General features: G+C 37.8%; 2 protein-coding genes across 2 annotated transcripts; one reads left to right on the plus strand and one right to left on the minus strand.

The window, feature by feature from the left end:
- Nucleotides 1-1,234: 1,234 nt before the first annotated feature.
- Nucleotides 1,235-19,073, minus strand: LOC128232522 (TRPL translocation defect protein 14-like). Its single transcript, XM_052946112.1, has 12 exons — nt 18,795-19,073; nt 16,035-16,140; nt 13,124-13,161; nt 12,464-12,592; nt 9,948-10,030; nt 9,274-9,390; nt 8,950-9,027; nt 8,088-8,183; nt 7,528-7,624; nt 5,390-5,481; nt 3,988-4,103; nt 1,235-3,436 (listed from the first exon to the last, which is right to left on the minus strand). The coding sequence occupies exons 1-12, from the start codon at nt 18,931-18,933 to the stop codon at nt 3,184-3,186; spliced, it is 1,344 nt and encodes a 447-aa protein (XP_052802072.1). The 5' UTR covers nt 18,934-19,073; the 3' UTR covers nt 1,235-3,183.
- Nucleotides 19,074-26,566: 7,493 nt separating this feature from the next.
- On the plus strand, nt 26,567-50,300 carry LOC128232149 (nucleolar protein 8-like). Its single transcript, XM_052945544.1, has 17 exons — nt 26,567-26,640; nt 30,951-31,092; nt 31,750-31,812; nt 35,518-35,596; nt 36,861-37,008; nt 37,325-37,393; nt 38,758-40,926; nt 41,213-41,335; nt 41,543-41,668; nt 42,036-42,117; nt 43,638-43,767; nt 44,058-44,153; nt 44,667-44,890; nt 45,149-45,308; nt 46,116-46,225; nt 49,143-49,222; nt 50,066-50,300. The coding sequence occupies exons 1-17, from the start codon at nt 26,602-26,604 to the stop codon at nt 50,162-50,164; spliced, it is 3,939 nt and encodes a 1,312-aa protein (XP_052801504.1). The 5' UTR covers nt 26,567-26,601; the 3' UTR covers nt 50,165-50,300.
- The last annotated feature ends 21,789 nt before the right edge of the window (nt 50,301-72,089 follow it).

Raw genomic sequence — 72,089 nt, forward strand, 5'->3', positions numbered from 1 at the left:
CAAGTTATCACAAGGAAAACCTTTAACCATTTAAGGTGACTGTGACCTTGACCTTTGGCCCGATGACCCCCAAAAACAAAAGGGGTCTTCTACTGGTCAGGCCCAACCTCCAATTCAATTATGAGGGCCATGGGTGCAGGCATTGTCGAATTATCACTCGGACAACGTTTTACCATTCAAAGTCACTGTGACCTTGACCTTTGGCCCGATGACCCCCAAAAACAATAGGGGTCATCTCCTGGTCAGGCCCAACCTCCAATTCAATTATGAGGGCCATGGGTGCCGGCATTGTTGAGTTATCACTCGGACAACCTTTTACCATTCAAGGTCACTGTGAACTTGACCTTTGACCCGATGAGCCCAAAAACAATAGGGGTCAGCTACTGGTCAGGCCCAACCTCCAAGTCAAGTTTGAGGGCCATGGGTGCAGGCATTGTCAAGTTATCACTCGGACGACCTTTTACCATTCAAGGTCACTGTGACCTTGACCTTTGGCCTGATGACCCCCCAAAACAATAGGGGTCATCTACTGGTCAGGCCCAACCTCCATGTCAAGTTTGAGGGCCATTGGTACAGGCATTGTTGAGTTATCACTCGGACAAGCTTTAAAATTATTTTACCATTAAAGGTCACTGTGACCTTGACCTTTGACCCGATAACCCCCAAAATCAATAGGGGTCATCTACTGGTCAGGCCCAACCTTCATGTGAAGTTTGATGACCATACGTCCAGGAATTGTTGAGTTATCACTCGGACAAGCTTTGGTCTACCGACGGACGGACGGACCGACCGACCGACATGCCTGTGCAAAGCAATATACCCCTCTTCTTCGAAGGGGGGCATAATAATGAACGAGAAAGATGCAGTAAAAGACAACATCCACTGCACTATAGTAGAGATACAGTCATGTGGCAGATCAAACATGGGACAGGTATACTCAATATTTTGACTCAGGTCCCAGCATTAAACCATGACTCAATAAACTTAGCTGTAAAAACCATAAAGGGGAATAATCATTCCTGCTCATTTCCCATTGGTGAATTGATTCATTTTCAACCAATATTCCTTTTTAAAATCAGGTCATTGGCTAGTAAAGGTGAGCTCTTAATGATTCTCGCAAACATTTCTCAGTCTATGAACCTGTCCTTGGTATGGCCCTCTATATTAGGTTTGACAAGAGGCATCAAGGACAATATGAAGAAAGGATTTGAAATATATTTTCACAATAATCCAGTATTTTTTCATTTTTATTATGTATGACATTAATATTACAATTTTTACATAATGGTTCAAACCAAATTTTCAATTACAATTTCATTCATGAAAAAATATTACCACATTATACAGCCAGGAGATTCAACGTTATGAACACAATAACTCAGTTTACATCTTGAAATAACATAATGCAAGATTTATATCTTCAGATAGTTGTAAAAACATAGCCAATAGCTCACAACAAACTGAAATGACATGATCCAAGTTCAATATATGTATGCTTTTTCATCAATACTTGAGTCACCTTCAGTGTTGTATTCTTGTAAAATTCAAAGTTACATTCATTTTGGATGTATGAATGCAAGATCCAATAAAAGTTTTTAAAAAATGCCTAATGTAAACAAATTTGTTGAAACAATGTAAGAATAAAATGCATAATAACATTCCAATAGCACTGGATTTTCTTAATCTCACAATATTTACACTCTATTGTGTTTCCCTAAATAAAAGCATGTTCTTTCAATTGCATTAATTTTCCCATCAACCCAATCTATTCCGAATATTGAGATCTTACTAAAATGGCATTTGCAATTGTGGTCAAATGACGTTTAATTGCAGTATAATGTGTGTAACATCCATGAAGCAAGTGATGTCATTGACAATGCCGCTGTTCAAACAACCAAATTCAAACTACGTTCAACTATCTTGGAAGCAGTATTTTTCAATTTTGTGGTTCGATTACCCTACAGAGGTTTTTCAAATAAGTTGTGTAAATATAAACATGGAATATTTAAGAATTGAGGTTCATCTATGTATGAAAACATTTGGTCAGTGCACTAATTATTGTCCATGAACTCACCAAATGAACAGCGAAACTAGAACAGTCACTCCTGAATTAAAATAATCTATTGATATATTTCTGATATACCTTACCCTGTTGTATCTTTTTTTTGATCAATCACTGAATATTGGATCTGTATAATAACTTTGGCCAATCAAATCATTTGAATATCTAATTATTAAACCAGCAAATAACCTGTCGGGACATATCCAATTATAAACAGTTAGTCGGCCCAGTAGAACTAACAAAATATCTTATTAACAGCAGTATGGTAATATTTTACCACAGTAATTTACAAAATCTCGTTTAACGGACTTCCACATTTTCATTCCTGATTCAAAATTTCCTATTAAACAAAATAGAGAAATAAACAATTCACTCACTCATGAGTTGGTTGCAAAAAAGCACCTTACAAAGCAAACTAAAATGTATCTTGAATATGTATGTCTGCACATTAACAAAAGACAGTTCAATAATAAAACTATAAATATTTTCTATCACATCACTTGTGTGAAGCAAAACCGACACTATTTCTTTTCTTACAAAGCATCTATATGTAAATTGTATTATATTAGACATTTGTTTTATGAGACTGAAGACCACATTAACAGAAATTGCAAACAATTATTAATTTCAAACATTCAGTCATACTTAAATTTGTAACAAATGAACAATGCACTATAGACACAACTATCTAAGATTTTAAAGCAAAATACTTTGGCAACACAATTAATAGCACATTAACATGCAATAAAGACTGAACAGAACATCATGTAAAAGCAGAAAAACATGAACAAAGACAATTAATGAAAAGTTGGAACTTGAGTACTGTTAAGTATCCCTGAATAAAAGATAAAAACAAACAAAAATTGCTTCATTTGAAAATGAATGCCTTTTGATATGAACACCTTTGAAAATGAATGCCTTTTGATATGAACACCTTTAAAAACATTCTTTTTACAAAAACAAAATGCTTAACAAAAGTAAAAACATCAATACTCGAAATTTTATGAGTAAGCACATGCAGCTTGAAACAGAAAAAGAAATGTTGGAGATATCGACATCCTTGAACATATACAAATCTTAAAAACATAAAGTCAAAGAATTCTCCTATGGCCATGTAAACATCATTCATCATCAATACCATTCTTGTCTCTGTCACCCGTGTTAGTAAGTGGCTTAGCATGGCTAGGTGAGTCGTTAAACAGGCCCCGTGTCCTACTGGGCGAGGAGAGGAGGGAATCCTTGAGAGACAGGTTGAACATGGAGAAGTTATTGTGGTCGTCTGTAACCTCCTCGGTAATCTGAAGAAAGTCCGGTAGCTCGAGCTCTGACATGGACTTGGTTGTGTACGTCTCCAACAGGATCAGACCTTTACACCTAAAACAGCAGATTAATTTACATTCTCTGCCTTGTCACTTGTTGAAGGTTATTTGTCACATGTTCAAAGTAATGCCTAAAACTATGTGCTTTTCATTGACAAAATAAACCCTTTAATGTGCAACATGTTCAGTGAATAACACAAGGCTCAAATATTTGTTTATATAATATGTATATATGTATATTTAATTCATTTGTATCCAGCCCTAAAACAGTGGAAATCAACAGCATAAGGTCTACAACAACTTTAGACATATTCTAAATAAAATAAGTGATCTTTATAAAATAAGTGATCTTTATAAATATATATCCTTTCTTTTTTACTATGATACTAACCCTCTAAGAACACAAGCAAGACCAATAATTGAATTAGTTCATATTCGTCTCATTTAAAAAAAAATCCAAATCAAATATGCATAAGAGTTTACAAGTATATGGTAACGTACCCTTAGAATTTTAGCTTTTCATAATATAAAATGGAAATCTGAAGTCTGCTTTAAACTAATAACATTTAAAGATATTCTTGTAAGACTAGGTCTATTGCCACTTACTTGTCCGGACAAGGCTCCCGGTAGATATCCATCTGGAAGTACTGGTTTTTCCAAAGAAAACACCGCCGCTGTTTCTGTATGGTTGCATGGTTCTCATCCTTCTGGTTCAACAGGATCTGCACAAAGACAAATAATAGTGGTCATATATATGTTTTTTTTGAAGAATCTACAGGAACTCAACAGCATTCATCTAGCTAACAGCTGACAGTGAACAACAACAATGTTCTTTTTTTGTTGGGAAAACAATGGCACTGTTTTATGAATCAGATTTCAAAATATAATTTTAATACTCATATAAGATTATAATCCAAGAAGCAGGAGTGTTCATTGACTGATATTATTGAACAATGTGACAATAATCACGCCTTTTTAGAGTTGTCAATTTAATTTACAATCAAGATAATAGAAATTAGTATAGAAATTAGTACAGTGGAAACTCTTAACCGGACAAGGTCCGGACTGGGCAAAATTTCTGGTTTAGTGAGGATTCTGGTTTAGTGGGGATTTGATGTACGGGGTAAGTTTACTCAAAATATTAACTGAGTTAACCGTTAAAGTCTTTTGTCCTCTAGGGACAGTTCAATTCTCCGACGTTTAAACGGAGGTTGAGACGTGATTAAAGCACTTGCAAAAGTGATAAGCTGATTAAACATTTCTGCGTTTTTATAATCATCTTTTTTTCAAGTCTTGAAATAAAAGAACTCGCGTAATTTAATGCTTGTTTAGTATGTTTGTGATTTAATTAACGCACGGCTCTAATTTGATTCAATCATAGAAGTCTTTAGATAAAACAACCCTCCAAAATTATCACTAAATATCCGTTTCTAGTTCTTTATTTTCTGCAACAAACAAATTAATGTTTCAATCAATTTTCTTTTCACAAGTTTGATTATCGTTTGATTATCGCGAGACAGTCAATCCACAGCGCAATCATCATTATCGAGTTAACACAACATCACAGATGTTAATATTTAACGACGCACCGGTTGTCAAAACAAAGTGACACGCGAATTCCTAATACACAAAGTTATTTTGACATGTTTGAACAAATAAACCTCCGGTTTTGTGAAGTAAAATTATGTTGACAACTAACAATTTTCTCGATTTTTTGTCCGGTATCCGGAATTCTGGTTTTGTAGGGATTTTTTTACATTGAAAATAGAAGGGGAAAAACTCTGAAAAAAGTCCGGTATCCCGAGGATTCCGGTTTTGTGGAGATCCGGTTTAGTGAGTTTCCACTGTATAAACTAGGCAAATTTACACATCCTATTATTTAATATAATAAAATTCAATAAGACAGAGAAAAAGGCATAAAAAGTAAAAGACTATAAACATGTTTTTTAGCTTGACTAAATATCACTTAATGAACAAGCATACAAATGTATATCTCCCCTTGTCGTACATTGTAGTCCTTGACATTGATGGCCATCCTCATCTCCACACTCTGTTTGTTAATCTCAGGGCGCCGGATTGTGTGCGTGTACGTCCAAACACCTGAAATATAACAGCTTTTGTTACATTTCCATAAAGCATCATAATGGTTGAACATTTTTAAAACTGCATTTGAACATGCAGTAAACAGCATCTGCTGTAGTGCGAAAATCCCTAAAACATCTTAATAAACATGGACAATCCATGGTATCCAATCTCACTTTGTAACATAACCAAAACAGGTTATTGCAAATAGATATGAACTAGAGATTGCTTTTTTGAAAAAGCGCTTGTCTCCCCTATTGTGTGGTCGTAGCTGAGAAAAAATAAATGATGGACATGAAATTTGTAACTTTGGACTGGAGACAAACCAACAGTGAAGTTTGGTTTATTCGATTATATTAAATAGTGAAGAGAAGAAAGTGTTGTTGATTAATCATGGAAAATGTAAACGAAGTTTGCATTGTATGAAGTTCCTGGGCGCAAGCGTTATTCAATTATTGATCGGAAACCATTTTTCAGCTCACAGTCATCGTGACCATGACCTTTTACCTACTGATCACAACATCAATAGGGATCATCTACATAACCAACTTGCATACCAAGTATTAAGTTCTTGGGTGCAAGTGTTCTTTAGTTACTGAGCGGTAACCATTTCTTCAACTCAAGGTCATGGCAACCTTGACCTTTGACCTACTGATCTCAAAATCAATAGGGGTCATCTACTAGTCATGACCGACTAGCGTACCAAGAATGAAGTTCCTGGGTACAAGCGTTCTTAAGTTATTGAGCAGAAACCATTTTTAAGCTTAAGGTCACCGCCAACGTATCATTTTTTACCTGAAGGTAACCTTGACCTTTGACCTTTTGATCTGAAAATCAATAGGGGTCATCTTCTAGTCATGAACAACTAGCTTACCAAGTATGAAGTTCCTGAAACCAAAGGATCTTTAGTTATTGAGCGGAAACTTTTTCTTCACTTCAAGGTCATGGCAACCTTGACCTTTGACCTAGTGATCTCAAAATCAATATGGGTCATCTTCTAGTCATGACCAACTAGCATACCAAGTATGAAATTCCTGGTTGCAAGCGTTCTCTAGTTATTGAGCGGAAACAGTTTCTTCACCTCAAGGTCACGGTGACCTTGACCATTGACCTACTGATCTCAAAATCAATAGGAGTCATCTACTAGTCATGAACAACTATGAAGTTCCTGGGTACAAGCTTTCTTTAGTTATTGAGCAGAAACCATTTTTAAGCTTAAGGTCACTGCCAACATAACATTTTTTACCTGAAGGTAACCTTGACCTTTGACCTTTTGATCTCAAAATCAATAGGAGTCATCTAATAGTCATGAACAACTAGCATACCAAGTATGAAGTTCCTGGACCCAAAGGATCTTTAGTTATTGAGTGGAAACCGTTTCTTCACCTCAAGGTCACGTTGACCCTGATCTTTGACCTAGTGACCCCAAATTCAATAGGGGTCATCTACTAGTCATGACCAACTAGCATACCAAGTATGAAGTTCCTGGGTCTAAGAGTTCTATAGTTATTGGGCGGAAACGAAGTGTGACGTACTATTGAACGGAAATGTTTTTTACATTGGGGGTCGCCGCGACCTTGACCTTTGACCTAGTGACCCCAAAAACAATAGGGATCTTCTACACCTCATGACCAACCTCCCTACCAAGTTTGGTGAACCTAGGTCAAACCGTTCTGAAGATTTTGAGCAGAAATGTTTTTTATATTGGGGGTCGCCGCGACCTTGACCTTTGACCTAGTGACCCCAAAAACAATAGGGATCCTCTACACCTCACGACCAACCTCCCTACCAAGTTTGGTGATCCTAGGTCATGCGGTTTTCCAGTTATCGATCGGAAACGAAGTGTGACGTACGGACGGACTGACGGACTACCGGACTGACGGACAGGGCAAAAACAATATGTCTCCCCCAGAGAGGGGGAGACATAAATATTTGAAATTTGATTGCGAATGTTTTGTTTTTAAAGAAAGCAAGGTAAAAATCTGTTTATATAAGTCATTTTATTAGAGTCATATGGTATCAACATTGCCTAACAGCATGCTGCAATGGCTGGAATCTACCCACCTCCTTGACCCCTCTTGCGGAGACGAGCCTGCATCTTACGGCTCGGCGTTACCAGGTAGTCATGGATCACAGTAAAGTCTTGGAATGGCGGGAAACTCTGCATATACACAAACAAGTGGGTCACAGCCTTTCTGATTTGAAAAATTGCATTTTATTGACTTTATTTTGGAATTTACATTTTTCAAAGAAATTTACAGAAATATTATATGATTAGACAAAGATAGTATGATCAGGTTTGTTCCCAATAATGAAAGCACAGATTCTTCCTTACCCAAGTCTGTAAGGGGGTCAAATTTTTTGCTATAATCATTTTTTTTTTTTTTTTAGAACCGAAATTGGGAATTACAGTTTTATTTTTTGGAAAAAAATGTTTTGCCATTTGGAAATATGCCAAATGCTTAAAAAATTTGACCAATCAGTGCTAAGCATGTGTTATGAGGAGCAAGTCATCTAAACTGCAACTATGTTTTTGTTTGTCAATAGAATTGCCTTCCTAGCATACACTACACTATGTTAACAGACAGCCTCTTATTATTAAAATGATTTAATCAGTGCCATACTTGTTCATCTGGCATACACTTGACGAGGAACTTTCGTTTCCGTGTATTTCTCTGGAGTCGATCACCAGTATCGATGCCAAGTCTATGGCATACCGTCTACAAAGTTAAACACATCAGAACAACAAACGATACGATAAACTGGCATAATTGTAGGATAATGAACAACAGAAAAACTAATAACATGAGCACCACCAGCGGGTGCTGAATGCTCTCCTGATTAAATCCTTTTACGGTTTATTTCATATTGTACATTTGATAATGAACAGGTTTTCCAAAGTTGGAAAGTGATAGCTTTGATAGTTTGCATATAAGTGACACAAGCACAAATTTTCGGACTAGCTAAAAATTCCCAAAAATACTAAAATATCCCTAACCCTCTCCCTACCCTTCAAAATGTGTGACTCAAAAACCTGATTGATATATTGAAGTGCATTATCAATTTGTCCGTAAAAAGAATTGAAATCAAGCCAATAAAAATTGAAGAAGCTATGTCCAATTCTCAAAATTAACCAAAATCCATCAAAATTCATGTTTTACCCCCCTTTCCCAAAGTTTCAAAGTGATAGTGTCCATGTAAGTGACCTAAACACAAAACTGAACCAACGCATCTGGCGACAAGACAATCAAGTGACAACAATAGCTCCTCACTTTTTTTAAAAAAATCAGACAAGCTAAAAATGAACTTACTCAAGTATTGTCACTTCTATAGAAAATACAACTGCACAGCAACAAGAAAATAAATCAAATGCTTGTTGAAAAAAGTTTTGCAACATCTGGTTAACACAAGTTTGCAAATCAATTATCATTCTTTTGAAAAGACATGTATGGTAAAATTTGTAGGCATGACAAATGTTTCACTTACATTAATCATTCTGTTGATCTTGTCATCAAAGTCTGTGCTGTTGTCAACCACATCATAATACGGATGGCCAACCCAGGCCTGTAAGAACAAGGATAGCATCAGGTTACTTAAATTTATGTCCTCTATGGCCTTTTTGGAACAACATTTTTTTTATTATTCCTGAGAACTGGTAATTATTTAAGTAAACTGAATAACATTTTCCCATCATAAAAAAAAACTTCTGGCAGATGTTGTCATCTTTTAAATACGTTAATAAGATATGAAATATAGGAAAACATCTATTTACTTTCTCACACATTTGTACAGATAGTACTGCCTGCTTACCTGAGCTGTTATTTTATCCAGGTTTCGTGCCACATCAATGTCTTCGTGCCGTGTCTTGTGACCTGCGCACGTGTAGAATGCCTCGGCTCCACAGGCTGATGACACCATGTGGATCACCTGCGGAAATTCCTCGCTACATTGAAATCAGACTATTAATTATATAGGAACCTTTGCTATTGATAAACTCTTTGAATCTAAAAATATCAGTTAATGTTGGTATCAACAAGAACAATATTTGAAATAAATCTACTTTGATGGGAGAACAAAAGCGTGGCAATTCTTGTGTGTTTTTGCATACGTGAACACAGGCAAATACTAGAAATTTTTGAAAAAATGTAGTATTCTATAGTAAAAGGACTTCATAATGATGATAAGGATAACAACGACATGGATGATGATGAGTAGGAAGATGTAGAATGCCGTGGTGCCTGCATGACGGTCACACAATGTCAATTGTCATTGAAAACATTGGTTCCGAGTTGAATGAATGTGGTTTTTTGCACTACAACCACTACAAAGACAACAACAAAACACCACCAAGAAAACAATACCTCGACTTCCATCATCAAAAAAGCAGAATAACTAAAAGGTAAACATGTTTTTAATCAGCATGATGAGAACATAAAAAAGTATTGAGTCTATTGTTCAACAATATGACTGTTGTATGTGCAGACCTGATTATATCTGTTGTCGCGGATGTGCACCTCACTCCAATTATTGTCGGCCCGCATCCTTTCCCAGTCCTCTGTAGGCAAATCTGTGAATGTACAAACCAGCCTCACATTACAGCTATTGATCAGGAAGTGTGTTTCATTTTGCATTCAACATTATATTATGCAGTGTATTTCAAAGAGTTTTGCTGACCTATTTTAACTATTAATACAATGCTCCACTTGGATAAGACCACCCTTTATAGTTACCTTTTCCAGCAAATTGTCTGTTTTTAGAATCCCTTATCACTACATTTGTTTTACAGTTATGAATATTTAAAACAGTGTGGTACAACATCATGTCAATTATTTTTATTATGAAGCTGTAAGCTCTGAATTTATATTTGATAATGAGCCAATTTCATAATTTTAAAGTTCACCTTTGAAAAGTTCATTCTACTCATAGGGAATTTGTGACATTCATGTTACAAGAACAAGCCACTGGTGAATCGGTGGGGGTGGCGGTCTGCTCTTTAGTTCTACGAAATAATTATCATTGATTTCAGTAACTTAAATACAGGTTATCATACTATTCCTTGCATCATAAACTTAAACTGATTGTGTTATTATGATAAAGTCTAGCGAATGTTTCAGTTGAGATTGCTATCAAATAAAATGTACATTTTAAAGTCATTCAGCAACTGGCATATATGTGGAACAGAGTTAAAAGGCAATTTCACACGGCATTTTAATAAAGGAGCTAGATCTTTGTTAGTTTTGTTCTTGAGAGTCTGCACACTTACATTTAAGTGCACTCCATTACCCTTACTTCAAATGTGATTTAACAGCAAAACAAACATTTCTGAAAACTACAAACTATACCTGCTACAATGAAAAGCTGCTATGCGTTTAAATGAAGTGTCTATGTCATCAAATATCAACATACACCTAGAAACGAAGTGCCTTGTGACAAAAGTGGAGTGACAAAATCAATTATTAATAATATTGAAAATTCATGAAATGTTGAAAGCTAATATCTTGATTTATCAAGTTCTTTACCAGTCACAATTTCCCCCCTTATATTTCTGTAGAAAACTCCCATTTATATTGATTTTCTGTATATCAGTGTTTCTAGTTAAATTTTATACTTTTCATTGATCTTTTCATATCAAATGGCAAGTCACATGAAAGATGAGATTTTCATGACCGTTTCACTTGTTGCGAATTTGGCCTGATGTCACCTTTTCTTTCTTGTTTTTGTCAATATTTAAACAATTAAAATTATTATAAATTGTTTGATAATTGATAAGCATGATAAATTAGTTGTTTATTGGTGTTAAATAAGAAACTGTCACATAATAGTTTCCAAGCGCCTGTCCAGAAGAATCATGTGTCTCATCAAATACCACTTATGTAAAAGGGTTGTCTGCAAAATTCCCAGAATTCTAACATAAAATTACAAGTCAAGTCAAGTCATATTTATTTATAAAGTCAGGTTTAAAACATATAGAAATAGTAGCTCTGAAGAGCTTTTAAAGCCGACTTCAACAAGTGTTGACAAGGTTTGTAGGTTGATACAAATGAAGTTCATCAAATGATTTGACTTTGTTTTTGACCAAATACATGTATGACCCATTTTTGTTCTTGATCAAAATTTCAAGAAAAGCATACTGACTCAAAGAGCACATGAAATGGCAGCCTCATTTTACATAAACAAGATATATCCCAGTGGCCTAGTTTTAACGTGAAATTTCCCATATACACTTGATTGAAACTTCATCAAGACAATCTGATCAAGATTCCCCTGGTTCGAAAAAATACCTGACAATTCATGTTTTGACGGATAACCAATTGCTATAAATAAATATGCAAATTAGTCATATGCATGTGCAGTCAATCTCATGCGACAATATGAGAAATTGCGGATTTTTTGATTTTTTGTATTTTTTAAACACCAATCTCAAATTCTACCTAATTCTTACAAAGTTTTTTTAACATTGGAGGCAAAATTACACATTTTACAAAAAAACTAGTACCATTGCCATAAAAAAAAAAATGAAAGGAGATAATGACAATTGCCAGCTAGAGCTTTCCGTTGGATACTGCTCTCTATCAAGAAGTCCTAAATATGATGTTGAGAAATATTCTAACTTAATTTCTTGAAGTTTGGATGAACACTGATGCATTTGAGAAATAAAAAAGAAACTTCAAAACAAAATCTTGTCTTAAAAATTGACCTAGTTCTTGACCAGAGATGACCAACACTCACACTGGTCTTGAATATCATACTGAAAAATATTCCAACCAAGTTTCATAAAGGTCGAATAATAACTGTTATATTTATGATACAGAAAAACATGTTAACCATATCCAAATGCAAACCTACTTAGTTTTGGCTAATCTATAACCCAGAATATTTCAATGAAAATTCCAGCAGAAAACAGAATGTAACTTTTTTCTTCACATAACTAATTTTCACTGAAGTCATCAATAATATCAATGTTCTAAGAAAACCTTGATAAATAAACAAATGCACCTACATGCAGACCCATCCATAATGCCACGGTCACAGATGACGAGGCAGTTTTTCTGGCAAGTTTGGGCAAGGTCAAAGTAGGTGTTCTCAATCTGCATCATCGACTTGATCAGATTTTCTTGGAACTTGTATGCTGGAAATATACAATCAAAATTTATTTAAAACACTCTGAATTAAAACATTGCTTTCATCAAACTATGAATGTTTTGCTAGTATTTAGTTTACACTAATTTATTTCAGCTTGATTGTAGAAACAACTTTAAGCTGATATGTACCTCTGTAGAGTCGTTTCCGGGGCAAAAACCAGTACCCTGTTCTTTTTTAAGAGGTCAAGAGAATGTACCCATGGTGGGGCTGCAACCCACAACCTCATAAATGAGAGACAAACACCTTAACCACTAGACCAATCATATATTCATTAGTTCAACGTATCTAATTAAAGAATTACCTTTTTGTATTGTGGTTCATCAGCTTATGAAAATAGTTGGTCAGTACATTGACAAAATGTTTTCATACACAGATGAAACTCAATTCTAAAATAGTTAATGTTTATATTTAAACTTATTATTTGCAAAATTTCTTTAGGATTGTCTAGCTACTAAGCTGACAAATAACGCTTTCAAGATAAATGAACATACAAAATCCATGTACATAAAAATACTACCATCTTCTTTGGACAGCTCTGTGAACTTGATACCGCCACTGAAAAGACAGAGTAACAGTTTTACCAGGCATTCAATCAATACAGCCAATCTTATACTCCAAAAATCTGTGATGTTTTTCTTCATTTTAATTCACCAACAACGTTCAGAACTTTAAATAAAATTTACATCAAAACAACAATTTGATTTTTTCTCCCCTGTTCATTTTTATTTTCAGTTACCACCCATGGAGTAAGAATAACACCCTTTTTTATCTGTAAAGAGGTACCTAGTAGTGGGCTACGTATATATATTTATATATAGATAACTCCAGTGAAAAAAAACAAAGTTGATGTTGCCAGTGCTTATAAGGTATTTCTTAATCTTATGGTTATCATGTGTATAATTTCAATGACATACTTTCAAGTAACCAGTACATGATGGTGAAATATTTGTGTTATTACATGAAAGGCCTAATTATAGAACCTCGCACAAAAACAATAGCATTACTCCCTAATTTTAAAGCCTAATACATATGTATCACCTTGAGTATTGATTTGTCTTTCTGTTAAGACAATTATGGGGGGAAAAAGCAATCTGCCAGGGGTACTGTCTGTTCCTGAGAACAGTTGTCACAAGTTAGCAGGTTTCTGGTCGAAGAAATCCCAATAGAGTATGACATAATGAATATTGCTTACGAGGACATTTTCAATAATGCAAATGTACATTTGTCCATCTGTATTCATAATCACAAACAATTCCTGGAACTTTAATAGAATGGTTTAAAAGGAATGGTTTATAATATACCAGCATTGCAGTCAACAAAATTTACAAAAGTAACGTTTTGTTTTTTTAACATGATATTAATGTAGCACTGCAAGTCATCAACAATACAGCACAGGGTTGGCCAGTCCAAGATATATCAGGACACATATTATTTGACCTGATTGTGTACAATGCACATATTTTGACAGAATATATAATCATATACCGTAAAGCCCTATTACACGCTCAGAAAATCTTTTCATGTTTTCTTATCGATTCTACAAATTGAACAATTTTATTTTAACTCTGAACTTATCGGTACATAAAATACAATCTTTCTGGAGAAAAGCCTTACACCAGCACCATTTGTTTATAGCACATAACCATCTGCTCAGACTGCTGACTTCAAGCTCGTATAAACTCATACATTATCATATTTTTCTATAATTCCTATTATTTCAGTTTCAGGTACCTGTTTTTTAAACAGCAAAATTCTCATTCTTGCAAAATCTTGTTTATATAAATTTTATAGCAACAACTCTGCCATCTCTGGCAAGCTTCAGGATAGATCTCGTAAATAGGCTTAGATATACAAACAAGAGGCCCAAAAGGGCCTATGCTCTACTGGCATGGCTTTTGTGGTCATATCAATCTACAGCATGTATGTATGGGTAAATGGCAACAGACATATAGTTTATGTTTTGTGTTTGGGTTACCTGAAAACGTAGCACGTTCAACATCTGAGCCCAGAAAGTATTGTAAGCAGATTAGTTGCATGAACTATTTTAATATGTGCCAAGTAAAAGTCATCTGACAAAAAAAATGCTTTCAAAACTGTACTCGTAGTAAAAATTTCTGTAGTTTTAAAAGTTAAAAAAAGTTGGTCAAAAGGTCAAAGTCAAGGGCATCCTAGGACAACATTGATCAATTTGAACTAACATTCACAATCAATTGTGCTGAGATGGATGCACAAACACACAAAAAGATTTTCAAACCTTTCCAGATTTATGTTTACCAAAACTGTGAACCCTGGGTGTGGCCAGTAATGACACCAGGTGCATAACTTAAACATTCACAACCAATTTTGTTAAGATGAATGCGCAAACTACAGAACTTAAAGCTAAAAAATGGCCTTTGAGCTTTCAACAAGAACAAGGCATAGAAATTCACAAAATCAACTGCAGAAGCAAAAAACAAATTGTCTCTCAAAATCCTAGACTTGCAAATTGTCTCCCTTAACTCTAGACTTGAATTTACATGTACATGTAAACTTGGCTAAAAATAAAATTCGCTCATGCAGACCTGGCTAAAAATAGAAAGCATTTCTTTAAAACTTTCATGGCCCATAATCTAGGCATTTATGGGCGGATCTGGCTGGTTTTCGAAAGGAACCGACCTCTAATGGATATCTAGATACTGTACAAGTTTCATCGAGATACAATCAAAACTGAAGACTGTATCGTGTTCACAACCAATTGTTTACAGACGCACGAACGCACGGATGCACATACTACGTACACATTACCATCGCATAAGCTCTTCTGGCCTTTGGCCAGTAGAGCTAAAAGTGTGATGAGGTTGTTGGCGATTCATACAATTACCATTACGCTAAAATGACCCATTCAATCATGTAAACAATGTACTAAAAAAATAAAAGATGATTTTGATTCTGTTTTAGTTGTGCTTTGGAGAAAAATATAACTTCTCCTCCCTTAAACATTAAATATGTCCCTTGACAGTTGAAAACACAAACATGTACAACATGACTATGGCACGGCCATAATGGACTACATCTGTGTTATTTGCGAGGTCATAGATGCTGGATAGTGGCCGAGATGTTTTCAATTGATCAGGGGGTTAAAACAGCTATAATGAAGCGAACATTGGTCACTGATAAGTCAGTTGCCTGCTTTTGACTCCACCTAGCAGATTATGGGTAAAGGGACAAGTCGGTATTTGATATTTATGACACCATACATGACTGATCATCAAATTTATGGGAATTTAAGAAGTTAGCTGATTGGGATTTTTGTTTGTTCTATAGCATGCAGGGTTATCAAAGAGATACACACCCAATATGTCTAATATGACATACACAGTAAATGGAAATTCAAGGTTATTTTGTGGCAATTATAAACTTTTATTTTATTGAAGTATTAATGTGCCCACCTCATGAGAACAAGTGCGGTCTCCTGGGCCCTGTAGACCTTCCATCCCAGACTTTCAAAGAATGTGCACAGACGAGCCTGGCCGGTAGTCTTACCACCACATGGACCTACACAGGAAGAAAGAAGAATAGAACATATAAATTCCACCTCTAAAATTGTTCTGATAGAGGAAAAACCATTAAAATCGTCAATGTAAGAGCTGTTGATTTTAAACTAATTTGGTTCAAATTTTCATCTTAAAAAGCAGAAGGTTGTTTATGATGTAAAAATGAATACATCAAATCTAATATCCATAACGTTGTATTTAGCATAAGCCATTCATACCTTGACTCTGAATAATGCAAACTATTGATGTAGGGGTGCTTAAGCATATTAAAATACTGAATACATAAATTGAGACAATGTATTTTGGGAACACTGAAATGACAAAATAGGAACAATTGTCATTGCACTTTGATCTGTGTGACCTTCATGGAACACTATGTGTTATCCACTTTGGTCAACATATCAAGAAGGATATTCAAGTGCTTTTCCTGCGACTTCTAGTTATTATATAAATGTTATTTTACACAAAGGTAACAGTGATGTGATTAATGAAGTATTATTTTGTTCCATTTAATTGTCATGAATTTAAATCAACTCTTGTAAGAGCAGGATAGTCCCTGACTCCCTCAACTAAATTTCCAAATGGTCAATTTGGAATGGTCAATTGGCATGTTTTTTTGTGACTTAAAATTAGTCCTCTTAGAGCACCTAAGATTGTTCTCATGAGCAGAAGCCAAAAGACACAACAAAGATTCAGTGTTGAAATACTACATTTATTTTTGGAAAATAATTTGCATCGCATAGCTCAAACCCTTTTTGGCGAGACATAAGAGACATAAAGTGTTTCCAAAAAGTTCTGTTTCAAATTGACATTCCATTGGTAAGTCATGAAAAATAACCTTTGTCATCAATGATTCCATTAAAGTGTAATCGATTGCTTGGTCCACTTAATACATATTTCAATTGTTTTAGAAAAATGATTCACCTTACAGTGATCAATGACTGTTGTATTTTTGCTGGTAAAGTATTTGCACTGGAGCATAGTTAACCGACAATTCTTCCCTTCAGTGACAATATATAATTTTTTTGAATACGTATATTTGGGAGGCCAATATAACATACATCTTCCCAAACAATTTAGAATTGGATCAAAGATTTTTTGAAAATTTTAACATAATAAGGCTATTCGCTACATTATGTGCACTTATTTGATAACAATATTTTGCTTGCAGATTAACTGAAAGTGATCTTTGTAATGAAAGCTAATGAATTGTGTTAAACATGCCACCATTATAAACGCGTATCTGTCTATAAACTGCAAATATATGGAAGCATAAGCAAATGAGTGTCCTTTTTTTAACTTAAGGCAACATGCATATGTTCATAGTGAACTAAAAGTGTGATGGTATCCGAGATGGTGAGAAGCGTGTGCCTATATAAAACTTTAAAAACAAGATGGTTTCATTTTCCCATTCACCCTCAGGTACATCTGCTAATAGATCTCACAATATGCATGCAGATGACCTGTATTTATTTAAAAAAAGTTTTATGTATTAAGGAATTGTGAAAAAGACAGCAAGTTGTTGGAAAGTGTTAAAAAAATGTGAATCTAAATGACCTGAATGCAGGATGGCACCAGCATCAGGTTTAAACTGTGGCTTTCACAACGTGTAAAAAACTTTGCATGTACAAATGTAGGATCAGGGCTGAGCACTCCAAACGAGTCTACTCATGATGCTCCATCAAATTATATTCCGCACTATTTGGATAAGTCCAGACTCCACTGTTGCCGAGTTTCAACTACATGCAACATACTTGTTATAGTTTTGGCATTTTATCTATCTATTAGTTAATTTTTTATGTAATTTTTCCTTTGACCTGAAGAAGTACATTAAACCCTAAAATGCCCCTTAAACCTGCAGCGTTCAACCGACTGGTGAAACTTGTCCAGTCGGGTAATATTGCCTCATCAAAATATAATTAAAACAAAAGAAGTTAAAGTTTATGCCTTCTTTTATAAAGAAGCAACAAACTGAGTTTTAGTGTAGCCAGGATATACACGTATGTGCATCCTGATGAAACAATAACCATGCAAACATGGACTTGCGAATTCCTTGCAGCTCCAAAGTGCACATAATTCCTTAAAAATTTTATTATACCCACAAAAACATTGTCAAAATACCTAATATTGAGGTTAGAAACCACTAAGTAGATTTCCTAAATGTGCTTCAATGCATTGACCGATTTGCTCAGGACAAAAATGATGAGTTAGGTGATTCAACCCCCCAATCAATATTGAAAGAAGTCTCCACTGGTGTACTAAACATTTAACAACATTAAAAAATTGGTTAAATGTAACCACTATGTATCCGCTAAAGTGACCTTCATGTTTTCCGACATCAGAGTACAAATAATGCTGTGAACAAGAGCTTTCACCGAAACTTGACAAATACCCCTGAGTTTTTTTGACCAGATAACCTTAAGAATGTAATGCATTTCATGATGACCTACCCCAGTTTTCAGTATTAATAATAAACAAATATTGATCATATTAACTGAGCAAATGCCATTTATATGTGTCGAACAACATTCTGTTATGATGATGCAATATAAATGATAACAAATGTAAACAGAAACACGTGACTTTTGATTCGCGCATTATACACAATTAAAAATGAAACGAGCACGAAATATATAATTCAGAAAGCTATCATACCTCCCGTCAGAACAACTTTGTACACTTTGTTCTTGTTATCTCCAATATCTTGAGACATTCTCGGGATTTTTCGCACAACGCGATTTACCTCTGGAACACCTCGTGCATTACGGAGAGACACAAACCAACGGAACTGCATTAATTTATATTCATAACAACTCAACCATAACACTAATCTGGTTCCCAGCGTACTCTGCACAACAAGATATGAAGAGAGCGTAAACACTGTTTGACAAATGATTTTCAACTACATGTCGTTCGATAGTATAAAAACCTATACCGTTACGTTTTGAAAGTGTAAGGGCAGATAACCCAGGCTACCATAACACAAGCGTCTCTACTCCACCACGAACATTTTAACCCTACGAAATATTTTCGCAATTTGTGGCTACAGTCAACCCCATCGCCCAATACTCACGTGCGGCCTACTCTGATGGATGGAGAGAAATGTAATGGGTCGGCTGGTATCCGACGCTTTAGCAACATGCAACATTAGACAAATATTAATCATAAATAAATTCACGCGTGCGTTTTTATCACATAAGTTTAATAGCTTGTTTTATGCAATTGGCTACTGAGCCCTTGAGAGATTTACGAGGGTTGATCCAGAATTACGTGGACTTTTTTAATAATTCAAATATCATTTCACATAGAACGTAGAAACTTCACATTCAATACATATAACATATCTTATATAATTCCTGCAATTTTCAGAGCAAAATATTTAATTTTCGCTAAATTACAATCATATTACGACATATGGTTGAACCCGACCGGCGCAGTCCAGTGACGTCAATGACGCTGCGCTCATCAAGCGTCATATTTTTTTAGTTTACAAACCAACACTGACGCATAGTCAACTTCATATATTATGATACATATGTATCATATGTACGTAGAATTTTCAATCGTATATACTCATCAGGCGACTTCCCTGAACAATGGACATCAACACTGATGATACCCATACACAAGAAAGGAGCTAGAGATGTTCCTGATAACTATAGGGAATATCCTTAATTGACGTATTTAGTAAAATATACATTTACATTTTGAACAAGCGCTTGACTTTTTATTGTGACGCGTTTAACAAAATAACTGAATCACAGGCAGGTTTTAGAGCAAATTATTCGACAATGGATAATGCATTTATTTTAAATGCTGTTATATCGAAATACCTATGTAAAAAACGTGGTAAATTGTATGTTGCCTTTGTCGATTTTAAAAAGGCGTTTGATTATGTTAACCGTAGTAAGTTATATATGTCATTGCTTAATCGCGGAATTAAAGGTAAACTATTCAATGCAATAAAAGCTATATATGTGTCTGTTAAAAGTCGAATCAAAAATGGTTATGAAGTTAGTGAGAGTATAAATTGCCCTCTAGGATTGCGTCAAGGATGTAATTTAAGTCCTATTTTATTTAGTCTGTTTATTAATGAATTGTATGACTTTCTACATCAAAATGGAGTACGCGGAATACAGCTTTCACCTGATATTATTGAAATATTCATGATTTTATTTGCTGATGATGTAGCACTTATGTCTGATACTATTGTAGGTCTACAATCGCAACTTAACCTGTTATATGAATATTGTGAAAATTGGAAACTAACTGTTAATGTTAACAAAACAAAGATTGTTGTTTTTAAAAATGGCGGTTGTCTTTCTAGATACGAACATTGGTATTATAACAATGAAAAAATTGAATGTGTAAACGGTTTTAACTATATGTATGTATGTATTTCTTTAGACCTTGCGATCAAGGATAACCCGTGAAAGTGCAAGCACTTATTTCCAACGGGGTCCTTTGTTTTTGCTGAAGGGACAGCACGCTGAAGAGACAGTGGTGGGATACAAGGAAGTCCGGGTGCGAGACCCTAGCTCTTTTTCGAAGAGACCCCTTGGTTCTTTTACGTGCTCGGTGTAAAGCACCGATACACGGGGTACAACTTTCCTGGGTTAAACCAGTACTGAGTACACCACTTTTCCAAGCACTATCCTTTAAATGCCAAGCGCCAGGCAAGGGAGCTACTTGTACCAACTTTTAACGTCTTTTGGTATGACGCGGCCAGGGATCGAACCCACGACCTCCCGCTCCGTAGGCGGACGCTTATCCACTAGGCCACGGAGACGGTTCAATAACTATGTTGGGGTCCATTTTACTTCTACTCTGTCACTGAATAAAATGGCCGACAGCATGGCCATTAAAGGCAAACGGGTTCTTGTATCATTATTAAATTCCATGTATGATTTAATGCCTTTACAGAAACATAGTTATTTCAAAATTGTTGACGCAAAAGTTGTACCTATATTACTGTACGGGTCCGAAATTTGGGGATTACATAGACATGAAAGTGTCGAAAGAGTGCACAATTATGCATGTAAAAGGTTTCTTTCTGTACCTCTATTTACATGTAATGCTCCAATTTTAGGAGACTGTGGTCGATTCCCGTTGTATATTTTTTCTTGTAAGCGTGTTATATGCTATTGGTTAAAAAATTTAAGTATGCCAAAACATAGATATGTGTCAAAATGTTATGCGATGTTGAAATCTTTGGATACTGTTGGTTATGTGAATTGGGTAACCCACTTAAGAAAACATTTATTTTCAAATGGCTTTGGTTATGTTTGGGAAGCCCAGTGTATTACCAATAAAAAATGCTTTATGGCAACATACTTACAACGCCTTAAAGATCAATATGTTCAGTCATGGCGTAGCAGTTGTATAAATAGTGCCAAATTGCAAGCTTATATCGGCTTTAAAACCAATTTTGAGACTGAAGCGTATGTAAATTGTCTTTGTGTTAGGAAATTTCGGAACGTATATGCTCGTTTTCGAGCTTCAGCTCATACGCAAGCAATTGAACGTGGCCGTTATACGAATGTTGAAAGACAGTTAAGGTTTTGTCCTCATTGTAAAGATGTTGTAGAGACAGAATATCATTTTCTTTTGGTGTGTCCTTTATATAATACTATTAGACAAGAATATATAGAAAGAAAATATTATGAGAACCCAAATATAATTAAGTTTAACATATTGATGTCTTGTAATATTGAAAATGTTGTGAAAAAAACTGCTCACTATTTATACTCAGCTTTTGAAAAGAGAAATTCACTTTTCCAGGAATAAACATTACATACTTGTTAAAAGTTTTGACTGTTAGTATATCGTATTGTATATATAAGTTATCAATGTCATTGTATCAAAATGTACTTTTTCTATGTTTTGACAGATACTATTATTCTATCCATGCTCACTAATTTGCACAAGTAGTTTTCATGTATGTATTGTGTGATGTTTGCATGGGCTGGTGGCCTTCTAGCAAATAAACTGTTTGTTTGTTTTTGTTTGTTTGATGATAAACATAAACAAATAGAAAAATAAATAAATAATATTAATATAAAAAAAATAATAATAATTATTTAAAAAAATAACGCCGTTTCAAAGTAACCCGGTTCTTTAATTGTTCACCTTCCTGTGCAAATCTTTGCAGTCTTTGAATAACGCATACGTTTTTCTCTCTCGTCCTTTCATAGCAATTGAGGGACCCATCTTGCACAAACTTTTCGCAAGGCTGTATTTAATCAATTTCAGTTCAAATAATGTTAATTCGCCTGAAATTCCACAAGTTTATCAAACATGAGAGCAATTTTACGTCCAGATTTAATGTAGTATACCTTAACAGATATTTGTACGGATACTGTGCATTTCACAATCCATACAAGTTAATGTACCAAATACAACGAGGTCGGTCCCTAGATAAACTAAACTCATTCGCAACTCTTTTAATGATTAATAATACACGTAATTTGACGATAGCGTAATGATATCTTGCAAATAAACATATAGAGGGTATAACCTGAGTGTTCACATTCGGAACTCCTCGGCCATTTTTTCAAAAACAACCTCGGATGTATGCCGGTACATCTGTTGAAGTAGTCCGTATTTTTTTGAATAAAAGCATTAATTAAATGTAGTGTTTAAGAGTTGTATTCATTGCTCTCAGTTTAAATTGATTGCCAGTGAAGTGTATTATTGCAAACATAATTACGATTCCCAAGAGTTAAGTCATACATTTTAACTACTAAATAAGATTACTACGCGATCTATTTGCAGCGGACTTAAACGTACCACTTTTTAAGTATGTAAACCGTCCATATACATCCCAGGTTGTTTTTGAAAAAATGGCCGAGGAGTTCCGAATGGAGTGTTCATTGACAAGAAATTATCAAAAAGGTTTTCTAAAGTGAACAAAACGAGTATTACCATGTCCAACCGTTACAATTCAAGGCCTAGTTTAACCCTTCTATAAGTGACCCCCACCGTGTATAGTAAACACGCTCTGTGTATTGATCTTAATCTAATTGTCTAATTGTCTTATCAGATCTCCAATCTGAGAATCCTGCTGTGCAGTTTTGAAGGTTTTATTATTGAAATGTACCCTAAATGGCCCTGAGCCAATAAACAAATACACAGGCCTCTACTGTGACATCAGTGCAAGTAGCAGGAGATGCACAGCAGGGGATTATCATGCCAAACATGCCTTAAACTAGGCCTTTAAGGTGAAGTGGCGTTAGTGGTTGAATAACGCAGTTTTGTGGGAACCAGGAAGAAATAAGAAGAAAGAAAGAAAAGTATTATGAGAGAGTTAAATGTGTTTTTTTTCAAGAGGATGAAAATACAAGTCTGGGAGTAGGATTTGTTATTGGTACAAGCTGACCTCAGTTATTCCCCACACTGATGTTATTTCCTTAATTATTCGGGAAAATACAAGACATTTCATTTGTGAAGTACGATCCACAATCCACGATTGGTCAACCACACTGACACGTGGAGATTTTCTTAACGTTTATACAACGTTACTTTTACAACGAAATACAACCTTCTTACAGCGTTCCCACAAAGTTGAGACAGCCATGAATTATATAGAGGATATTTGTTTGTTTCATTGTAAGATCGCAATATATTTCACCGAGTGAGCACCACAATTTATATATCATCCGTTGGTGTAAACTATGTGAAATATATTGATATCTTACACTGAAACATTTCTTTTCCTATTATTATATGCATAGAATTGGAATGAAAAGTCATTTAATCACACTTTTTAGGAGAACCCGCAAATTTGTATGCGCACGGTACGTCCTTTCGGAAATGACGTCTTTGAGATTTTGTCACAGCCCAATGCGCGCTGACGTTTGATTTGGGACTTAAATTACAAAACAGTGAAAAATATCAAATTTATATTTTCACTGTTTGAAAACGTGAAATATCGATTTGATTTTACTGATAAACCTTTATAAGCCACCGGGAGTAGGATTTAGTACACGTTGTAAGAACGTATCGTGATGGTTGTGTATATTTTGCCAAAGTAACGTTGTCACAACGATTTAAAAAATGCCACATTCATAACGTTCGTTCAACGTTGTCCTGTTGACTGGTGCAACGTTGTGTTAAGCGAACGATGGAACCATATTGTCGATATGTGACTTTAAACTATTCAATTACATATATTATCTACACTATAAGCATTCTAAATAAGCAAAAGAATCATACTCAGACTATTGTTTTCAAAATATATTTCAAATAAAAGCATAATTATTTTAATTTTGAGAAAGGGGGGTTATGCTATTGACTGATTATATCGGTCATTTATCACTAAACAACATGAGCAATATCTCTGTTTCTTTGTAAGAAAAGAAGAGTATATATATATATATCGAAACTAACGTGCTAAATAATGCACTTTATAATGGACGGACGAGCTGACAAGACATTAGTGCAAGACATTAAGTGGAATAAACTTAAATCATACAGCGACCAATACTGGCTTTTATTCAACGGAGTAGTGCGCAGTAAATGAGACGTTATTAGAGCACTTTTGACGTTGTCTATAGATTTTTTGTTTACAATACTATCACACTTTTTGTTCCACTCTAGCACCGTTCTTGGGAGAAAGAGTTGTTGTTGTTTTTTAAATTGTGCATGCGATGGGTTGGAAACACCTGCTTTTGTTGTTCACTGAATTTTCGACTATGTTCTTATGTATAACGTTTTCGTATTGTTTTCATCTGATTGTCTTTTTTGGTCTTTGCGTTTTCATATTGTGTTCAATATGGATGACTGGTACATGCCCTTCAACCACCGCTGATGGCGTCGTCTCTCCTATAATGGCGCAAAATCCTAGTTCCTTAGAATAGCTGTATACCCCCTACACCCATCATGTCTGGTTCTGTACTCTTTGGCGTTGAAGCGCGCAGTGGATCGCTGTATGCGATCCAGCTTGTCAATGTCGATTTGCTGATATGGATCCCAGATCGTACACTCATACTCTAACTTCGTGCGGATCATCGAACTTCGACAGCTAGAATGGCAATGCATGAGGTTTCTTCACAGGAAATTATGTTGAGTTGGCACGTTCGGTGGTTTTAGAGATGTGTTTCCATTTAAGATCGCCAGAGAAAGTGATACCGAGATAGGGATGATAATTTGAAGGAGTTGATGGCTCTGTATAGTAAACAGTCATTTGCGAACAGCCGTATGTGTGACTTGATTAGTGCCATTATTAAACCGGGTTTATGTTTAAACTTTTTGCTACTGAGCTTGTTTCTGTAGTTTTTCACGTAAGTATTGACCCTTTCTGTTATGTTGTTTAGGTGGCAGAGAAACAGCAAGGGTCCGAGCAGAACTGGAACTTTTCGGGAATTCTCCCCTTCAACTACTAAACGCACATTTCTCGTTGTTGTAGGAAGTTTCCCATTTAGTTCAGTATGAGGCCGCGAATCCATTATAGTAGTTGTCAAGCTTAAAGAGGAGTCCTTTATGGGGCACCGTCTCGAAGTTATTTGCGGTGTCCACATGTTTAATTTTATCGTAGTAGCCTAGGACATCTAGCTGGGCCTCGCATGAATAGCCTGATCGTAATCCGTGGTTAAGGTGTGTGAGTATTATGTGTTGGTCTAGTTGGTCGATGATGTGAAGGCAGATATATATAATATGCTCTATAGTAGCTTGGAGAGAAAACAGCTATGTTAGAGATACTGGGCGGTAGTTCTCAGGTGTGTGCACAAGGGGGCAGAAACAAATTATTTTCTAATATGTATATACAGATAGGCTTAAACAAACAAAAATAATTTGTTTCTGCCCGCTGTGGGTGTGTGACTATCCACTTGCGTGATCAAGTTGCCCCCCCCCCCCCCAAAAATAAAAATAAAAATAAAAAAAATCGTTGGGTAGCTCACTCGTGTCAACTGATCGCTTGTCCAATCATTCACTTTCTTAGCCTTTTTGAAGATTCTCGGTTTCCGCTTAAATTGTTAATTGATGGGAGATGGGTTTGTCGTAAATATTAGATACAGTAGGTTGTTTTCTTGAGTTGACGGTTTATCATACCTCGTTGGGTGAGGTGGAAGTCAATAATCAGGTCAAGAAGAGCCTGTTGGACGTCTCTATCTTGAGAATCTTGCCGCTCTGTAAGATTCTGCCAGTCAATGTCGGGGCAGATAAAGCTTCGCCAGCTATGATAGATCGAATTTCGTTGTTCATTCACATCTGCTATGTTTCGATGGAGCATGTAGAATGAGGAAACTAGGAGGTTCTTATTTCCCTTTGGAGAATGCACTCCTATCAGAGTCTGATTTGCATTTGAACTGTTTCAAGCCTGTCATCATTTATTTCCGGAGAAACGTACAAATGTCTGAATCATTTAATAATTGAAAGTGATGTGAAATATATTGGTGTTGTTTAACCGTAAGCGACTGTCAAAACGAGAAAAGCGTCTAGAAATACTGATTAAAATTGTCGCATGAAAAAAGAAATATTGTGGAAATCTAATTATTCCAAGGTAAACATGATGAAATTAATTATAAGAGGGTTGTAAAAAACTAAATTAAATGGTAATAAATTGGTTCAGTTCTAAGAAATGTGTGTATTTACTATATATCTTTACAAGTCATGCGTTTTCGCGACTTGCACGTTTCACATTTTAGATCATACAGTACCCTTAAGTTGTTGTCTTGTATAATCGGCTTGTAAAGACACCATCAAAGTTCCAGACCATCTATTAAATTGTTGACTTCATATGTTTGCATTTATACATTACCAGCAACTGAACTTGGCGATTATGCTTATATAATGGCAAATAATTTATAAACACATTTTATTGTAACACATTTTGTTGTTTCAAATTGATTCTGTTAAAAATACAAATAACTGCAGTATTCCTTGCAATATTTTATCAATACAATTTAAACATTTTCCACTGGATTCTTATCGTGATTGGCTCCTTTGCCACTGCAGTCTTCCGGAAATGTGCCAATCAACCAGATAGCTACAATAATCAGGGGCGTAGCTTGACGAAAATATATGTGTAGGCCACGTTTTAGGGGGCCCGGGGACATGCTCCCCATCCCCCTAAAATTTTGCTTAGCTAGGTGATTGTACATTGTAGGTGCGTTTTGGCGTATATTTCGTTGTTGTAAAAACATTAAAGAGAGCAACAAAATCATTATGCTTTACCTTATATTATTTTTGTACGTATTTTAACTAAAGAAGACAGGCCATAGTAGTAAAACATTGTAAAACAAAATTATCATTCTCGCTGTGTTTGAGTCCAGGAAAATTGTTTCCCCAAGACTCGACCCAGCGTCGTTTTCGTTTCTTTTCATAGCTGGTCTTTTTTTCGGATGACTTAGCCTTTTTTCGTTTGAAACAGTAAAAAAACTTGACAGTGTTGACTGTCAAAATGCCATTTGTGTACATTGTGAGGGCATTAACATTAACTGGAATGCTAGCTATGGATTTGGTGCAGCTCTCGCGATTGGCCAACGGATCTAGACGGAATTACTCGAGCTCTATCGGAAAATATTCGGCAGTCTTCGCCATCGTAGTTTCGAATGAAAATGTCAGAGAAGCTCCGTTTGACCCAATTTTTCGAGTCAACAACCAATGAGTGCATTAGTTTCGGTTTGATAAATACTCTCCAAGAAGGAGAGTACGGACTACTATTTTTATTAGAAAAGTCGCCAATATGACGAGTTTTTTGTTACTGCCCGATCGGGCAGGTAGATTCTAAAAACTACTGCCCGCCTGCAAAAATTACTTGCCCCGGGCAATCGGGCAGTGGTTAATGTCGAGCCCTGGGCTGTGGATTAGGGCCAAGGATGACAACCTGTCGCTTTTCATTGTCGTTTGCATGAAGTTTTTTATTCGTTTCATTCCACTAAACGACCTTTCACAAGAGGCTGATGTAGGTGGCATAGTAAGAAGAACCTGGAGTATTGTAAATATGCTAGGATACAAGTCCTTGTTGGTCTGGTTCGTGGTCTCTTGTAGTCTAGATAAACTTGCGGCTGCGATGCTTCAACTCACATTCCATTCTGTTTTAAATGTGTCAAATGTTTTGTGGCGATGAGGGGCCTTAGCAGCATAAATTGATGGCAGCATGTCGTCCTGCAGAATTTCCAGTTTTGGAGGCAATAAATGTTGTGCACTGTATCTTTCTTTGAAGACATTTTACAAAGGTTAATCTGAAGTAGTCAGATGGTGCTTGCACCTCAGGATTTGCCCTGTTTTGCTGTCGACCAACATTTCTTGGCATTGATGGTTGAATATCTAAGCTTGAGCTTCCTTTGCTTTCATGTACAGTCCATTCTACACATTAGGATCAGCCCTCCAGTCATTGCACAATTTGAAAATGACGTTTGTTTCTTCAACAGCGTGTAGTAGATCATTGCCTTCCCTCTGAAGAAGTTTTGTCAGGTTCACGGTAGTACCCAATGTGTTGCGCCACTTCAAGTGAGATAATGATTTCAAAGCGCAGTACAGCGGACAAATACTGGCCGGCCTTCTCGTCTCCATCTTCATTAATAGTTTTAAGTGCGTGGACCACTACGATTCATCGTGTCTCACATAACGCCGGTTCATTTCCTCTTTCGTTGCGACTTCTCTAGAAAGCTCGTCCTGAAACGCTGCTAGACGATTTGCTGAAAAATTGAACAAGAATCCAATGTCCTGAACTGTGTCCATCATAGTTCCGACACTCGGGTGGAAACTGGTACTGGAGGCATGATTGGCAAGTTCCTTCTAGCAGTTGTTGTTTGGTATCTATTGAACTCAAAGTGAGACTATCGAAATCAGGATACGTAGGACTATGTTTGGCAATATTGGCACCAGACAGTTTACAATTTCAAATAATTCAGCGCCCGCAAACTTATACCAAGCCGATTGGAATTGTTTAATGTAAGGTGTCAACGCGCAGTTTACTGGTATGCAACTTTCGATAAATTATATACGGAACATTAATGTCGTGTGAAAATGTACTTTAGAGCAAAGGAAAAAGATATATTTGAAATACCAGGTTTCCGATATATTAAAGCGCATTTGTTGGAATTTCATATTTTAGCATTTTCATTTTTTCGGTTTTTCTGAAAAATGTGTAGGCCGCGGTCTACACGGACTATAGGAAGCTACGCCCCTGATAATGACCAATCAGGGATACTTTTTAGCTCGACTATTCAAAGAATAAGGGGAGCTATCCTAGTCATCCGAGCGTCGGCGTATGTACCACCTCAAATATTTTCAAAGTCCATTCACATATGGCTTTGAAACTTTGCACACTTGTTCACCATCATGCCCAAAACCTGTATACATGAGGAGGTAACTCTATCAAGCATTTTGACTTAATTATGCCCCTTTTTCTACTTAGAATTTACGTTAAAGTTTGCGTACCACCTCAAATATTTTCAAAGTCCATTGACATCTGGCTTTGAAACTTTGTTTGCTTGTTAACCATCATGCCCTCAACCTGTTCACAGGAGGAGGTAGCCCTATCAAGCATTTTTACAAAATTATGCCTCTTTTTCGACTTAGAATTTACGTTAAAAGTTTGCATACCACCTCAAATATTTTCAAAGTCCATTGACATCTGGCTTTGAAACTTCGCACACTTGTTCACCATCATGCCCCAAACCTGTACACAGGAGGAGGTCACTGTAGCAAGCATTTTGACAAAATTATGCCCCTTTTTCTACTTAGAATTTACGTTAAAGTTTGCATTCCACCTCAAATATTTTCAAAGTCCATTGACATCTGGCTTTTAATCTTCATACGCTTGTTCACCATCATGCCCCCAACCTGTACACAGGAGGTGGTCACTGTATCAAGCATTTTGACTGAATGATGCCCCTTTATGACTAAGAATTTACGCTAAAGTTTGCGTACCACCTCAAATATTTTCCAATTCAATTTATGTAAATATCTCAGCACATCATGTATTGCATTGAAATCTAATCTAACAGTGATCCATGCATGTTTCGCCCAAACTTTTCAATCCATATATCAAAAAGCGGCGGAAAAGTCGAGCGTGCTGTCTCTGTGACAGCTCTTGTTTATTATTTTGACATTTCTTATGTACCCCTGTTACGCTACAACTCTCTACCATTTAACACTGGGCGAAAAATTTTATAGTTATTGTTATGCATCAATGTTAAATAATAACGACAAAGTTGTTCCAATATATACCAGACAGTGATCTAAACTGGATCTTATTTGTCATTAGAGTCGTTATTTTCACATTAATATATTCTTGGTCACAAATACCGTTATACATGTACACTGTCAGTTTTGTCCCCGATTTACAGATTTCAAGATACTTGATAGACAATCAACACACGTATGTGTTTTATGATATCTGAACATGTTTTTTTGGCATAATGTGTTTAATAGTAGGCAATCATATTTTCGTAGAAATTTTAATTTATAACGGCCATAATTTCAAAATTGTGGCCCCGAGGATTCTCTGCACAAGAACTGTTCACTACCTTTTGCTTGGATGGTGGACGTCACGAGTCTGTCATAGTGATACAAAATTGTCTTTTTTCCACAGTAAAACAAAATTGTCAAAAGACTCGTTGATTGCCATTTAGGTGGACTAGGTGCCAGACTATCAACAGCTTGACCTTTTCATTAATTTTGCATAATGGGCCACACAGGTTACATACCATCACATTTTAAACATGAGGGCCTTTATTCGCATAATTGGCAACACAGGTTAACTTACTATCACATTTAAAACATCAGCCCCTGTAACTCTTTTTTTAATTTGGTTCATGTAGGAAATATCTGCATTGAAAGCAGCATTATTTTTTTTTGCAGATGACAGACTCTAAAGACATTGAAAAAAGGCTGCACATTGCAGGACTGTATGCTGGTGTAGAAGAAGGTGAACTGAAGGAAAGATTCTCCAAGTTTGGAACTGTATCAGACATTGTGATCAAAGTCAGGAAAGATGTGGATGGTATTTGAATTTATATTACCGTACTTAACTTTTCTTGAGAACTGATGAATGAAATTGTCGATTGATGGATTTAAGGCCTGTGTTTTCTTTTTGGCCCTTTTTTTGAGTAGCATTGAGCTCTCATCATTTGGCAAATGTAGCAGTTTAGTGCCATTCATGGATATGTCGATAGGTTTGTTGAATAAAAGGTTTCACAACAAGTTAAACCTTATATGAATCAGGTTAGTATTTTCCCCCTAATTGCCAAAATGATGCTTTTTTTACCACCATTCCCCTGTTTTGGCCAATTTGTATGTGCATTCATCTTCTCAATTTTCATAAATCGAGGGGTTCAGTCAGGCTAATGGAGCAAAATACTTGAACGTTAAGAATGTGACAGAAAATGTAAGAAATTCTGTTTAATTGATATAATAAGGGTTTAAATGCCAGATTTGAAAGTCTGTATAATTATATTAATAATCATTTTATTTGTTTTAATTTGAACAAAAGAATATGACAGTCGTAAGCATTTTATTCTATGAAGGCAGAAGGGCGCATTGCTGGTCTCCATGAGGGCAGAAAGGTGCTACCAAAGAATATTTCTTTTTGTTCTCATTTAACATATGTAGACATGCTTGAATTTTGTTAGAAAAGCAGGCAAATTCTTTTCTTTTGCAGGAACACCTTTGAAGACTTTTGCCTACATCAGCCTGAAAACAACTGACAGTGCATTGAAAAAATGTATGCAAATACTTTGTATCAAAAATGAGCTTACACTTAGCCTTAATAAGTTAATACTTGAGCATGTCATTCAATGTATTTTGTTTTTATAAAGTGATATATTGAAGTTTATAATAGAATTTTAAATAATTAAATTGGTGTTTGAACCAATGACCTCTTTGGTTGCTGTGTTTTGCAGTATTGCCCTAAACTTGTACATTCTTCCTGGTAAAGATATTTCATAAATGAGCCTTATCATGCAATTTTGGGCCTTTGGACACACATTTTGGAGTTATTGTTATATTTGCTGTTTCAGTCAAATAACTATTTCTGGAAGCAATACTGAAATGTCATGATGATATCTTTATAACTTTTTTCAAGTAAGACCATGCATTGCCAATTTTGTTTTCTAAATATGATGTTCAGCACCTGGAGCATAGCATAAGAACAATATTTGGACTACACACGTAAAAAGTGTATCAATATTTCAACCAGCCCATAATTTCAGTTCTTATCCAAGCTCGCAACCTTTGTGGAAGATAAATAAAGACACATTATAATTCATTTTAGATTTTTTTTTAAACATTCCGGCTGTTTGAAACAGACAGTATGATCGCAGTTGGATTAAGTCAGGGTGAAAGTCATGGTTTACATGAAAACATGAGTAAAGTTAGTGTCCAAAAATGATGTGCAAATGGCAATCCTTTGAAAGCAAGAAGTTTGGTAGCAATTAAAACGCATTGAAATATTCGATATTTTTGGCAGTTTTAGCTCACCTGAGCACAAAGTGCTCAAGGTGAGCTATTGTGATCGGTCTATGTCCGGCGTCTGTCGTCCGGCGTTCTTCTTCTCCTAAAACACTTAGACAATTTTGATGAAACTTCATAGGAATGATCCTTGGTTAGTGCTTTTTCAAAATTGTTCAAAGAAATTAATTCCATGCAGAACTCTTGTTGCCATGGCAACTTAAAGGAAAATGTCAACAATGGGTTATAATCATCTTCTTCTCCTAAACCGGTTGGACAATTTTGATGAAACTTCATAGGAATGATCCTTGGTTGGTGCTTTTTCAAAATTGTTCAAAGAAATGAATTCCATGCAGAACTCTGTTGCCATGGCAACCTAAAGGAAAATGTCAACAATGGGTTATAATCATCTTCTTCTCCTAAACCAGTTGGACAATTTTGATGAAACTTCATAGGAATGATCCTTGGTTAGTGCTTTTTCAAAATTGTTCAAAGAAATTAATTCCATGCAGAACTCTGGTTGCCATGGCAACTTAAAGGAAAATGTCAACAATGGGTTATAATCATCTTCTTCTCCTAAACCGGTTGGACAATTTTGATGAAACTTCATAGGAATGATCCTTGGTTGGTGCTTTTTCAAAATTGTTCAAAGAAATGAATTCCATGCAGAACTCTGTTGCCATGGCAACCTAAAGGAAAATGTCAACAATGGGTTATAATCATCTTCTTCTCCTAAACCAGTTGGACAATTTTGATGAAACTTCATAGGAATGATCCTTGGTTAGTGCTTTTTCAAAATTGTTCAAAGAAATTAATTCCATGCAGAACTCTGGTTGCCATGGCAACTTAAAGGAAAATGTCAACAATGGGTTATAATCATCTTCTTCTCCTAAACCGGTTGGACAATTTTGATGAAACTTCATAGGAATGATCCTTGGTTGGTGCTTTTTCAAAATTGTTCAAAGAAATGAATTCCATGCAGAACTCTGTTGCCATGGCAACCTAAAGGAAAATGTCAACAATGGGTTATAATCATCTTCTTTTCCTAAACCGGTTGGACAATTTTGATGAAACTTCATAGGAATGATCCTTGGTTGGTGCTTTCTCAAATTTGTTCAAAGAAATTAATTCCATGCAGAATTCAGGTTGCCATGGCAGGGCTTTTTCTGTCCATTTTGGGAAAAAGACCCTATACATTTTGGGAAAATTTGCGTCGTGAAAATGCCGAAATTAGGAAATTTCACAGTTAAAAGAAAAAGCTGTCTAGTCTCCTGCGAATAAGGAAATGTTTAATATTAGTTTATTTTCCCTTTAAAAGACCCACAATTGCTGAAATATCAATCCTTGGGATATTGCAATAAATCATGACAGATAATATTTGATATTTTAGATTTCTGATTGTGATGAAAATCAATGATTTCTGAGTTCAATTACCAAAAAAACTTCACATCACATAATTTAATAGGATGTTTAAAATGAACCAGTACAGGTGAATTTCTAAAAAAAAAAAAAAAAAATTTTTTTTTTTTTTTTTTGGATTGGGATTTTTTTCTGAAGATTGGGAAAAATATCTTATATTTTGCTTTGGGAATGGGTCCGATAGTCGGACCCGTGGGTACTATAGAAAAAGCCCTGCATGGCCACCTAAAGGACAAAATTACAAAACTTTTTTTGGCAAATACTATTAGGCCTAGTGCTTAAATATTTGGTGTGTTACATTGTCTATTGGTTACCTACCATGTTTATTTATATTATGCCCCTGAAGAAAAATTGGCCTCACTCAATGGGTTACAATTCATTATAAATACATTTTGTTAAAATTTGATAGTTATGTAAAGTTTATCCTTTAAACAAGGGCAGCAAGTCTCCCTTTTTGTTGGAAATTCTGCTACTTTCTATTTTAAGTAACAAGGGAATAGATTTTAAAGTCTATTAAGTCTTCACCATAGTCACTTATAAGCTAATTATTGTTCTTTTTTTAGGATCATAGATTAAAATAATTATTATACACTCTTTTCCTTTGAAGAAATTTCATTTTTACTTAATGATAAATTTAATGATCAGACTTTTCCATTGAACTTCATGTATATTATTGTAAACTTGTAGATTATTCAAAACAACAAATCTTATATTCTGTGTGTATAGTGAATAAGCTTTACACAGAAAAAATGATTAACATTATTTTAAGGATGGTGATGTTGTCCCAGATGGAAAAAGCAATATTAGAAAATATGAATGTGTACATATCATTGATTTTTAGAGCTTAAGGCAGATTATTGATTATATTGGATGGTGCAATGTTTGTTTTTTGTGTATCTATACTTAAATTTATTTTAGTGTGCAAGCAATTGAACATAGTTTTGTCAGTGTGCAGGCAATTGAATGAAGTCCTGTCAGTGTGCAGGCAAATGAACAAGTCTTGTCAGTGTGCAGGCAACTGAAAAAAGTCCTGTCAGTGTGCAGGTATCTGTACCAAGTGCTGTCAGTGTGCAGTCAGTTATCAAGTCCTGTCAGTGTGCAGGCAACTGAACAAAGTCCTGTCAGTGTGCAGGCATGAGAATCAAATTCTGTCAGTGTGCAGTCAATCATCAAGTCCTGTCAGTGTGCAGGCAACTATACAAAATCCTGTCAGTGTTTAGTCAATCGACAAGTCCTGTTAGTGTGCAGGAAACTGTGACAAGTCCAGTTAGTGTGCAGGGAACTCTGACAAGTCCCTGCAGTGATTATCCAGGCAACATGTTTGTCCAGTATGTTTTTCAATATTTTTTGAGAACAAATATCAAGCTATATTCATTAAAAGGTTAAACTCTTTTACTCAGGTGAGCGATTTAGGGCCACCATGGCCCTCTTGTTTGGAAAACAATTATTTCATTTGTCATTATAATGCACTTGAAAGCATGATGCAGTTCATATGGTGTTCATTTTAAATGATCCAATGTTTGATGCAATTTGTAAAATTCTGTTTCTTATGCTATTTCAGGCTTTAATACGTACAGCAAGACAAAATGGAAAGGATCAGAGCTTAAATTGCAAGTTGCAAAAGATAATTTTATTGATAGGTAAGCTGTTTGATTTCAATGTTTGACAATTACAAATGTAATAATATTGTTTTGATCTTGGATCTATGGAAATTAAAAGGTTTTCACAAAGTACAACTACAGTAAAACTGCGATCGCTCGAGGTCGCCGGGGACCGAGCTTAAACCTCGAGGGAACGGATGTTCCGAATGACCCGATTTTCAATTCTCCAGTCTGTTATGAAATATCTTTCAGTGTATTTTAAGTTTGAAGTCGTCTGTTTACTAAGACACCGATTATGTGTTGCGTTTTGGAAATCGCTCATATGTTCAAAGGCTGTCGTATACTATATGTATACTAAATATTAAATGTAAAAGAAATATCAATAAATGAATAAATAGAAAATTTTATTTTTACAAAATTGCCATATTGCAAAGCAAAGTGACAAGAAGAATTCTTTTCAGAGATTCCGATGTTGGATCGATATGGTAGTGTTTATTCATATTTTTATTACTCATTTACATTTCTCACAATTAACTCATTTACATTTCTCACAATTAACTTCTTGTCATTAACTTCTCATAATTATCTTCTAAAATGCCCATATCAACTAATATCGGTCATGCGTTAACAGTGTTAAACGGTTTTTCACACCTTATCAAATTGCCTTTCAAGTGTCATTGTAATTTTTCCAACTTGCGAAAATTTTAATACCTAGCAATTGTTTGTTTATTTTGGAACACGCGTTCGGGAAAAAGTGTGAAATTATGACCTTGAGGGAGCCATAAGGTTATGTGCATGCTTTGTGTACTTGGGACCGAATATATTGCTTGACTCCTCGACATAGTTAGGTTTTGATGCAGCGTAGGTATATTTTATATGAAAATAGAAGGAAAAAGTTCGGGACCAAGCTCCGACCTCGAGGGAACGCTGGTTTTCGAACGACAGCTTGTTCGAACGACCGCAGTTTTACTGTATTAATGAAGTTTTTTTTTTATCTCATATTCAATAAAGGTGTAAATTCAAGGTCAAAATTGATATCTTAGTTTTTTCATTTGACTGGATTAAAAATTTATAGTCTAATATCACACTGATGTCAATTACCGGGTAAAGTGTTGAATATATGTCTGGTGTTCTATAAAATGTCCTGATTGATTAATCTAAGGAGAACAATTTGAGTGTTTCCATAATATCGTTAACCAATACATTGAATTTATTACTGAGAATCCTTTTATGGATAGCATTATATGGAATACGGACCCTGACCTGTATATGATTTAGAATATTGTAAGTGTAAATGCTACAGACTGGAGCAGGAGAGAAGGCAGCAAGCAGAGACTGGAGTTGACAGCCTTGAGGAAAGAGTGGAGAAAAAGCCAGCAGTTCCTGCCCCAGGGCCAGAAAAGTTTCAGATGAAGGGGGCACCACCAGGAACGGCAGTACCGGGCGAGAAGGTAGCTCATATAACACTACAGCAGCCAGATAGTTTCTTTGCTTGTATTAATTATCTGTTTGACTTTGCTAGTTGTTAGTTGACAATTTTGCTAGATAATTGGAATCGTTCAAAATCATTGTCTGTCACGTTTTCTATATGTAAATATTGCTGTTTAAGCATTCTTGTAATTCAGTACTGGTACATGTTTAAAGTACCTGTAATCTGTATTACTTTCGAACAGCATCTTGGTGTATTCTTAAACAAATAGAAACAATCTGAAAATAATTGAGATTTGATTTTTAAAAAAAACCATATAGTTATTTGTTGTATTTTAGGACTGGATAGTGGGAAAGTATGGACGAGTTCTTCCTGTCGTTCACCTGAAAAAGTCTGGATACAAAAAGGTAACCTAGGAGACCAAAATTTCAGATTTCATTGGAACTTACTAAATACATGTTATACTTAAATTGCAAATATGTTGTCTTTTTTAATGAAGTTAATCAAAGTGAGGAAAATCATCGTCGGCAACCGCAGTACTTTTTCCATTACATTTCATACATACTTTGGGACAATTGACTGACAAAATCTCGTTTTAATGAATATGCATGAGGCATGAGAGCCAACTCTTCTTCCAATGAATTCGCATGTTACACTTAAATATTTTTCAATAACATTACTGTGTCAGTAGCCTCCGTGGCCGTGTGATCTTGACTACTGTCAAATATTATTGTACTGAGACGGCGGACCCGGTTCGACTCCGGTAATGCCCAGAATATTTTTCAACCGTATAGCATTTGGTACTTTGTGGAACCGGTGAAACTGCCTCATTAATTATTCACGATTATTAGATTTTCCTAGCCAATTTGCCCACCATACAAAACAAAGTATAGCGTAGTGTGTATCGGGGTATCCGACGATGGAGAAAAATATGTTGTCGTTTTTCACTTCACAAGTAATTATCTTAGTAAAAAGCAGTTTTAAAAATAATTTGATATATCTGGCGGCTATATATCATAGCAATGTTGATCAGTATGCTAAATGGTAGATATGTGATTTCTATGACATTTCACTTTGTATAACAAGAGCTTTTTAATTAGAAAGTAATATTGGAAGATTGTCAGATGTAGCTCCAAAAGTTCCGTTATTTGCACATACACATATAAAACTTCATAGCAATGCTGATTAGCATTGGAAATGGTGTCCCTGTGATTTCTGTGACATTTTACTTTGTCTGACAAAAGTGATTTCCCTTTAATTTAAAGTAAATGGTCTGAAAAATCATTTGTAGCTCCAAAAGTATTGCACCTATACACATGCAACTTCATACAGATGTTGGTTAGCATAGAAAGTGATGTACCTGCGATTTCTATGAAATTTCCCCTTTGCCTAACAAGAGTTATGGCCCTTGACTTAGTAAACAATGTTTTGAAATATCTTGTGTTAAATGCAGCTCCATGAGTATTGCACCTATACACATGAAACTTCAAGTTATGTTGTACATCATGGGAATTTGTGCTCCTGCAATTTGTGTGACATTTCACAAAATTCCTTGCTCTTGACTTTAATAGTAAAAAATGGTCTGAAAAAATTTAGTTAGGCTGATATACAAATAGCAGAATCTTGATCAGTTTTATAGGGCACAGTCAAGCTCATGATGTAAATTCCAAACCAAAGCATTTAGCCAATCCTGTTTCCAGACGACATATGGAGCATTTATCACATCTGTGATGCTTTGAGTCATGATTTAGTGTACCACTATGCTTTTCAGATCATGAAAGTGGATCCATCTAAGCTGACACACAACTTGAAGAAGTTGACAGATGACTGTGACATGGGAGGCTTGAAAGTTTCGAGCCTCACCTGGGAGATGGAAGACAGTGCATCTGAAATAACGAGGAAACGCAAAGGAGAATTCCCCGAGGTTCATGGGGAAAAGAAGAAAAAAGACGTAAATCAAAGTGACCTTCAGAAACGCATAGAGGAGGTGCTTTCTCATGATAAACAGGTAGCAAAAGAAAGAAAAGAGATGGAAGATGATTTGGAAATTGTTCCTGTTGCTAATAGTATTAGCAAAGCACCTGTTAAATCAAGTGAAACAGATCAAGGAAGTAGTAAGGATAATTTAGCAAAGTTTGACTCAGATTCTGAATCTGAAATGGAAGCAGAAAGTTTTGAAAACACTAAGCAGAAAATTTCTTTAGAAAACCCCAGAGACCACAGTAAGAGAAAGGTCATATTGGAAGTAGATGGGAAACAAAGTGATGGAAAAAATTCAACCTTATGTAAAAGCCAGTCAGGTATGTCAAATGACTCAGCGATAAAAAATGCTGAAAAGATTGTTGAGGGAAAGAGAAAACTGAAAGCATTTGGTGGTCTTAAAACTTTGAAATCGATTTCGACACCTCAAACTGGAACACAGATAAAGGCAGTGGCAGGAAATGTTTCCCACGACTTACCAGATGACGATGATAATGAGAGCGTTTCATCAGCCGATACTACAGATTTGATTTTAAAAAAGAAAGCAAAGATGAATGTTACAAATAACACAGCACAAAAGAAGAATGAAGTGAACTCTTGGCTTCTTGGGAAACAAGATGTAAATGAATTTTCATCAGGAATTAATTTTTCTGATAAGGATATCAATTTTGAAAGAACCAGAGGTTTTAATGCTAAATATAGGGAAAATGATGATGAAGATGATGATGATGATTTTGAAGTTTTTGCAAAAAGAGAACTCGAGCGAATTAAAAGAATGGAAAAAGGAGACAAAGTTAAAAATATCACAAGTGTAATAAGTAGATTGCCGAGTGAAGACATGAAAAATAAAAACACTTTTTCCAGTGTAAGCAAAACTTTTACAGCAGCATCTAAACTAAGTTCAAAAAACAATGTGAACAAAAATTTGAATGTAAGTGACGATGCTAATGAGGAAATCAATGACAGAGATGAAACTGATGATGACACTGATGATGACACTGATGATGAAGATGACGATCATAATGATATTGACAACAGCAGTAATGATGATGGCAGTAATGGTGTCGATGACGACTGCAGTGATAAAGATGCTGAGAGTGATGATGATGATGATGATGATGATGATGATGATGATGATGATGATGATGATGATGATGATGATGACATTATGATAAAGACCATAAACAAAGACAATAAAACAAGAATGATTTCAGCAGAAAACCAGTCAAGTGATACAGAATCCAGCAGTTCAGGGGATGATTCAGACAGTGACTTTGCAACTGCCATAGCGGAGGAAATGCAGAAGGTTGACAGTGTCAGCAAAAATGATGGTCTTAATAGTAAAAATACCACTAGTGTAGTTAAATGCACAGCCACCAAGGTCCAATTTGAGAGTGAAAGTAGTGAATCTAATGAAGATGATGCTTGCAAAACTTTACACTCTGAAAAGAATGCAACTAAACAACCAGCAGGGACAACACCTCAAAAACGTAATGATCTACCAAGTAAAAGTATTGGAGATTCAGTTAAAAAGATATTGGTTGATGATGGAAGTAGTGAAAGTAGCATTTCAAGTAGTGACTCTAGTATTGGTGAAGAGAATGTCAATGCTAGCTTAGATAAAGTCCATAGAAAAACAGTACCAAAAGCTGTTGCTCATACTAAGACAATTGATCCTGAGAGTGATGAAGAGAGTGACTCAAGCAGCAGTGACGAAGACATTGTAGTCAGTAATGCAACAAATACAAAGAAACTACAACTTGAAGAAAAATGTCAACCAAGCACTGATAATGTTAACGGGGCTAATGAGGAGAAAAAGAAAGACGAAATTCATGCAATTGATAAAACCGACAAAAGTGTTGCAGGAGATGGGGAAAGAAAGCGTCTTGAAGCTCTAAAGCAGAGGAAACTTGAAACACAGGACCAGAAAACCACCATACAGAGGGCGCTGGCATCGATAGTGAGTACAACTAAGAATATTTCATCCATTCAATATTTGCATGCAAACAAAACATTGAGTCTAATTGTCTTCAGTTGAGACTACCATGAAACGTGCTACTTCATGTTCACTTTTGCCATACATTGCAAAACATATAATTGAGGCAATAGTGTTAGTTGAATTATGTTGAATTATGTCCCTTGGTTTTGTGAAAATGAAGGAGAATCATTGGCATCCTCCTGCAATGCTCTTGTGAAAATCGGGTAGATGCAACCAGTTCAACAACCTGTTTATATCTGTTTAACAGGATAGCGGTAAAATGCCAAACAAGAAGATTGTGTTTGACTCCGATGACTCGAGTGAAGATGAGCAAGAGGAGATGGACCAGGAGGAGGTAGATGATGGCCTGCATCACCAGGGCAAAGAAATGGTAATATGGAGTAAAGATTCTAAATATAGTCTTCAGAAAAACTTATTTGTCTTAACAGGTAGAAAATTTGTATAATGATTGTTAGAGAACATTCAAATTAACAGCACTTTGTATAGGTAATTCACAATGTTTGCAAACTGGCCTGTGCTAGTGTAGTAATGCTTTGCAATTACCAATATGTTGTTAATTGTATTTGTGTGACTTCAGGTGAAGCCTACCAGGAGCAGTCAACTGTTTGAGGGGTCTGATGAAGAGGGCAGTGATAGTGACCTTGAAGAGGATAGGGCCAGATTCAACATCAAACAACAATTTGAGGGGGCCACAGGCAAGAAGGTGCGCACTAATAGCAGTTGTAGTGTAGGATCATGCCTGTAGTGGGTGAACATGCGTAAAGAGGGATGAGAGCAAAACTATTCTAAGTGCTACTTTTCTAATCACTTTTGACTGTTTTCGCTTTCTCCTATCTACAGATATTTAATGCTATTCCTTTACACATATTAAAACTCAGATATACCACAAGGAAGAAAATAGTCCTATTTTCAACAAGTAGCCCATGTACTGTAACATTGATTGTTTTTTTTCGGTAGATATTGCATTTCTTGTAGAGAATAAGTGGTAACTATTGTTATGTAAAAATGGACTTTGTCCTGCCATGAGTGTAATGATTTGCAGCTGGTGTAAAACTGATCTCTTTATTTAGCTGGCAACACTGCAGTCCCGATATGCCAATGATGAGAGGTTCAGACTGGATGCCAGGTTTGCTGAATCAGGATCAGAAGATGGTAAATTGTGAATGCAATAAATGATAAAATAGATACTTATTATTCCTTAAATGTGATTATTGTTTCCTTGACACAGTCAGGGGTGCCATGCGCAAACTTGAACACAAGCAATTGCATCCAGTTACAATGTTTTTATGCCCCCGAAGGTGGGCATATTAAAATCGCACCGTCCGTCCGTCCTTCCGTCCGTCCGTGTGTCCGGCTCAATAACTCGTGTCCGGGCTGTAACTTTCCCTTGTATGGACAGATTTTAAAATAACTTGCCACATGTGTTCCACATACCAAGACGACGTGTCGCGTGCAAGACCCGTGCCCCTACCTCAAAGGTCAAGGTCACACTTAGTCTTTATTCACAATGGAGTGCTGCATATAGGACATAAAGTATAAGTTATCGTGTCCGGGCTGTAACTTTCCCTTGTATGGACAGATTTTAAAATAACTTGCCACATGTGTTCCACATACCAAGACGACGTGTCACTTGCAAGACCCGTGCCCCTACCTCTAAGGTCAAGGTCACACTTAGTGTTTATTCACAATGGAGTGCTGCATATAGGACATAGAGTATAAGTTGTCGTGTCCGGGCTGTTACTTTCCCATGTATAGACAGATTTTAAAATAACTTGCCACATGTGTTCCACATACCAAGACGACGTGTCGCGTGCAAGACCTGTGTCCCTATATCAAAGGTCAAGGTCACACTTAGTCTTTATTCACAATGGAGTGCTGCATATAAGGACATAGAGTATAGGTTGTCGTGTCCGGGCTGTAACTTTCCCTTGTATGGACAGATTTTAAACTAACTTGCCACATGTGTTACACATACCAAGATGACGTGTCGCGTGCAAGACCCGTGTCCCTACCTCTAAAGTCAAGGTCATACTTAGGTGTTTATTCACAACGGAGTGCTGCATATAAGGACATAGAGTATAAGTTGTCGTGTCCAGGCTGTAACTTTCCCTTGTATGGACAGATTTTAAAATAACTTGCCACATGTGTTCCACATACCAAGACGAAGTGTCGCATGACAGACCCGTGTCCCTATCTCAAAGGTCAAGGTCACACTTGGGTGTTAATTCACAATGGAATGCTGCATATATAAGGACATAACAGTGTCGGTTGTCAACTATGGGTGGTATTTTTTTATGTTTAGAGGCAATTTAAAATAACTTGCCATATGTATTTGACATGTAAAGGCAAGATCAACTTTTCATGTACTGACCTTGTTCATAGGTCAATGTCACAATCGGGGCATTCGTCACATACTGTGACAACTCTTGTTTTATCCATTTTCTAACAAATGATTTTCATATGAATTTCGGAAATCTACTTGCCACTTTGACTTCTTATTTACTTATGTAACTTCATTTGCATTTTTTGTATTTCTTCACATTTATTTTTGATAAAACATCATACTCAATTTTATAACTTAATATTCTTTCTTTATATGACTTAATATTCTCTTAAAAAGTATAACAACCAAATCAAATTGATTACCTATGACAGAGTTATATACAATACAGATGGAGATGAAGCAGTAAGTGGTGACATTGCTGACGAGAAGAAGCGCTCCATCCATATCCTGCAATCTGTGGTTGGGGCCTCCACGGTCAAGGCCATGGCCAAAATGGACAAAGCCAGGGTCAAGTTTAAGTAGGAATGATTTCATTTTGTACATTTTCATATATTTTTAGGTATGGAATGATTATAAACATTTAACCTCGTGCACATTCACATACATTTGTATATGATGTGGTGTAAGTAATGATCAGTAAAATTTATTTGTATTAGACTCTTAAAAGGTAATGTCATTGATTAAATTCATGTTACTTGTAATCTCTGAGGTTAAGGTCATATTAATGCTTTAAACTGGACACATGACCTCTGAAAATTTAATTAATTGATTACATTTGTAGAGTCTATATGTATTTTATTTGTTTTAGGGATGTTGGCTCATTGAAGTACGACCCTTCCAAAGAGGACCATCGCCAGTTTGAAGTGCAAACAGATCCCAAGAAGAAGCCTGAGAAGGGGAAAAAGTACGGATTTCTATTTTATTAGCTCATCTGCTTTTTGAAGAAAATAGTTGAGAAATGGTTTAATATGGCCTTGGTTTAGTCCTTTGCATTGTTGTGTAAATGTTTCATATAACCATTAAGAAATTCAAATGAAAATTGGTACACATGTTGCTAGAGATAATATGCACATGAATAGCAGCAGTTCAGTTCCTTGTTCAACTGAACAAATAACATGCCAGTGTTTGTGTTCCCTCAGTGGCACTCTTGTTTACAACCCTCACCATGCTGTGTCTACTTTCCATTGTTTCTATTGGAGATTAGGTTTAAATCATTGTATCCTCTTTATGTTAAAACAATACACTACCATGCCTTGCATGCTTCAGCACAAAATTAATTTTTATTTGCCTATATGTATAGTACTATTTAGATATTTAAGTCAATAACCCATTTAATTGAAAAGGGAAAATTTGGAATAAGTGGAATCCATTGGTTTAAAGCTGTTTTAAGGTTCATCTATTAACCATAATTTCATAGGAAAAAGGTAGAGGTTGACGTTCCAGATGAAGAGCAATCTGAGCCATCAGACATCATTATGCCTGAAGTGAGCAAGGAGAAGTTTTACGAAGTGTCGGACACACTACGGAATACCTTCACATCTCGTACACCGGGGCAGGGTGGGGAGGGATTTTCTCTCCTGGCAGCCTTCGGACAACAGCATTCAGATGATGATGAGGACAGACAGGGACATGATTTTCATGGTAGGGACTGGTTTGATAAGCATGATTATATTTACACATATACATCTTAGTTACATGGAATATAGTCAAGAAAAATATATTGCTTGTAAATTTGGTTATACAAATTAATATAAAATTGATTTTGCTTGTAATCGATTCTTGTGAAAATAGACAGGCCCTTTGCCCTTTAATGCTAGATAATCCTAACTTTGACAAAAATTTTATCAAATGTCTTTATACATGTTATTCTTATACCATGAATGACATCACTATATTCAGCTGATGGAGAGGCAGTGGTGATTCCTGATGTGTTGAGGAGCGACCAGCTGTCCTTGGACAGTAGGTTTAAGGTTGTAGAGGAGGAGGTCAAGGTCACACCAGAGGTCGGAGAAGGGAGCTCTAGTGAGGAGTCAGGAGGAGAGGATGGGGAGTCATCTAGGTGAGTACAGGCACTTGAAGTGTCATAAGCTGTCCCAGGACGATATGTTCAAGGTCATAAAGGAAGGTCATGGTCACCCAAAAGGTTGCTGAGGAGAGCTCTAGTGAGGATGGGGAGGCAACTAGGTGAGAACAAGCACTTGTAGTGTTATAAGCTGTCCCAGGACAGTATGTTCAAGGTCATAAAGGAAAGGTAAGGTCACCCCAAAGGTCCCGGTGGGGAGCTCTAGTGAGGATGGGGAATCATCTAGGTGAGAACAGGCACTTGTAGTATTATGGGCTGTCCCGGGACAATTTGTTCAAGGTTGTGAAGGGAGGTCAAGGTCACCCCAAAGGTCATGGGAGAGAGCTGTAGTGAGGATGGGGAGTCATCTAGGTGAGTACAGACACTTGGAAGTGTTATATGCTGTCCAAGGACACTTTGTTGAAGGTCAAAAAGGGAGGTCAACGTCACACCAAAAAAGGATAAGTATAACTTGTAAATTGAATACAGCCCAGGCTTTAAATTGTTGTGAGCCACCTTCATTTTAAGTTGAGTTATTGCTTTAATGGAGTTTCTAAAATAGATATACTAATGAAAGGCTTATTAAGTTATTCTCTTTTTATCTTAATATGTGGATATTAGGTAGAAAATGAGCTATAGTGTTTTTGTTGGCATGCTCATGTGATCAAAATTAAAACTCTCATGGTTTTATTGCGCAAATTTTATATCCTGAATGAAACTGCTTTATATGATGTCTCAGATTAAGATAATTTTATTTACAGACAATGGCTTCTGCTCACCGATTTATCATATTTACAATTGCAGTGATGAGGCACCAGACAACGAGACAGCCATGGATGTTAATGAGTCTATCGGCAAGCCTGCCAGCAAGCCATCTACATTCTTCTTCATACCTAACGACCCCCGCTTGATTGGTAATGACATTTCCATTTAATTCATCAGAATTTTAAACTTTCACTTGATCAAATTTATGAAAAGAAATTCTACTGAAAAAAAATCTTTGCCTAAAAGGGATATCATTAACATTTTGCTTAGATGTACTTTAATTTGCCATACATCTCATGCTGTAAATAATTTTTAATTTTAAAGTGAATATGAACAGATAAACATACATTAAAACTGCGGTCGTTCAAACAGGCGTTCGTTCGAGAACCGGCGGTCCCTCAAGGTCGGAGCTTCGTCCCGAACATTTTTCCTTCTATTTTCATATAAAATATACTGACGCTGCATCGAAACCGAAATAAGTCCAGGAGTCGAGCACAATTGCCGGTCCCAAATACACAAATCATGCACAAAACCTTATGGCTGCCTCGAGGTCATAATTTTACACTTTTTCTCGAACACGTGTTCCAAAATAAAGAAACAATTGCTAGGTGTTAAAATTTTCTCAAGTTGTAAAAATTGCAATGACAGTTGAAAGGAAATTTTATAAGGTGTGAAAATCACTGTTAACGCATGAACGCTATTTGTTGATAAGAGCATTTAAGAAGATAATTATGTGTTTGAACAGTTTCGCGAGACAGACAAGATGCGTTAATTATCAATCCTTAATTGTGCGAAACTTCAATCTGACTAATGCCATAATACATACTGTCATATTAAAATGTTGCTTGTTTAGAAAATGTGCTTTTGAAAAAATAAACATCATTTATAATTATTTTTTTCTTATATATTTTGTATACGACAGCTTTTGAACATATGAGCGTTTTCCACAACGCATCACATAATCGGTGTCGTAGTAAACAGTCAGTTTGACGACTTCAAACTTAAACTTCCCTGAAAGATGTTTCCTAACAGACTGGAAACTTGGAACTTGGGTCGTTCAAAACATCGGTTCCCTAAAGGTTTCAGCTCGGAACCCGGTGTCCTCAAGCGCTCGCAGTTTTTCATGTCAAAACTGCAGAAAAAGTTGCCCCTGTTACAGTACAGAATCCTATCATAATTGCTATTTCAAAAATCTTTGAAGACTTTGTAAAGAATCTAGTTCTGAAGTCCATTGAAAAGCAGTCATTCTTAAGTTATGAATTAATTAAGTTCATATGGTTAACACAATATCCTTACAGAGAAATGACGGTGAATGGCTATAAAAGCTCTTCCTAGCACACCGGATAGGCATTTCAGCCGTGCTGGAAATCTATCTGGCACCCCCCATGCTAGATGAGTCACGCAAAACTTTTTATTTCCTTTTTTATAAACTTAAGAAAGCATTTTGATATATAAATAGATGATTTCCATAAACATTAAGTTTACAAAAAATATAGCTTCAAAATAACCCTTAAAAGACGTAATATTGAAGGAACTTCTTGACGTATGCAGCATGTAAAAAATACTGCGCATCATGAGGTCAGTGAACATCATTGCACATGCTTTTTGGTTTAATGTACAAAAATGTGTTTTTCTGTTTCAATTTTTTCACAAAATAGGTAATTTAAGGTATGCTTGAAAAAAAAAATCAATCGTGTGTCTGGTCTGGCCTGGAAAGAAAAATCAGACCCTCCGGCACACTGCGTAGCTGATAAATCTGCAATCATCTTAACGCAGGTGCCCTATGGTCAAATTTTTCTTTCCGGACTGGAAGCACATGACAGATATTATTTTTTTTAATTCTGGTATGAACTCTTTGCTGACTTGCTGAAGTGTAACAGTTTTAAGGTATCTGACGTACAATTAAGCTTGTCAAGTCACGGAAACACTGGCGATAAGGTTTAACTTTGATGCCTGGTGACCCCATATAATTTTAGGATAATTCAATAGCATTTTACTTGCTGTAGACTGAATTACTGAAAATACATTAAAAAAAATCGAACACGTGTTTACCGGTATACTTTTTTCTTTCTTTTTTTTAACTGAAATTGGACATGAAATGACTGTTTTTGCAATCTTTCCAGGCCAGAAAAGGGTGCATGCAGTATTTGTTTTCTGTGTATTTTTGCATATTCTATCTCTACACAAAATATGATACCAAAATAAAGGGGATAATAACCATGGGTCCACATACCATAGTTGATCAATGGGTTCCCTTGATAACAGTATTCAGTTACTGTGTGATGGAACAGTTTCACTTGTTTAGTGACCTATGGGAACAGGTTGAATATGTTGTCCATCATGGCAATGGCTATCTGAATGAATACAAACTCTACACTTTACTCTTTTTTAATTTAGGACATAGAAAACTAACAGGCATTGAAAAGTGCTTGCCATAAAAACCCAAACAGTGGATAAATTAGCTACTTGTTAGTATATTAGAAATTTTTTGAAATAGACATTCTGTGACTGAAAAAGTCAAAGGAAGTGATTGTTTACTGCTGTGTACTTTAAGCGAGCCAGAAAGTCCCTCGTTATTTCAAGTCCAATATCTAGTACACATGTATCTTAGCACAAAGTGATTGTTTATTGCTTTCGCTACTGTTTGTCATGAAAGTACAAAGAATGTATATTTTTGTTTTTTCCAATGTCACAACTTTTTGGAGGCGAGTTGTTGTAGGGGCATAGTTTTACACTTGTTGTCCAAGGAGTAATGGGTTTGAGTCTTACTAGGGACACAATCATAGACCTAGCATCACATAAAAGACAGCCAGTATTGATGGGCGCTCTATCAAGAATGCTTGAAATGGTTTCTTACCTTGGAGATATCTTCGATAGTAGTAAGTAGTACTCTAATGACATAGGTGACATAATGATAGGTCTATACTGTAGTGCTGAATATCTTCCAGGTATGGAATTGGTTCTTGATGAAATGGCCCACTGGTTTCTCAGAAAAGGCAAGTTCCAACATGATAAATATCAGCATTAAGTTTGTATCAACCAACAAAGTTTGTATATGTTCCACAGATGGTTCCCGGTTCACCCAAAAGGATGATCTGGATGTCATGAGGGAGAAATGGCTGAAGAAACGAGCCCAACTTGTCGAGGTAAGCACTAGAAATCTTGTAAGAAGCTGGACGAGTGTGCTTTAAAAAGGGAGGATGTGGAACAGGATTCACTTTTAGCTTGTCTGGTCATGGGAAAATATTGGCTATACCTCTTATACCCTTCAAGATATTCACTTAAAAACTAAGTACATATGTTGCCAGAAGCAGTGTGATAATGCTCTGGTTTCCTTAGAAACCTTTAAGATTTGGAATAGTCTGAGTTGAGTGTTCACAAAAAATGTCTTATTGATAAATTCAACAAATATATTCTGTAATAATTTATTATAGATTTCTACAATGTTAAGCTTACAGATTGGTAGTTGATATATTTTTATGTCAACTGAATAGACGTCCTATAGGTATTACTTTTTTGCGTAGGTGTCAGCAAGTCCTTGTGCTGACAATAAGTTAAGCATTTATTCTTAAGTTGAAATGAAATTTTGTGACAGTGTTTGTGTGCATACTCGGTCACATTTGAACACAGGGTGAATTGACCCAGTAACTGCCAGAGTTATGCCCTTTTACAGTAAAAAATCTTTCAACTGATACTTGGTGACAGGGTTTGTAGGTATACTACTTGGTCAAGTTTGATTGAGTGATGAATCGCTTCAGTAACTGATAAAACTACAACTTTACTATTAACTTTTTTAACTTTTGGATTAAAATTTGAAATATAATTGGTTTGCTTATGATGGACGATTGACTTCAAACAGGCGACTTGCCCTTTTTCTCTGAATTCTAGTATTTGAATGCTATTTATGCCTAAATAATTGCGGTCTTGATTATGGCAGGTTTCTTTCCTTGCCTTTTCAGTACATGGCTGTATTCTAACATATTTTTCAGAGCTACAAGACCAAGCACAAGAACTTCAGAAGGAAACACCAGGACACTGGAAGCCAGTCTATTCGGGGAAGGCACAAAGGCAGGCGTGGGAGAAAATAGACTGGCTACCGACTATGGTGCTGCAGTGTTCTTTGTACAATGCATTTTGTTGTTGATTTTTTTTTCTGATATTGTTTGCAAAATGAATTGCACATTTTTAAAATGGTGAATGAAATTCTGTCATATTATAAGTCTTAAACATATAATAAATATTTGAAATACTAAGTGAAGTTTTTTGTTTTTAATTATTTCAAAACAAAGATATCATAGAGTGATGTATCGAATGTTCGTCAAGTTCTTCGGAGTGAAAGAAAAGCTCAATAATTAATGTAACATGTTTTTTTTTATATTGAAACATGAGAACCATAAAGTTTCTATATTGCTCATCATATTTTCTTCATAAAATCTGAAACATAATCAAGTATCACTGGGCGCAAATGCAGCCACGGCGTATAATCAAGGTTCAATATAAATCGACCAAGTCGGACAGTGCAGTGAGCCAGTTTCATTTGATTTGGTCAAACACATGTCAGTTTTATTAACCTTTGTTAGCTGACATATATGTACTAGTCAAATTACCAAATACTTCACTCTTCTAGACATTCTGATCAAGTTCATCCAAGATCGAGCCAGAATAGGCTGCGTAATGCGTAAAAGCTCTAAAGAAAGTTAAGACATGCATTAATCAAGGTTTAAACAAGAAACAAACGGTGAATGATATTTAGTTTCAGGCTCATTGAAATATGATAATACACAGGGGAACACAAGATTAAACATGACTGCTTTTTGTGATTCTTGAATACAGATAACCGTCACGTACGAAGGTCAAGTACATCTCAGCATAAAATCCTTTATAACTAAAAGATTAAAAGTTGTAACAATTAAACTTGAGATGATTTAAATTCATCTTGTGGTAAATGTTCAAGCGCGTGGATTTTCAAACACGAACATGGTTGATGTGATGGAAGGGAAGGAATTAGGTGGCTGGAATGCTGACGCAGCTTCTAGATCATTGATGGAGTCAGCGGCCACGGATTACCGCCCGCTCTTTTCCACACCGCCACTTGAAATACCGCCCGCACATTCTGCAATAGAAAATATACACATGTAGTTCAGGGCACACGGTGGTGAGTGTCTCAACGCATACATGATATGGGGCGTGATATGGCAACAGGAATGACCACCACCAGATCCTGACCGTTTAGTACCGCAATACGCCATATATTTAATCATAGTATTTTGGACATGAGCGACAACAGCCGCGGGGAATTTCGAGGTTTCGACGGCGACATACATCAGCTGATCCTTCTATTCACACAACCTGTCACACCACTCCTGCTTCACTCAAAAACATCCCAACACAGCTCGTACAACCTACCACACTACTTTTACAACCTACCACACCTCTTGCACAATACCGCACAACTCCTCCAATCTTCCACTCCACTCGCTCAACCTCCCAAACCACTTGCACAACCTACATCACCCTCATAACCTTCCACAGCCTCCGACACAATAAGCACGACCTACCACACCATTCCAACAACCCCCCATACAGCTCGCACAACCTACCACATCACTCGCACAACCTACAACACCCTCATAACCACCCACACCCTCCGACATCATAAGCACGACCAACCACACCATTCCAACAACCCCCCCATACAGATCGCACAACCTACCACATCACTTGCATAGCCTACCACACCACTTGCACAATACCACACCACTCCTACAATCTTCCACACCATTTGCACTACCCCAAACCACTTGCACAACCTACAACATCCTCATAACCTCCCACACCCTTCGGCACCATAAGCACAACCTACCACACCACTCGCAAAACCTACCACACCACTCGTACAACCGACGAAGCCACGCCACTCGCACAACAGACCACTCCACTCCCACACGTCTAGCACAACCTACAACACCACTCGGACAACCTTTAACACCACTCGGACAACCTTTAACACCACTCGCACAACACTAGCACAGCTTATCACGCCACTCGCACAACAGACCACTCCACTTCCACACGTCCAGCACAACCTACAACGCCACTCGCACAACCTCCCACAGCACTAGCACAACTTACCACACCACTGGCACATTCTCCCACAACACTAGCACAACCTCTTACAATAGCACACTTTACCAAAACACTCGCACACCCGTGTCTAAAGCAATTTGAAATATTTACAAGTGGTGAATCATTTTTCATTTGAAGATGTGTTTTACCTAAACTGACAACGAACATGTGACACAGGGAAGCATCGATAATTATCGTCTTTGTAGTGGAACTAAATGCCTTATCAACATCGCAGAACGTGTAATGTCTCGGCCACACTAACAAATTACTTGCACATTTATAACCTGGCAATCTTTTATATTGCATGCAATTCTCCCATGCATGTTATGTTCTATTTCGGAACCTCTCCCACAAAATAAGACCATTTAGCTCTGCTCCCACGTTACTTGATTACCCAAAAGGTCTGTAATGACAGCAATTAAATGTCTATTCATGCCCAGCTCTTAATGGACCATCGGTATTCTCATTTAACGTGTCAATTTGTATAAATGGGTTGTCAACCAAGATTCATCCTGTTTCCTAAATCGGTTATATTACTTTTCTTTCTATACTGTCCTAAGTAATTGACGAGACAGACGACACATCTTGGGAATCAAATCTAAGAATTAGGGTTCAAAAGTAACGTAATTGATAAAATGGATTATCTTTAAGATACGTGTACTAAACGTCTATGATATTTAATTAAAACTCACCATAGTATATACGTTGTTTAAATTTAATATTATTTAACTGCTCGACATGCCGCTAACTGTAAGTACATTGTTGGACATAGGGTTGTTTCGTTCACGGTTCTTAATTCCTTTGGGACTGTTCTAGTTCTTAATCCGTTTGAGAAAAAACCCCGTTCTGAAGACAGTTTCTTTCAATGTTGGAGTTCAACACACGGTCTTAAGACATACACCTCAGTGTTAAGCCGTTTAAGTTACTCCTAGTTCATCTATCACAGTGTTAAGCCGTTTAAGTTACTCCTAGTTCATCTATCACAGTGTTAAGCCGTTTAAGTTACTCCTAGTTCATCTATCACAGTGTTAAGCCGTTTAAGTTACTCCTAGTTCATCTATCACAGTGTTAAGCCGTTTAAGTTACTCCTAGTTCATCTATCACAGTGTTAAGCCGTTTAAGTTACTCCTAGTTCATCTATCACAGTGTTAAGCCGTTTAAGTTACTCCTAGTTCATCTATCACAGTGTTAAGCCGTTTGAGTTACTCCTAGTTCATCTATCACAGTGTTAAGCCCTTTAAGTTACTCCTAGTTCATCTATCACAGTGTTTAATCGTTTAACCTAATCAGAACTCATCTACCTCAGTGTTTAGCCTTTATACATACATAGAGTTCATTTACCTCAGTGTTTAACCATTATGCCTACCTCGAGTTCATTTTTGATTCCGCGTTCATCTACCTCAGTGTTTAGCATTTAAGCTAATCCTAGTTCTCGTTTTTTTTACCGTTTAAACTACCCCGAATTCATATAGTCCAGTACAGAACCGTTACACCTTCCTCTTGTTCAGTTACCTCCGATTTTAGCAGTTAAGTATACCCGGGTTAACCTCACTGTTTAACTGTTTAATCTACCCCGAGTTAATCTACCTCAGTGTTTGACCGTTTAACATACACTGTGTTCATATGCCCCAGTTTTAAGGAGTTTAGCATACACGCGTTCATCTAGCTCAGTGACGAGCCGTTTAACCTACTCCTAGTTCATCTAGCTCAGTGAAGAGCCGTTTAACCTACTCCAAGTTCATAAAGCTCGTTGTTTAACCATTTAACCCACCCCGAGTCATATACCTCAGTGTTTAGTCGTTTGACATACCCAGAGTCCATCTACTTCAGTGTGCAGCTGTTGAAGCTACTCCTTGTTCATCTACTTCAGTGTTCAGCAGTTTAAGCCTCTCCTTGTTCATCTAACTCAGTGTTCAGCAGTTCAAGCTACTCCTTGTTCATCTACTTCAGTGTTCAGCAGTTTAAGATACTCCTTGTTAATCTAACTCAGTGTTCAGCAGTTCAAGCTACTCCTTGTTCATCTACTTCAGTGTTCAGCAGTTTAAGCCTCTCCTTGTTAATCTAACTCAGTGTTCAGCAGTTTAAGCTACTCCTTGTTCATCTACCGCAGTGTTCAGCAGTTTAAGCTCCACCTTGTTCACCTACTTCAGTGTGCATCTGTTTAAGCTACTCCTTGTTAATCTAACTCAGTGTTCAGCAGTTTAAGCTACTCCTTGTTCATCTTCCGCAGTGTTCAGCAGTTTAAGCTCCACCTTGTTCATCTACCTCAGTGTGCAGCTGTTAAAACTACTTTTTTCATCTACCTCAGTGTTTAGAAGTTTAAACTACTCCGAGTCCATATACTTCAGTGTTCAGCAGTTTAAACTACGCCTTGTTCATCTACCTCAGTGTTCAGCAGTTTAAGCTCCTCCTTGCTAATCTACCTTAGTGTTCAGTAGTTTAGGCGCCTAGTTCATAAATCTTAGTGTTCAGCACTTTAAGCTACTCCTTGTTCATCTACCTCAGTGTTCAGCAGTTTAAGCTACCTCTTGTTCATCTACCTCAGTGTTTAGCAGCTTAAGCTTCACCTGGTTCAGCTACATCAGTGTTTAGCTGTTTAAGCTACATGAACTCCTAGTTCATCTATCTCAGTGTTCAGCAGTTAAAGCTACTTCTTGTTTATCTACCTCAGTGTTTAGCAGCTGAAGCTTTTTCTAGTGCATCTACCTCAGTGTTAAACAGTTAAAGCTACTTCTTGTTCATCCATCTCAGTGTTTGGCAGCCTAAGCTACTCCTAGTCCATCTACCTTAATGTTCAGCAGTATAAGCTACGTCTAGTCCATCGGCGCCAGTGTTAAGCCTTTTAATCTACTTTGAGTTCGAGTTGTTTAGCCATGTAATATAACGAGTTTTAGACCCGTTTCAGACAGTAGTTAGACCCTAGTATACTTACCCCCAGTGCATAGGTCGTTTGTCCACTAATGGTTCTTCGTTTAACAGATGGAAGAGAGACGCATCCATAACCGCATCTGAGTCTGAAAACAAGGAATCATCAAAGCAATTAAAAAGGCCTCCTGTTTTTATTTGTGTATGGGCAAATCTTAATTTTATTATTTTTCATCGCAATTAATATTTCCATGTTCATTGTCAACAGTTAAAAGCATATACAAAACAATCGCTGTATACTAAAAGGAGTTATGCTATGACTATAGGTTAGAGCTTGACCAAATATTAAGGATATCTTAGTTGTTGCTTAATCCGTTTCACAAATGCAACTAAGAAAAACTAATAATCAGTTTTTTAAGGAAATAATTACAAATGTTTACTGTTGTTATTATGGCCAGGCCAATTTTAACTCGTGGCTGTGACTTTTGTGCACTTATGTTATAAAATACATAACTATGAAGAGTATGTCATACTGTTTGTCAGAAAATAACTTAGTATCAAACTTTAGCACATTAAGTAAGGTACCAAACTATGACGCAGTAAGTGAGGTACCCAACTATGGCGCAGTAAGTAAGGTACCAAACTATGGCGAAGTAAGTAAGGTACCAAACTATGACGCAGTAAGTTAGGTACCCAACTATGGCGCAGTAAGTAAGGTACCAAACTATGGCGAAGTAAGTAAGGTACCAAACTATGTCACAGTAAGTAAGGTTTCAAACTATGACATAGAATGTAAGGTATCAAACTATTGTGCACTGTGTAAGGTATCAAACTATGTCACAGCCTGTAAGGTACTGAACTATGACATAGAATGTAAGGTATCAAACTATGTCACAGCCTGTAAGGTACTGAACTATGTCACAGCCTGTAAGGTACTGAACTATGACATAGAATGTAAGGTATCAAACTATTGTGCACTATGTAAGGTATCAAACTATGTCACAGCCTGTAAGGTACTGAACTATGACATAGAATGTAAGGTATCAAACTATTGTGCACTATGTAAGGTATCAAACTATGTCACAGCCTGTAAGGTACTGAACTATGACGCCAAAGGGTACGGATTCAAAACTGATGAGAGCAAATCTTTACTTTCATATTTGTAAACAAATATATCATTAAAATCACATCCTCCGCTCACATTGTTGTCTTTAATATGATTTACTGGTTTAATTCCTGGGAATAGTCACTAATTGAATTAATTGTGTTCTGTTTAATACATATACAATTACATGGTGATTCAAAAAACCCAATCTTCGCCCTCAGGGTTCACTGGCCTTTATTAAACGAAATATTAAAACAGAAAAATAGAGAAAAGGGAACAACACACCTCACAATCGGATTACCAGATGATGGTGATGATCATCATGATGATGATTCAAAACTAGATTTTTCGTGAAACGAATCAAAGCGAAACGTTTGCGAAAGAGTTTGTTTTTGTAACCGGCCCCTGGAAAACATCTTTTGTTCTCCTTTTCCTTCTTGTGTGTAACAATACAATAAATCAACATTGAGTGCGTTGACATATGTTCTTGATTAACTAATGCATTTTGTCCTGTCCATATGGTGTCACTTCTTCAGATTCTATGCTAGGCCACTAATTGAATTGTACTAATCTCATTTTATCTATGTTTAGGTATATTGGAAGTTCATGTTTTAGAATAAGAAGTATATGGCGGTCCTGTATTGGCCATGAAGCATTGACGATGGATGCTGAATTTGTCTTTCAATGCCTTGGCATTAGGGTAATGGAATGGTAAGGTCGAATTTCATTAGTGCGCACCATCCTCTTTACCCTATTCATGTAAAAGTTTCACATTACTACATCGGGGGTTAGTTTTGTACAACAGCAAAGAATAAAAAGAGGTCCCCAATATTGAGCGTGTCCAAATCTTAGTAAAGTTACTATACAAATGTTAATTTGTAGCTTTAAAGAATGCAGGTGATTTGTGTTATTGGTAGATCATATTGAAAAAAAAAGTAATTTGATTCATATCTTAAAATGTAGTTGAATAACTGACCATCTATAGGAAGAGATCGTGTTATGACAACCAGCACCAGCATTCCACAGACCGCCAACCATCTACTGCAGGCCGACATCATCCCTGTAACACAAATATACATACTACCAAGTACATGGTTAATGTCACTGCGAACTGCGCCCGAACGAGGAGTCCACAATTATTTGGTGGCCATCGTAAACCAATTAGGGCGATAATACGTACACTCTACACACGTATTTATGTTCCGTATTTCCCTCAGTAAAGCCTAACGCTTATCAGTTTAAAAAACATGTTTTGGAAAAGAAATCCATCGAAAGAAAACAGTACAAACTAAGTATGAAACCTGCCGCCTAAGTAAATTTAAAGTTTCACTTATAACAATGTATGACTGTGAAACAACTGTCGACACAGCACCAGTTCAAGTTGAAGTCTATTTGTTATAGTCTATAGCCCATATTCAAGGTACAATATTGACGAAATATCATAAACTGCACTATCTGGCACTTAATTAAAGCGAGGATCTCCACAAACTAAAATTCACATTGCAACAAAAGTCTGAATAACTACATCTTTGCTACAAGAGTCTGACTAACTACCCGATTGCCACAAGAGTCTGACTACCTACCAGATTGCAACAAGAGTCTGACAAACTACCCGATTGCAACACGAGTCTGACTAACTACCCGATTGCTACACGAGTCCGCGACTACCTACCAGATTGCAACAAGAGTCTGACTAACTACCCGATTGCAACACGAGTCCGCGACTACCTACCAGATTGCAACAAGAGTCTGACAAACTACCCGATTGCAACACGAGTCTGACTAACTACCCGATTGCAACACGAGTCCGCGACTACCTACCAGATTGCAACCAACAAGAGTCTGACTAACTATCCGATTGCAACACGAGTCTGACTAACTACCCGATTGCTACACGAGTCTGACTAACTATCCGATTGCTACACGAGTCCGACTAACTACCCGATTGCTACACGAGTCTGACTAACTATCTGATTGCAACACGAGTCTGACTAACTATCCGATTGCAACACGAGTCTGACTAACTATCCAATTGCAACACGAGTCTGACTAACTATCTGATTGCTACACGAGTCTGACTAACTACCCGATTGTTACACGAGTCCGCGACTACCTACCAGATTGCCACAACAGTCTGACTAACTACCCGATTGCTCCACGAGTCTGACTTACTACATTTACCCGATTGCAACACAACTCTGACTCACTACCCGATTGCTTCACGAATCCGCGACTACCTACTAGGTTGCAACAAGAGTATGACTAACTACCCGATTGCTACACGAGTCCGCGACTACCTACCAGATTACCATAAGAGTCTGACTAACTACCCGATTGCTACACGAGTCTGACTAACTACCCGATTGCCAAACGAGTCTGACTAACTACCCGATTGCTCAACTAGTCTGACTAAAAACCCGATTGCTACACGAGTTAACGACTACCTACAAGATTGCAACAAGAGTGTGACTAACTACCCGATTGCTACACGAGTCTGACTAACTACCCGATTGCCAAACGAGTCTGACTAACTACCCGATTGCCAAACGAGTCTGACTAACTACCCGATTGCTCCACTAGTCTGACTAAAAACCCGATTGCTACACGAGTTAACGACTACCTACAAGATTGCAACAAGAGTGTGACTAACTACCCGATTGCTACACGAGTCTGAATAACTACCCGATTGCAACAAGAGTCTGACTAACTACCCGATTGCTACACGAGTCCGCGACTACCTACCAGATTGCAACAAGAGTCTGACTTACTACCCGATTGCAACACGAGTCTTACTAACTACCCGATTGCTACATGAGTCCGCGAATACCTACTATATTGCAACAAGAGTCTGACTAACTACCCGATTGCAACACGAGTCTGACTAACTATCCGATTGCTACAGGAGTCCACGAATACCTACTATATTGCAACAAGAGTCTGACTAACTACCCGATTGCTACACAAGTCCGCGACTACCTACCAGATTGCAACAAGAGTCTGACTAACTACCCGATTGCTACACAAGTCCGCGACTACCTACCAGATTGCAACAAGAGTCTGACTAACTACCCGATTGCTAAAGGAGTCCGCGACTACCTACCAGATTGCCACAAGAGTCTGACTAACTATCCGATTGCTACACGAAACTGACTAACTTCCCAATTGCTACACGAGTCCGCGACTACCTACTTGATTGCAACAAGAGTCTGACTTACAACCTATTGCTGCACGAGTCGGCGACTACCTACCAGATTCACACAAGAGTCTGACTAACTACCCGATTGCAACACGAGTCTAACTCTCTACCCGATAGCTACACGAGTCTGACTAGCTACAGTTACCCGATTGCAACACAAGTTTGAGTAACTACCCGATTGTTTCACGAGTCCGCGACTAGATACTAAATTGCTACAAGAGTATAACAAACTACCCGATTGCTAAACGAGTCCGCGACTACCTACCAGATTGCCACAAGAGTCTGACTAACTACCCGATTGCTACACGAGTCTGACTAACTACCCGATTGCTACACGAGTCCGCGACTACCTACCAGATTGCCACAAGAGTCTGACTAACTACCCGATTGCTACACGAGTCTGACTAACTACCCGATTGCTACACGAGTCCGCGACTACCTATCTGATTGCAACAAGGGTATGACTTACTACCCGATTGCTACACGAGTCTGACTAACTACACGATTGCTACACGAGTCAGCGACTATCCACCAGGTTGCAAAACAAGGGTATGACTAACTACCCGATTGCTACACGAGTCCGCGAATACATACTAGATTGCAACAAGAGTATGACTAACTACCCGATTGCTACACGAGTATGCGACTACATACCAGATTGCCACAATAGTCTGACTAACTTCCCGATTGCTACATGAGTCTGACTAACTACCCGATTGCAACACGAGTCTGACTAACTACCCGATTTCTACACGAGTCCACGATTACCTACCAGATTGCAACAAGAGTATGACTAACTACCCGATTGCTACACGAGTCTGACTAACTACCCGATTGCTAGACGAGTCCGCGACTACCTACCTGATTGCAACAAGAGTATGATTGCTACACGAGTCCGCGACTACCTACCAGATTGCAACAAGGGTATGACTAACTACCCGATTGCTACACGAGTCCGCGAATACCACTTTTTTTGCAACAAGAGTCTGACTAACTACCCGATTACAACACGAGTCTTACTAACAACCCGATTGCTACATGAGTCCGCGAATACCTACTATATTGCAACAATAGTCTGACTAATTACCCCATTGCAAAACGACTATCCGATTGCTACATGAGTCCGCGTATACCTTCCGTATTGCAACATCAGTCTGACTAACTACCCGATTGCAACACGAGTCTGACTAACAACCCGATTGCTACACGAGTCATCGACTACCTACCAGATTGGAACAAGAGTCTGACTAACTACCCGATTGCTACACGAGTCGGCGACTACCTATCAGATTGCCACAAGAGTCTGCCTAACTACCCGATTGCAACACGAGTCTGACTATCTACCCGATAGCTACACGAGTCTGACTAACTACAGTTACCCGATTGCAACACAAGTCTGACTAACTACCCGATTGCTTCACGAGTCCGCGTCTACCTACTAGATTGCACCAAGAGTATGACCATTTTTCCGATTGCCACAAGAGTCTGACTAACTACCCGATTGCTACACGAGTCTGACTAACTACCCGATTGCAACACGAGTCCGACTAACTACATTTACCCGATTGCAACACAAGTCTGACTAACTACCCGATTGCTTCACGAGTCCGCGACTACCTACTAGATTGCAACAAGAGTATGACTAACTACCCGATTGCTACACGAGTCCGACTAACTACCCGATTGCCACAAAAGTCTGACTAACTACCCAATTGCTACAAGCGTCTGACCAACTACCTCATTGCTACAAGCGACTAACCAACTACCTCATTGCTACAAGCGACTAACCAACTACCTCATTGCTACAAGCGTCTGACCAACTACCTCATTGCTACAAGTGTCTGACCAACTACCTCATTGCTACAAGTGTCTGACCAACTTCCTCATTGCTACAAGTGTCTGACTAACTACCTCATTGCCACAAAAGTCTGACTAACTACCCAATTGCTACAAGCGTCTGACCAACTACCTCATTGCTACAAGCGACTAACCAACTACCTCATTGCTACAAGCGACTAACCAACTACCTCATTGCTACAAGCGTCTGACCAACTTCCTCATTGCTACAAGTGTCTGACCAACTACCTCATTGCTACAAGCGTCTGACCAACTACCCCATTGCTACAAGCGTCTGACCAACTACCACATTGCTACAAGCGTCTGACCAACTACCTCATTGCTACAAGCGACTAACCAACTACCTCATTGCTACAAGCGTCTGACCAACTACCCCATTGCTACAAGCGTCTGACCAACTACCACATTGCTACAAGCGTCTGACCAACTACCTCATTGCTACAAGCGACTAACCAACTACCTCATTGCTACAAGCGTCTGACCAACTTCCTCATTGCCACAAAAGTCTGACTAACTACCCAATTGCTACAAGCGTCTGACCAACTACCTCATTGCTACAAGCGACTAACCAACTACCTCATTGCTACAAGCGACTAACCAACTACCTCATTGCTACAAGCGTCTGACCAACTTCCTCATTGCTACAAGTGTCTGACCAACTACCTCATTGCTACAAGCGTCTGACCAACTACCCCATTGCTACAAGCGTCTGACCAACTACCACATTGCTACAAGCGTCTGACCAACTACCTCATTGCTACAAGCGACTAACCAACTACCTCATTGCTACAAGCGACTGACCAACTACCTCATTCCTACAAGCGACTAACCAACTACCTCATTGCTACAAGCGTCTGACCAACTACCTCATTCCTACAAGCGACTAACCAACTACCTCATTGCTACAAGCGACTGACCAACTACCTCATTCCTTCAAGCGACTGACCAACTACCTCATTGCTACAAGCGTCTGACCAACTACCTCATTCCTACAAGCGACTAATCAACTACCTCATTGCTACAAGCGACTGACCAACTACCTCATTCCTACAAGCGACTGACCAACTACCTCATTGCTACAAGCGACTGACCAACTACCTCATTGCTACAAGCGACTGACCAACTACCACATTGCTACAAGCGTCTGACCAACTTCCTCATTCCTACAAGCGACTGACCAACTACCTCATTGCTACAAGCGTCTGACCAACTACCTCATTGCTACAAGCGACTGACCAACTACCACATTGCTACAAGCGTCTGACCAACTTCCTCATTGCTACAAAAGTCTGACCAACTACCACATTGCTACAAGCGTCTGACCAACTACCTCATTGCTACAAGCGACTGACCAACTACCACATTGCTACAAGCGTCTGACCAACTTCCTCATTGCTACAAGCGTCTGACCAACTTCCTCATTCCTACAAGCGACTGACCAACTACCTCATTGCTACAAGCGTCTGACCAACTACCTCATTGCTACAAGCGACTAACCAACTACCTCATTGCTACAAGCGTCTGACCAACTACCTCATTGCTACAAGCGACTGACCAACTACCACATTGCTACAAGCGTCTGACCAACTACCTCATTGCTACAAGCGACTAACCAACTACCTCATTCCTACAAGCGACTGACCAACTACCTCATTGCTACAAGCGACTGACCAACTACCTCATTGCTACAAGCGACTAACCAACTACCTCATTGCTACAAGCGACTAACCAACTACCTCATTGCTACAAGCGTCTGACCAACTACCTCATTCCTACAAGCGACTGACCAACTTCCTCATTCCTACAAGCGACTGACCAACTACCTCATTCCTACAAGCGTCTGACCAACTTCCTCATTCCTACAAGCGACTGACCAACTTCCTCATTCCTACAAGCGTCTGACCAACTTCCTCATTCCTACAAGCGACTGACCAACTTCCTCATTCCTACAAGCGACTGACCAACTACCTCATTGCTACAAGCGTCTGACCAACTACCTCATTGCTACAAGCGACTGACCAACTACCACATTGCTACAAGCGTCTGACCAACTTCCTCATTGCTACAAGCGTCTGACCAACTTCCTCATTGCTACAAGCGTCTGACCAACTACCCCATTGCTACAAGCGTCTGACCAACTACCACATTGCTACAAGCGTCTGACCAACTACCTCATTCCTACAAGCGACTAATCAACTACCTCATTGCTACAAGCGACTGACCAACTTCCTCATTGCTACAAGCGTCTGACCAACTACCCCATTGCTACAAGCGTCTGACCAACTACCTCATTGCTACAAGCGACTGACCAACTACCACATTGCTACAAGCGTCTGACCAACTTCCTCATTGCTACAAAAGTCTGACCAACTACCACATTGCTACAAGCGTCTGACCAACTACCTCATTGCTACAAGCGACTGACCAACTACCACATTGCTACAAGCGTCTGACCAACTTCCTCATTGCTACAAGCGTCTGACCAACTTCCTCATTCCTACAAGCGTTTGACCAACTACCCCATTGCTACAAGCGTCTGACCAACTACCTCATTGCTACAAGCGTCTGACCAACTTCCTCATTGCTACAAGCGTCTGACCAACTACCTCATTGCTACAAGCGTCTGACCAACTTCCTCATTGCTACAAGCGTCTGACCAACTACCCCATTGCTACAAGCGTCTGACCAACTTCCTCATTGCTACAAGCGTCTGACCAACTTCCTCATTGCTACAAGCGTCTGACCAACTACCTCATTGCTACAAGCGACTGACCAACTACCACATTGCTACAAGCGTCTGACCAACTACCTCATTGCTACAAGCGTCTGACCAACTACCTCATTGCTACAAGCGTCTGACCAACTACCCCATTGCTACAAGCGTCTGACCAACTTCCTCATTGCTACAAGCGTCTGACCAACTTCCTCATTGCTACAAGCGTCTGACCAACTACCTCATTGCTACAAGCGACTGACCAACTACCACATTGCTACAAGCGTCTGACCAACTACCTCATTGCTACAAGTGACTGGCCAACTACCTCATTGCTACAAGCGTCTGACCAACTACCTCATTGCTACAAGCGTCTGACCAACTTCCTCATTGCTACAAGCGTCTGACCAACTACCCCATTGCTACAAGCGTCTGACCAACTTCCTCATTGCTACAAGCGTCTAACCAACTACCCCATTGCTACAAGCGACTGACCAACTACCTCATTCCTACAAGTGACTGGCCAACTACCTCATTGCTACAAGTGACTGGCCAACTACCTCATTGCTACAAGTGTCTGACCAACTACCATATTGCTACAAGTGACTGGCCAACTACCATATTGCTACAAGTGACTGGCCAACTACCTCATTGCTACAAGTGACTGGCCAACTACCTCATTGCTACAAGCGTCTGACCAACTACCCCATTGCTACAAGTGTCTGACCAACTACCTCATTGCTACAAGTGTCTGACCAACTACCCCATTGCTACAAGCGTCTGACCAACTACCACATTGCTACAAGCGTCTGACCAACTACCATATTGCTACAAGTGACTGGCCAACTACCCCATTGCTACAAGTGACTGGCCAACTACCTCATTGCTACAAGTGACTGGCCAACTACCTCATTGCTACAAGTGTCTGACCAACTACCATATTGCTACAAGTGACTGGCCAACTACCCCATTGCTACAAGCGTCTAACCAACTTCCTCATTGCTACAAGCGTCTGACCAACTACCTCATTGCTACAAGTGTCTGACCAACTACCATATTGCTACAAGTGACTGGCCAACTACCCCATTGCTACAAGCGTCTAACCAACTTCCTCATTGCTACAAGCGTCTGACCAACTACCTCATTGCTACAAGCGTCTGACCAACTTCCTCATTGCTACAAGCGTCTGACCAACTACCCCATTGCTACAAGCGTCTGACCAACTTCCTCATTGCTACAAGCGTCTAACCAACTACCCCATTGCTACAAGCGACTGACCAACTTCCTCATTGCTACAAAAGTCTGACCAACTACCACATTGCTACAAGCGTCTGACCAACTACCTCATTGCTACAAGCGACTGACCAACTACCACATTGCTACAAGCGTCTGACCAACTTCCTCATTGCTACAAGCGTCTGACCAACTTCCTCATTCCTACAAGCGTCTGACCAACTACCCCATTGCTACAAGCGTCTGACCAACTACCTCATTGCTACAAGCGTCTGACCAACTTCCTCATTGCTACAAGCGTCTGACCAACTACCTCATTGCTACAAGCGTCTGACCAACTTCCTCATTGCTACAAGCGTCTGACCAACTACCCCATTGCTACAAGCGTCTGACCAACTTCCTCATTGCTACAAGCGTCTGACCAACTTCCTCATTGCTACAAGCGTCTGACCAACTACCTCATTGCTACAAGCGACTGACCAACTACCACATTGCTACAAGCGTCTGACCAACTACCTCATTGCTACAAGCGTCTGACCAACTACCTCATTGCTACAAGCGTCTGACCAACTACCCCATTGCTACAAGCGTCTGACCAACTTCCTCATTGCTACAAGCGTCTGACCAACTACCTCATTGCTACAAGCGTCTGACCAACTACCTCATTGCTACAAGCGACTGACCAACTACCACATTGCTACAAGCGTCTGACCAACTACCTCATTGCTACAAGTGACTGGCCAACTACCTCATTGCTACAAGCGTCTGACCAACTACCTCATTGCTACAAGCGTCTGACCAACTTCCTCATTGCTACAAGCGTCTGACCAACTACCCCATTGCTACAAGCGTCTGACCAACTTCCTCATTGCTACAAGCGTCTAACCAACTACCCCATTGCTACAAGCGACTGACCAACTACCTCATTCCTACAAGTGACTGGCCAACTACCTCATTGCTACAAGTGACTGGCCAACTACCTCATTGCTACAAGTGTCTGACCAACTACCATATTGCTACAAGTGACTGGCCAACTACCATATTGCTACAAGTGTCTGACCAACTACCATATTGCTACAAGTGTCTGACCAACTACCATATTGCTACAAGTGACTGGCCAACTACCTCATTGCTACAAGTGTCTGACCAACTACCATATTGCTACAAGTGACTGGCCAACTACCCCATTGCTACAAGTGACTGGCCAACTACCCCATTGCTACAAGTGACTGGCCAACTACCTCATTGCTACAAGTGTCTGACCAACTACCATATTGCTACAAGTGACTGGCCAACTACCATATTGCTACAAGTGTCTAACCAACTACCCCATTGCTACAAGCGTCTGACCAACTTCCTCATTGCTACAAGTGTCTGACCAACTACCCCATTGCTACAAGCGTCTGACCAACTTCCTCATTGCTACAAGCGTCTGACCAACTACCCCATTGCTACAAGCGTCTGACCAACTACCTCATTGCTACAAGCGACTGACCAACTACCATATTGCTACAAGTGTCTAACCAACTACCCCATTGCTACAAGCGTCTGACCAACTACCCCATTGCTACAAGCGTCTGACCAACTACCCCATTGCTACAAGCGACTGACCAACTACCATATTGCTACAAGTGTCTAACCAACTACCCCATTGCTACAAGCGTCTGACCAACTACCCCATTGCTACAAGCGTCTAACCAACTTCCTCATTGCTACAAGCGTCTGACCAACTACCTCATTGCTACAAGTGTCTGACCAACTACCATATTGCTACAAGTGACTGGCCAACTACCCCATTGCTACAAGCGTCTAACCAACTTCCTCATTGCTACAAGCGTCTAACCAACTTCCTCATTGCTACAAGCGTCTGACCAACTACCTCATTGCTACAAGCGTCTGACCAACTTCCTCATTGCTACAAGCGTCTGACCAACTACCCCATTGCTACAAGCGTCTAACCAACTACCCCATTGCTACAAGCGACTGACCAACTACCTCATTCCTACAAGTGACTGGCCAACTACCTCATTGCTACAAGTGACTGGCCAACTACCTCATTGCTACAAGTGTCTGACCAACTACCATATTGCTACAAGTGACTGGCCAACTACCATATTGCTACAAGTGACTGGCCAACTACCTCATTGCTACAAGCGTCTAACCAACTACCTCATTGCTACAAGTGTCTGACCAACTACCTCATTGCTACAAGTGACTGGCCAACTACCATATTGCTACAAGTGTCTGACCAACTACCATATTGCTACAAGTGTCTGACCAACTACCATATTGCTACAAGTGACTGACCAACTACCTCATTGCTACAAGTGACTGGCCAACTACCATATTGCTACAAGTGTCTGACCAACTACCATATTGCTACAAGTGTCTGACCAACTACCTCATTGCTACAAGTGACTGGCCAACTACCTCATTGCTACAAGTGACTGGCCAACTACCTCATTGCTACAAGTGTCTGACCAACTACCTCATTGCTACAAGTGACTGGCCAACTACCATATTGCTACAAGTGTCTGACCAACTACCATATTGCTACAAGTGTCTGACCAACTACCATATTGCTACAAGTGACTGACCAACTACCTCATTGCTACAAGTGACTGGCCAACTACCATATTGCTACAAGTGTCTGACCAACTACCATATTGCTACAAGTGTCTGACCAACTACCTCATTGCTACAAGTGACTGGCCAACTTCCTCATTGCTACAAGTGACTGGCCAACTACCTCATTGCTACAAGCGTCTGACCAACTACCTCATTGCTACAAGTGACTGGCCAACTACCTCATTGCTACAAGCGTCTGACCAACTACCTCATTGCTACAAGTGACTGGCCAACTACCTCATTCCTACAAGTGACTGACCAACTACCATATTGCTACAAGTGTCTGACCAACTACCACATTGCTACAAGCGTCTGACCAACTACCTCATTGCTACAAGTGTCTGACCAACTACCATATTGCTACAAGTGACTGGCCAACTACCCCATTGCTACAAGCGTCTGACCAACTACCTCATTGCTATCATTGAACAAAAAGTTTTCCCTAAGCAGTAGGGATATTTAATATCGCTGTTTTTTTTCAATTATCAAACTTCAGCAATTAACCTTATTTCAAATCATTTGGCTTTTGGATTAATATTAAGCAATAAGGACATTTCCTTGTTGAATAACAGTACGCTAGATAAAAACATTAATGTTATCATGGTCCTGAAAGAAAATGAACGTTATATTCGTTTTCCGTTGGTACGGTTCGACAATATACTATCTAACTCAAACTTTAAGAAGACACCACTCCTGATCAGTCACTCCACTGACATGTCTTTGATTGATTTACCTATCCATCAGTGTTTCAATATTGTAATGAAACTCCTAAAGGAGACTGGCTTATTCAATTTCGTTCTTACCGTACAAAAGGGTCCAACATATTTAGCTGTTTGTGTTACCCAACATATCATAATGGTTTTTAAACGATTGAATTATTGATAGATTACTGCTTTGATTGATTTACTGAAAACGGAAATGTTTGAATAACAATTGAATAATAAAACACATGGTATAAGGGAAGATAAAATTGAATGAAACCCCCTGGACAATTGTTGAAACAACAGAAATACCATTTTACACCCTTAGACAACCATTAGATATGGCATCACGCAACATGCATAACTACATCGTCGGCAAGTTGAATTCTTCGAAGTTGAATGTCAATAAAACTCTTCGAAATTATCATTTCGCGGGCATTCAACGGAGTCTTCATTATGATTAAAAATCAGCACATATTAACCTTTCCAATGACACAGCTTTGCACGAAGATTTTGAGTTTGGGCAAAATAAAATGCTTTAAAGGGCTAAAAATGTCGAAATTTTAATGTGTTCGGTTTCCTTGAAGTTAATTGCATCCCAATTGTTTGTGACATTTCTTTTGCTCAGAAAAATTAATTACTAGGAAGTTTTTTAATCTACGCTCGCTGTACAGAATCCGAACAAATTGATAGTCATTAATACTCCAATTAATGAATAATGTTATGTTCTGTTCTATTTGATGATTGTGGCATTGTGTATCGCATAAGGAGTACATTCTTGAAAAAAATGGCTTCTCAAACTTGTGTTAAGGTAATCGGCCAATGATTAAAGAAGCAGTAGAAAAGTAATTTTCATTTGGACTAGAGCTTTATTTTCGAGCATGTTCATTTAGAATTCTGGATTAAGTTTAACTGTTTCAAGACGGAACGTCATTATTCCGAAATGCCAAGTTCAGCTTTTAAATGGGTACATAAATGAGACTCCATAGTGTAACAGACTTGCAAACGCCCTACTTGTTTGCCACGAATTCGTTGTACAGGCCATACAGGTTCTTGTTTCAGTTCACGTATATTTTTAAAAGAAAAAGGCTTTCTTATATTATGAAGAAAATAAATTAAAAAAACTCTGAGTAGAATCTCTTTTGTTTATGTTTTCTCAGGTTCCCCACAAAACCATTTGCCAGATGTTTTAGAACCTCACTATGCAGTGCATGTTCATTTCAACACCGCGAAGCTGCATACTTATGTTGTTCAGTGAAATCATTCTTTAAATAGTGTAAGCATGTAATTGAACGTTTTATTAAAATCCCTTGTTCAGCAGGAGGTGGTGTGCATGTGGCAAAAACAATTCCATGGGCGCTCTAGGGCAGCCTTAAGTCGGCCCTAAGGTGCCCGTACAGTGGCCTTGCGGTATGTGGCACACCCTGCATGGTAACGCAAGGCCAATGCCCAGATTCCGTACCGTACGCTGGCCGCACGCCATTCGTACAACCCCTGCAGCAAACTGTGCCGTGCGTGGAGCAAGAATAATTGCGGCTACCTTGCGTCTACTTTGGTATTTGTCAAAATCCTATGGCCGCCGCAGCTACTCTGACATTTGTGACTGATACAGTATGTGGCAGTGGGAATGCGGTGGCCTATAATTGCTATTGGCTGTATATATTTTAGACCTTACGGCCGCTGCGGCAAATGTGACTTAGGCATAATCAAACTGATGGGATGTATAGTTTGTACTTTCGAAGAATCACACTTCAAATCGAAACCCGATCGTAACTACTCGGCCATCTCCGGCAAGCTTCGGAATAGATATACGAAAATGTGATGAGGCCGCCGGCGAATAACTCAATTATCATTGCGCTAAGTAAATCCATTTGATAACGTAAACAATGCTTTATACTTCGTGACAAAAACACTTTAAGAACCGGTATCATGTCACTATATCTCCTCCCTAACGCACTAAAGATGTCCCAAGAAGGCTGAAAAAAACATCCAACACGTTTTCAAAAGGGACGCCGCCATGAGAGTTAATCAAAGCATGGCTATTACGACTACTTTCCATCTTTATAGGTTTTGAAGCTGACTGGTCTGTGATTTTTGTTTTGTTTACATTTTCACCGCATTTTTGTACTCCCGGAAAAAAAATCACGGTCACTTTTTTTAATACACCGTGGTTACGTTCAACCATTTCTTTTATAAGAACCGTAACCTTTCTTCTAACGTATTTCAATGTTCAGTACACAAGTGGAACTTTCTTCCCATTATATCGCATGTAAATTGTTTAATTGACTAAAGAGAATATATAGGAAATTGTTTAAGTGTTACATAGCCTATTATTTCCGCGGTCAATCTGTTCGATAATGGCCGAGGTGTTCCGATTGACCAAACAGAGACTATTCTCCTTGTGCCTTCTGTTAATTGAACTAATTGATCAGTTGCAGACTGTATGAATGCATCACAACCTTTACATATTATTTCATTATGTGAACTGTATTATCTTTAATGGACAAATGACTCTTTTTTGAATTAGAAAACGTACTATACCTGAAGAGGTTTCGAAGTCGAGTTTTCTTGAACAAAATGAACACTGAAAATGACCGTAATTGATGTTGAGATAACACGTAGTCCAATCATTTTACATTTGTATAAACGTCTATTGTATATAAGCCTAATGCTTTCTATTCGTGTGTTTTTTGTTACGATTGAAGGATGCAATGCCTGTTATCATGTGAACTATTAAGATATTTTATTAGTGTTCATGTGGTGCCTGCGTGTAAATAATCTTCCGGATAACTGTTTTAATTTCTTTTCAGATATTAATAGTTTCATTATATTGAAAATATACGTAGACATCATTTCTTTACATTCTTTCATATTTTTCTGCAATTAAACAATTTACTTTTCGTATGTTTTTTTAAATCGCAGAACGTTATTTCTAAATGCCAGACACTGAATAGATGCATGGTTTCTGACATATTCTATGTTACAAAATTTGCCTCAAAATGTTTGAAATTAAATGTTTGATCCTGCTGAGTTAAGTATTTGGCATGTTATGTGTTTGTCTGGTAGTTGTACGACTTTATATGAACGCTGTTTATTTTTATACTCTCATTAAGATCGAACAAAATAACTTATAGAACGGTGTTTTATAATAGATCAGTAAAAAATTTAGAACTATCAGAAAAAGCATGTCTGTGTTCCGTGTCTATTACATTCAGAATAATTTTCAGGGCTTTGTGAAAACACAAAAGAGACTGAACTGGAGCTATGCTTTGAACAAATTTCGGCAAGAAAAGTGCTGCCTATATTGGCTGACGAAACAATAAAACAATTCGAAATTTTAATTTACGTTGACAATACATTTAAAAAGAACTCCATACTTACATGAAGGCACAACTCAAAAGCTAAAAATAGTTAACTGTCAAATCCTGAATATTTCACATCATAAAAAGCAATAAAGAACATACAGCTTTAAGGACACTTGCGGGTATTTACATGCTATTAATTAATCGAAAGAGAAACCTGTTTTGGTGGTGGAAGTGCATTACATTATATATTCTGTTGATCCCGATGAATACATTTTAACTATCGT

The sequence above is a fragment of the Mya arenaria genome, chromosome 4 (genome assembly GCF_026914265.1).
Source record: "Mya arenaria isolate MELC-2E11 chromosome 4, ASM2691426v1".
Lineage (NCBI taxonomy): Eukaryota > Metazoa > Mollusca > Bivalvia > Myida > Myidae > Mya > Mya arenaria.

Coding starts and splice junctions, on each gene's coding strand:
- LOC128232149 (XM_052945544.1), top strand. CDS start 26,602: ATGAAAAAAGAAATATTGTGGAAATCTAATTATTCCAAG. Junction 37,394..38,757: donor AAAAGTCTGGATACAAAAAG/GTAACCTAGGAG, acceptor TATGCTTTTCAG/ATCATGAAAGTGGATCCATC. Junction 49,223..50,065: donor AACGAGCCCAACTTGTCGAG/GTAAGCACTAGA, acceptor CATATTTTTCAG/AGCTACAAGACCAAGCACAA.
- LOC128232522 (XM_052946112.1), bottom strand. CDS start 18,933: ATGCAGTTCCGTTGGTTTGTGTCTCTCCGTAATGCACGAGGTGTTCCA. Junction 12,593..13,123: donor AGAGCTGTCCAAAGAAGATG/GTAGTATTTTTA, acceptor GTATATTTCCAG/CATACAAGTTCCAAGAAAAT. Junction 5,482..7,527: donor CCGCAAGAGGGGTCAAGGAG/GTGGGTAGATTC, acceptor GTTATATTTCAG/GTGTTTGGACGTACACGCAC.